The sequence below is a fragment of the Fistularia commersonii genome, chromosome 33 (assembly GCF_037954325.1).
Source record: "Fistularia commersonii isolate RoL2024-O1a breed Wild chromosome 33, RoL_Fcom_v1.0, whole genome shotgun sequence".
Lineage (NCBI taxonomy): Eukaryota > Metazoa > Chordata > Actinopteri > Syngnathiformes > Fistulariidae > Fistularia > Fistularia commersonii.
This window is the reverse complement of record NC_141316.1, coordinates 3,759,872-3,831,262: the sequence shown is the minus strand read 5'-3', so window position 1 is coordinate 3,831,262 and position 71,391 is coordinate 3,759,872. Positions and strand designations below refer to the sequence as shown.

Below are 71,391 nucleotides of genomic sequence, written 5' to 3'. Positions count from 1 at the left end.
CACTTTTGCAAATCAAATGTATCTGTTAGAAACGCCTGCTGTGAAACTATGCAAATATGCCACTGCCGCTATCCATTTGTGTCTCTCGAAAGGCTCAGCAGCTAAAAATAAATAAATGTTTAAAACGTAGTTTCGGATTCTTGGTCTTGCTGGACTTAGTTCGGCACATCTGTTTGGGAATTCTCGGTTATAATGCTGATGGAAATACCAATGTGGAGGGTCCAAATCAAAAGGAATGACCAATGGATTTCCCCTCCAGTGCAGTTTGGCTGAAGCAGGAGGTTGCCATTCCGACATGATAACATTAAAAAATAATTTGATCACAAAAGTTTTTTCAACCCCCAGAGCAGGACAAAACAGAATAAGCAATAAACACAGGATAAAACAAAGTCTGAAGCTACAACCTGACTTTAGTCTGGTCATTATAGTCAAGTCATTATAGGAAACATGAAAGCATTCAAGGTATGGACGGACATTGATGGAAACATCAAACCATTATTATTCAAAGGATCTGCTAAAAAAAAAAAATCTCGAGATACATGGAGAATTTGTGGAAAATATTCTATGTCTAAATAACTAAAGGGTTTGATCTCTGATCTCAATTTTTAATAATGTATCTTCTCGGTTGGCAGAGGGTAGCTTTGCCCGGGATACACTAAATACCTTCTTAGTGGGAGAATCTACCCGTGAAGCTAGTTCAAGGCAATTTCAGGTTGATTCTGTGACACGATTATTAAGTTTTCAGGTACATTCTGCAGTTCAAGTCAGGCCGTCAAAAGGTCCAGTCATTTTAAAATCCTCCACTTGAGATTATCACCCGTTCGGCGAGCTGCTGTACATTTTTATGTCCATGCAGCGAGACAAGCTAAAGGAATGGTGAGAAAATAATACGCCTGCGCCTTCGGCTCTATTCCAAAAGTTTGACCTGTCAAAAACAAGACAAAACACTGTGTCAGTGATGATGTCGTGACATCTTCTGCCATAACACAGTAATGGCTGAATGATCGATGAGCGGAAAATTCACCGGCTCCAAACGCCATTTGCTATTTGCATTTAAATGAGAGTTGCATTGCCAATCAGCCCTAAAATGGAGCCGGAGGTAAAAAGGAGGCTGAGGTGGGCAACTATGAGGAAAACAAATATTAATACAGCTACAGAACCCTGCTGAAGACGAAAGAACGTCAGACATGTTATTTCATATTTTAACCGTTTAACATGTTTGTTTGTTTAAGCATCAGCGACAATCACAGACAACTTGGCAAAGTTCCCGTGAGGCTTTCATTGAACCATTCTCCCGCTGCACAATGAAATTAAGAATCTCATCACATCAGATGTCAAAGACCCGAATGTGTATGTGATGAGTTTACAGTACCGAAAACACTCAAGGACAATTGGAAATTAGAAAGCTACACCGGAGTGAAATATTATTTTGCTCAGCATCACTTGCAGAATAGCACTCAGAGAAGAGGGTAAAAACATGTGGTTGCACAGATTGTGAGGGTTGTCATGTGAGAACTGAGAAGAAAGAAAACTGAAAGTAAGGTTCAGACCTAAATGGGTGCACAGCTGCACACCCTGCGAGTTTGCGTGAACAAAGTGTATGTGAAAAATTATGGTTTTGGTGTGTGGTGACAAAAACAACAAAAAAAAACAAATGTAGGAAACATTCAGAGAGGTGTCAAGCAGTAATGATTGATACCCATTCATTATTATTTGTTTTTCCTTTTGTGCAGGCAAAAAGACACGACAGCAGTGATATATCACACACACACACACACATATATATATATGGGTGTGTAAATGTATGTGTGTATATGTATGTGTGATATGTCACTGCTGTCGTGTCTTTTTATATGTAGTATGTCTTTTATATGTAATACATATATATGTATACGTATATGTATATATATGTGTACGTATACATATATATGTATACATATGTATATATATGTATACACACACACACACACACACACACACACACACACACACACACACACACACACACATATATCTCTTCCAAGGTGTTGAGGATATCTGGTTTGGTTGCCTCAAGGTTGGGTCTCTGCTTTTTGCAGATGATGTGGTTCTCTGATCTCCAGCTCTCGTTGGAGCGGTTCAGAGCCAAATGTGAAGCGATCGGGATGAGGATTAGCACTTTCATATCTGAGACCATGCTTCTCTGCTGGAAATGGGTGGAGTGCGGACACTGGGTCAGGGAGGGGGGGTCCTGCCTCAAGTTCAAGAATTTTGAGGTCTTGCTCACAAGTGAGGGAAGGATGGAACGAGAAAACGACAGGTGGATCGCTGTGGCTTTGCCACTGATGCGGACTCTGCAGTGGTTTGTCTTGGTGAAGAAGAAGCTGAGCAAAAAAGCAAAGCTCTCAATTTACCAGTCGTTCTACGTCCCTACGCTCACCTATGGGCACGAGCTATGGGTGGTGACCAAAAGAACAAGGTTCTGGATCCAAATGGCTGGAATTAGCTTTCTCCATAGCGTGTCCAGACTCTCCCTTTAGAGGCAGGGTGAGGAGTTCGGCCATCGGGGGAGGGGCTCAGAGTCAAGCCACTGCTCCTCCAAGTGGACGGGAGTGAGACAAGTTGGCTCGGGCATCTGGTTAGGATGCTTCCTGGACATCTCCCTGGTGAGGTGTTCCAGGCGTGTCCAACCAGGAGGAGGCCCAGGGGAAGACCCAGGACAGGATGGAGGGACTTTGTCTCTGGGCTAGCCTGACAAGGCCGTGGGATCTCCCCAGATGAGCTGGACCGAGGGAAGTCTGGGCCTCTCTGCTTTCGCCTGTTGCCCGTGCAACTTGATCCCGAATAAGGGGTAGGAGATGGACAGACTGATGGATGGATTAAGTTTTTTTTTTTAAAGAAACTAACCTCGTATAGTTTAAGTCATGTTCATGAATGTGATTTTTAAATTTTGGCTGTATCTGTAAAGATGTACCGGTTTTAGTCTTCAAAGACGACCCACTAATTTTGAACTCCCCTCTTGTCCGATAATTTGTAATGAATATCCTGGGGGACACAATTTGATCCAAATGTAGACAGCTTATGAAATATCATGACTCAAATCAGAAAAGGCATACCATTGCACACTTGAGAAAACACTGTCGTTTTGACCACTCCTACAAGTAGGAGGGTCATTAGACCCTCTTCCCCACTGTACTTCGGAATCTAAAGCATTTAATCTCAGTACCGCATTTTATTGATCAGTATCTGTAGCATTATAAAAACAACGTGACTATAATAATAAGCTACCTTGTCAATGTGTGGGTGCCAGTACTCGTCGTGTTGGGTCTTAGCTGCAGTACTGTTGATTCTGGAGAAGAAGGTGGGCTTGGTGAGGTACATCAGGTTTTGGTCCAAGTTAAACGTCCCCGCAATTGCTGCTTGGATTCTCTTACGTACGTCTCTGAAAAAGGTAAAAAAATAACATCACGATCCTTTAAACCAAAGACACGTTTCAGTATTTTCTGTCAAAAATTGGCCAATACTTGATATTTGAGGTAGTTCTCCTCTTTAATGGTTAATTTTAATCACTATTTTCTCACATTTTCAGGAATAAAGAAAAAAAAAAGACAGTATATTTATAAATTGATGCCTTTTAAGGAGGCCACGATGAATGAATTATCATTCCCGAGCGAATTAAGAAGGGTGAATGTCACATTTCCAAGCGAGTTCGTTTGTTTTCAATCAAAAAAAAAAACTTGCATAGCTGATTTTCAATTAGGTTTCTTTGATCACCTGTAAAGCTGGAAATCCTCTTGAGAGAACACGTCTCTGATCTGATCCCCAAAATACCTGGACCCGCGTTCCCGCCGCACATTCACAACGGAAGGACAAGTCAAGGGGGAGACAATGCCGATCAGACACAAAGAGACGGAGCAGAGGAGAATAGAAATCTATTATGAAAGTGTGAAAAACACTCATAGCACAGCACAGTGAGCCATTACCTGGCCATTCAAACACATCAGATAAGAAAAGTCTTGCAGTGCTATGTGAAACCCCACTTGCACAGGTGGCAGGAGGAGAGTGGAAACTAGTACAACTCTACTTATTACTTTGTGATTAAAGTCAGCCAGAGGTTTTCTGAGTGTGAGCCACCTGCCGTCATATGGAGCAGAGGGAGAAGTCAATTAAGTTGGGCCATGTATTATGGCAGTAGTAAAGGGCGGATGACAATCCAAAGAAGGGAAAAAATGGGGGGGGTTCTTCTGGCAGTGATGAATTGGGGACTCACAGGTCAGTGGACCTGGAGATGACGCCTCACAAGTACCGCGATCAGTGCGATTGATGACTGACTTTATTTCTGGTGACTATGCTCCTGCCGGGTTCCCTTATGATGCGAGACATAATTCCTGAGTGTGAACTCGGCAAAAGATCTCACAGACACAGTGTGTGTTGCACCTGTAGATGTTTACGAACTGCTTTCCCATGGACAAAGCTCCAGAATGCAGGTCTAGGATGGAGGCCTGTCGGGGTCAGAACATGGACACATGTGAGAACTCAGTAACGGCCGTCTTTGCAGACAGAAAATAGGCAATTTTCTCAATAGACACCCATTGCTACACAAATTTACCCCTAAGCAACAGAACACTCAATAAACCAATAAACAACCCTCTTATTGACTGGGGGATGGGGGAGGTTGAGACATGCGATGAACATGTGAACATCTTGCCTCGTCCCCCTCTATCCATTAGGAAAGGCGCACCAGTTTGGCCTCGGGCTCATTGTGCCTGACTGCCCTCTACTGACAAAGGAAGGCAATTACAGCAGTGGCTGTGAGCACAGCGAGGAATAGGACAGATCTGTGCTTGTCCCTTGACAAACAAAACATCATTCAAATGACGTTATCAGAATGAATAAATTCAAAGAATATTCAGTTATCTTAAGATGGGTCGGAATGAGATTGGTTCTGATGTGTTTTTTGCTCACAGGTTGAAGTACAAAGTATAGGGCTTGAGCGGTAATTTTAAAGACTTGAGTCACAAAGAAGGTTCACTTTTGTGCAGGGCCTGCGAACATCCTGTTGAATGAGTAAAAGCATTAATATCATTTAATATTTTTGGTGAGATACTGCCCACTAGACAAGAAATACAAAGTCATTCAAACCAAAAGATGTGACTTAAAATACCAATACGGCATCAGCAGACCAAATTCCGCATTAACCCCTAATGTCATCTGATAGTATGTGGATTTAGCACAAGTGACAGCGCAAAATCAATCCCCCACCGGACTCTTATTTCCCAAATGAAGCCCAGATGACAATCAGACAGAGATCCAATCGATGAGTACGGCAGGCAAAAGGCTCCCTTTCAATTTTACGGCGGCTCGGCTGCAACGGCACCAGCACCAGCCTGCTTTGTTGATCTGTCAGACTGGGATTTGAGGCCGGAACCCGGAGGGGTGAGAGAGGGATACACACCGCTGCGTATTCAGGATCTACTAAGGATTTTATGAGTAATATATATTATATATACATTGTAATAAGTATTTTTTCCATGGTAATCAAGACAGTAAGTGTTGCTTCCCCAGTCAGTGGTCAGAATACAGTGCATGACTGAACTCTGTACAATGTGTTTTATTTAATAGTTTTTTTTTTAGTACATGATAGAAACTTTATTCTATACATCCAGACATTGATGATCTACTTAGAAAATATGTTTTTTGGCAATTCTGAATTTTGTGTGACATTTCTGCAAATTATTATTTTATAATTTATAATTTCCAATTCTGAAAAGAGTAAGCTCATAATTGGTCATGTCATTTAGTACCACAAACCATTTCCTATAAATCAATGAAAAAATGAATAACCCCACCTCCCAGAAAGGTCCGTGCGACATTAATTGAAAAAATTAAAATAATAAAAAAAGCCAGAAAATCACTTAACAGTTACTACAGGAGGCACAGTTGTTTAGTGTTTCATTTCTAAGAGGAAAAAATGTTATAAAATAGTTAGATAAGATCAGTGACACCGTGCCAGATCTGACATATATCTAACAAGACATAAACTGCAAATTAAACTGAAAGTGCAAGATGTACCTGGCGTGTTTTGTTTTGGAGGTTTTGAACCAAAGCACAGTGACATAGTATATGCTACTGTACAATGCTGTCAAATCATAAAGTACCTAATTGGGCACGCACACGCGCACAAGCACACACACTTTTGTCTGTCAATTTTACTTGTTATATGATATACTTACTCCTCCCTCGGACCCAGCCAGTGCCAGCCCCCGCTCTGCTAGCCTGCATGTCAAAGATACATACGGTCAGACAGGATTCAACCGTGCATTACAAGTAAAATATGGGGAGGAAAAGGCAATAAACTCTCTGAAAGTATTCACCTCCTCAAGACCTCGGCTTCCTCCTTTGTCACCACGCTGTCTGTGACTGCACGCCCACATGTCTGAGGGGTGCACCCTGGGAGAGACGCAAGGAAAATGGTATTTTCACAACCGTCACGTGGTGTCTTTGTGCAGCACAGGCCAATGTCAAGTCTCTAAAGCCAAGGCAGGAAGCGGCTGGCGGAGGAAAATGTATGGAGGTTTAAGAGTGGCGCTCATTAATGCGGTGAAATGCGGGGCTTCCTGCCAGCTCCTCGACTTATTCAAATTTATTGGTTCAGCCTTGAGCTTATTGTCTTGAGGCACAGTCCAAGCGCTTAACAAGATCAACTTCCAAATCCAGGGAAAAGCTATTACAACGTTTCTCTCTCATTGCAGATTCAGCAAAGCCACTTTATCCACCTATATTAGCATCTGTAGTCAAACAAGATCATAAAAAAGATATTGCAATCTCAACATCATTCAGTTATATTGTTTAGATTCTGTATAATGGATTGAGTTGTCACTGACTAGAAATCCACCTCTTTCAGGCATCACATGCTTTTTACAACAGCAGAGAGGGTAAACGGAGTGCCTGTAAAAACAAAAATTTGTTTATTTAAAGCTTTCATAGTCGGCTAACCACAAAATGCTTTAGCGAGCCTACACAGACACGCACAATGACATTACTACCGCTGAACTATTTTTGCCTCTTCTAAGCAAAGTTTTATGGATTTTCATTCAAAATTTCAATTTTACTTGTGAGGGTTTTCACCACTAGGGGTGCAACATAGGAACGTTATGAGTGTTTGCATCTTGCAAGAATAACAACTAATTTTTTTCTTTTGACGCTAAAGCCAACAACCACTCTTTGACAAACAAAGAGAGTTCTCACTGGCACGGGGAAAGTGTCCTGATCCACAATCAAGAATGAAGACTTTTGATTGTCATTGTGCAGGCACAGTGAAATTTTGCAATGAGACTTTACAATCTAAGTAAAGTCTCAAACTCCAAGCTGTATTATCCTTCAAGATCTGGGAAAATAGGCCCTTTTTCCTCCCATTATGTTTATTGTACCTTACTGCCCAACATCTTGAGTTGTTTTTCTACTTTTAATTAACACACGCACACACACACTGATTCAGTGTTCCATGAAAAGGCAAACAGATCAAATGAACCTTTTCAAGTTTAACTGAAGACACATTTCTCACTTATCAGAACTAAAATCCCTGATCTGCATTTGGAGAAATGAGGAAGAAAGTGGCCAAACCCTCCACCACCACACACAAAAGTAGGGGCCAGGATGATCGAATGACTGTATTTTTCTCATCAAGCGTAAAAAAAAAACTGCACCAGTGGACATGCCGTGAAGTTCAAGTGACTTTGCATCGACTAATAGTTGATACAATATGAGACAAAGTTGTTTCATATTGTATTATGGTTGTCATGGTGAAAATATCTAGTGCGATCGTGGGGGGGGGGGCAGTGTCGTGTACAAGAGCGTTGGACTGTTTGCAAAGAGGTCAGCACGTTAAGGTCAGAAACCTCGGTTCTCTACAGGAAAAACACGGAAAGGGAGTTCAAGGTGCTCTGGTTTGAGGACAAGATCGAATGTGAGTTAGAGGTGGATCAGTGAGGCTTCAGCGCTGATGCAGGTAAGGATTTGGTTTACTATGGTGAAAAGGGAACTGAGCAGGAAGGCAAAGCTCTCAACCGTCAGTCTATTAACGTTCCCCCCTCTCACCTACTGATGTGAGATCATGGTAGCGACTGAAAGAATGAGGTCACACATTTGGCCTGAAGTAAGTTTTCTCAAAGAGAAGCCGAGCTCAGCCCAGGCGGTGGAGGATGAGGGGATCGTACATCCAGAGGAGGCTCGAAGAAGAGCCGCCGCTCCTCCTTCACACTGAGAGGCAAACTGTTTTCATTGGAGATGTTGATGGAAATGTCACTAAAGGGTCCAGTCAGAGAGCACAGCAATTAGAGCACCAAGCCTGAGCTCAATGAGTGGAATTAAGGGCTTGCAATAAAGTCTGCAATAAATTACTGATGACTACACAAGAAAATGACAATTGAATTCATAAGAAATGCTCAGAATATGAAGAAAAAAAATATTCACAAACAATATACATATTCTTCCATACATTAAAATCATATATTGCTTTGTCCAAAAGTCTGTTATAAATTCTAATAATAATAATGCATTTTACTCTGAGGTGCCTTTCTTGACACTCAAGGACACCGTACAGTAATGCACATACAAAGAGTACACATGAGTTACTGGCGAGTAACCATTGAAATATAAAAATAGATATCAACAGAATACTTAAAAACCCATGACAACAGACTTGTCACATAGCTTCACTAAAACGAATGAGAATAAAGAAAAAGGCAAAAATTAATAGCGTAACTAGAATGATAGAGCCCATTCTGAAATTGAATGAAAATATAGGACTTGTGTAATTTGTGAAAAATGACAGAAAAAAAATCAAATTAAAATATAGATAAATAAACAAATGCATAATCGGATAAGACTGACTAATAACTCTGAAAACCAATCATACAAGAATTTAAACCAATAAATTTAAGATTATGGGTGACCATTTAATATTTGCTGATTCCTCAAAGTTCTCTACAATTTGCCTTGATTCGATTAAAATCCGTAGTTACAATTGATGTGAAATCATAAATGGCTGTGTAAAAAACTCACATTCACAAGAAAATATATTTTACAAAAACACGAGCTGGATGTATTCGCTTATCCTTCAATTCTTCTGACCATACAATGTATCATATCAATGTATGGTCACAAATCCCAGCAGAGACTTGACACAACAAAGTGCAAAGACCGCAGCCTTACCTGGGTGTCGCTTGTAGTTCTCATAGTCCTCTGAACACGGGACAACAAAGTGTCTGGGCTTGGGAGACACCAGCTCACGCCGGCTGACCAGCGTTTCTGTAATGTCACTGTCCAGAGACATCAGGTAAAGCCAGGCAGCCCCACCACACAAGCACAAACCCAGCAGCAGTAAAGCTACCAGTCCCCTGGAGCTCCTCCATGCTGATCCCTGTCTCAGTGCATTGCCCCTGAAGGAGACAGACAATGGGCACAGAATCTATTACATGTTACACTGCATGTGGGGTACTTCAGTCAGAGTAATAGATAAACAGCTGGAAAACAGTTTATGCAGAGGCCATTTGAAGGCCTATCCTCTTAACTGTTAATGGATCAAACTAACTATTGTGACTTTATGACAGTATTTTACACATACTTACCAATATAGTCAATATCTGCATTTTTAATCCAAAGCTAAGACCCCACTTGTCCTGAAACCAGTAGCAGATGTTAGGACGTACCTGTTTACGAACTGCCCCCATCCCATGTTACAACCCTTAACATAGAAAACAAAGTGTGTTTATGTTTGTGTGTTAATCTTTATATCTATCTACATCTATATATCTTTTATCATTGCATTTATCTTTATATCTTTGTAAATTCGTTTCTTGACTACTCGTTGTCAACTGGTGTCCCACATTGAACGCAGAGATGGGACACATGCACCCCTATCACTGTGCACTTTCACGCATACCAACACAGACCCACCAGGAGCATTTTCGTGACTCACCTCTTAATTTTCTTCTCTATTTCAGAAGAATTCGAGCCCTTTGCATTTCTCAGTCGCACTGGCGCCATTTCATGTTATCTTCTGCTACGCAGCATTTAGAAATCTGCTACTCTGCCTGCTAGCCATGTTATACGCCCCGCCACCACCACCTGGAATCTCTACATTTCCTGGTGGGGGCGAGAGGATCAACGTGATTGGCTAATCTTGCGGGGAAAGCAACGTGTTGATTGGACCACGTCCGGGTCCTTTCAGGCTGCACTGCGGTCTCTCAGTTCGAATGTAAAAACGCGCAAGGAAGTCAGTTCTGTGATACTATCCCCTACTTATTATTTTTTTTTCTCAATCGTACTAAAGTTAAAATCATAAAACAAGTAAAATGCGTTTTACCCCATTTGTTTTGCCCGGAATGACAGAAATCATCTGTAACCCGTTCTGAATGGTTGCCCTGAATTTAAAATAAAAAGTGCTGTTTTCTATTAGACCAACGAGAAAAGCGTCGATTCTGATCTTTTTTCAGATAAGCATTTGATAAGAATGTGCTGCTGCGAAATACCCAAGAAAAGTTTCTCAACTTCTCACCGAAGTAGAAAGATCAAGTTTGCGATTGATTTATACACTGAGTATTACGGTATCAGCCCTTTTTTTTTTTTTCAAAATAAAAGCGGTATGTAGATGAACGTGATTTCTTAATCTGTTACTCTCCCAATAAGGAATTAATAAATGGCTATATCATTAAACTGGGAAAAATATCTTGCTAAATATATTACAAATGAAAAATTACAAAAACATGAAGAACTACCTTAAAGGATATTTATCAGTTTCCAGAGCCTCTTTATTCTTTACTTCAGAATGATAAGAACTCAGACTCTGAAGTGGATATTTCAAATTAGAAATCACGACAATTTTTACATATTTGACCACATGAAGGTAGTTGGTATGACAGAAGATAGAGAGAATAGGGTTAGATGGAGAGGGTTAATTCGGTGTGGCGACCCCTGACGGGAAAAGCCGAAAGGAGAAGATGATAAGAAAAAGGCAAAAATTATTTTTTGCTAAGTTTATTTGCACATAAATGATACAACATTAAAGAATGCATTTTCATTCTTTAATATTTCATATAAAAGTAATTTTTTTTTCTCACACATTGTAATCACATATTTGCAAAAAAATACTCACAAAGATACTCACAAATACTCACAAATATATATATATATATATACATTTGCTGCTGTTATATAAATGTCTGTTGACATTTGCTGCTGTCGGTGGTGTTGGTTTTGTTGTTGTGGTACTCTGTGCCTGCTTTGACGCATAACTTAAATCAAGACTGCCAACTTTTTTGTTCTTTTCCCCTACAAACCTAACATTTAGACATATAACATATATATGTTGATATATATTTTTGTCAGTATTAACTTTGAAAAAAAAAGTTGATATAAATGGGAGGAAAAAAAAACAAATAAGGTGCATTGAAATGACTCCTTAAGATTGATTAAGTAAATACCAAATTTATCTGATGGATGTAAGATGAGATTTTTTTGGTTCTTTTTTGATGTTTGGTTTCATTCACAGTAGATCTGTTGATGAAAGGGCCTGAAAAATACTATGGCATTCAAGAAATAAAGAAAAACAGGTAATAATGCCTTTCTATTAACAGTGCAAAACTAAAACAAAATAAAATAGCAACTCTAACCATCTGTGTGCATAACTTAACCAGGAACTGTGCTTTTGCTCCTTTTTTTATATCTTCTTTTGCCCTGAAAAAAAATAAGCACATGAAGCCCATAAAGTCTGATATCAGCTGGTAAAAGCAAGAACTGTGATGTGTGTGTATGTGTTTGAAGGTGTGTGAAGTGAGTAGAATTGACTCACATAGTTTTCTTTGGCAGTCCAGTCTGGGTGCAGTTGGGAATGGCATCGACGTGCAGCTTCAGCTTGGTCGTAATATTTTGACTGTTCTTTGCTTGACATTGAATTCCACTGTTGAAATACGACAGATATCAGGGCAGACTCAACAACAGCACAGTTAGTGCATTTAGTGATGTGAACATAAACAGATAGAATTAATTACAAAACATGTTTACCCTTTGAGATAACAATATTCATATTCAAAGGAACCCTGGTAAACATTGAGGCAATAAAGTATGTCAAATGAATATTATAGCTACATTAAAAAAAAGTTCATATACAGTGTAATTACATGCTGCTGAAATACCAAGTGTACTAAAATCCAAAATGAGTTGGCCAGGCAATGGCTAATATGAGCCTATCGAATATAGGTCTGAATGGACCTTTGCTACTTGTGAGGTGGTATGCATGTGCAAAGAAAATAGCAGGACTTGGTTCTACAATTCAAACCCTACAGTTTCAATCTGTGCTTAAGTTTATTTTGGTTTTTAATGTATTCAGCACAAGTTTTGGGTAAAGATTGTTGTTTTACAATGCAAAACACAGAAGTGGACGAAAGCTTTGAGTCAAGGCCTTCAGCAGTACATGAAAACCATGTAATGCCAAAAATTCAGCTATGTTCATAAAACAATATCGTGCATTTTTCACGATGACATTGATGTTCATAAATCAGACATCCGAGAAGTAAACGGCATAGCAGCTATGAGCTGCAGTATCATCGCCGGCAGTTCCCTCACATCAATTAGTAACTAGACTGTGCCAAAACACCACATCGATTCAAACAAACATAACACGCATGTTCTCCAGTCTACTCACACAATCAATGAAGCTGAACTGATACAAATAATGGATATTAATAGTTCTCAGAAAGTATTGCAGTATGTTTATTGCAGATTGATTGCACATTACACATTAATTACTGCACAGGAAATATGTGTCATGTAAGGCTTTCACCCTTGTGTGCCCTCTAATTGCAGACATCACTGTAGGAGTATTTCCTCATCTCCCATGACTGTAAAAACAAATGTGCTCGAAACAACTGCTAACCATAAGTTATGGAGTTTCTGGAATGGCAAGCGATCACGCATGCTTACTACACACATGTCTCAACGTTGAAATATGAATACATTTGTGACGGTGAGTTTTTAAACAGTTACCCGCTGTCCGAGCGCTGCATTAACAACAGCATTATTTGTTGTTCTAAGTTCAGCCACAATGTTTGGCCTCTGTTCCTTCAAGTAAAGCATGAAGGCATTTGGCGGCCTCTTTACATATGGTCGATCCTGTGCCTCTCGCTTTTTTGTTATTCTAGAGAGAAAGGAAAATCAAATATGAACAAAATGAACCTGAACACTAAAATTAGAATTAGCTTCAAACTTATTATTTTGTTAAAAACTGTTTGAAGCAGTCTTACTTTGATGTGGACTGAGGAGCAGCTACAGCGGACGGACTTGCAATCCCATACACCATTTCTCCATTGCTATAGAAACAGACATGTTAAAAGATGCACACAAACTTGTGTAGCAGCATGGCCTACGATTTCACAATATAACACAAGAGTTCATACAGCCGAAAAGTGGCAGTATTTTGCACAAAGACGGGGTCTGCAGAGAATGTAAGCCAAGATTCTTAGCACCATAGAACACCACAGGAGGTCTTTTCTACCTGCGGCCATCAAAACATATACTCCTCCCCTTTCTGCAGGAAGGAAATCACGCAGTAACATGGGCTAAATTAGCTTAAAGTCATTATCATGTGCAATATTTTCTCAACCATTGCATACAATTTCAGTGATTTAAATGTGTGTTTTTTTATTGACTATCATGTGCCCTAAAAGTCTTAGCCTCTCAATTTTGGAGCCATCTGGCTCAACTATTTCCTTTGGGGTTAATAATGTTTTTTTATCTTTTTTAATCTCATCTTATTCTGCTACATAATCCGTTAAGCATAGGAAATGTGCTTTTGCTCTTTTTGCCGTTGTTTGATTAACCAGTGGTGGCCAGGAGGCACATGGTTCATGTAGTTACCTGCTACTGTATGTTTTTTTTCCAAATGGGTTACTTACAGAAAACCAACAGGGTGCAGGTTTATGCCCTCAGGTAGCTTCATCACTTGATCGTGAACCTGGAGATGCCAAAAAAAATGCAATTGACAAACTGCATTTGTATCATTTGTCCAACAGAGAGCAGCATACATGTTTTCTTTCGTTATCTGAGCTCTGCTCTGTCAGATAATTCATGTATAAATTTCTGACAAAAAGTAAAAAAAAAACAATTCTATTTAATACTTCAACACTGCAGAACTAAACATATCTAGTCTTAAAAAATATTTTTTGCCATGAATTCTAAAACCTGTAGGTTTGGGTAAGTAACAGTCACATGACAAATGATGTTTACAAATGTGTTTCATTCACTCTCCAAATTTTTATCAGCATGTAATGGAGGTTGCTATCCATATGTGATAAAAGACCAATCTGGGGGAATATTCACAAAAATATTGTCTCTATGAAGTCACTTCACTAAGAAAAAAAGTTTTCTGGATTTATCCATCCTCAGCTTTATTTATATATTTATTTTATAGTTTTTCACCTGGAATCAGACCTGGAAATACTTACTTCTTTGTGTCTGTTAGGTATTTGGGTTAGAATTAGGCTTTTGGTGTGAGCCAGGCTTTCTGGCTCAAATGGGTTTCAAGGCAATATCCCAATAGGGTGAACTGAATGAATTAAGTGTATGTGAGTGTGTGCATGTTTGTGTGTGCAAATGTGCGTGCGTTTGTGTGTGTGTGTGTGTGTGTGTGTGTGTGTGTGTGTGTGTGTGTGTTGTGTGTGTGTGTGGAGCAGGATGAACTAACATAGTTCTCTTTTGCTTTTGAATCGGATTGCTGCTGGGTGTGTAAGCGACGAGTAGCTTCAGCTTGGTCATAATATTTTGACTGTTCCTTGCTAGTCATTGAATTCCACTGTGAACAAAAGACATCAGTTACGCATTCGGTAACAAATACACAGGGGAACAGGCATGGGCGTATACAGCTGTAAAAAAACAGTAGCATATGCCAAATTGTCATTCACATAGATCCATATCAATATCTGTAGAGTGTGTTTATTTCATCAAAGGCTGGAACACATGAAATATTATAGTGTCCTCTAATCATCTGGCAAAAATGAAAGTCTCTTTTTTGAAGTGATGAAATGAAAACCCTGCTAAGATTTTTTTTTTCTAAGTCACAAATGTGAAGTTACCCGCTGTCCAAGTGTTGCATTTACAATGGCATTGTTGGTTATCTTAAGTTCAGCCACAACATTTGGCCTCTGTTCTTTCAAATAAAGCATGAAGGCATTTGGTGGCCTCTTTACATATGGCTGCTCCTGGGCCTCCTGCTTTTTTGTAATTCTATAAAAAAGACAAAAAGGTATTAGAAACTGTAAACCTCAGTGTTGTTATATATAAAACAATGATGACCAAATCTGCCAGCAGTAATCTTACTCTACTGTGGCTTGAGCAGCAGAGCTGGAAGGACCTGCAACCCCATATACCATTTCGCCATTCCTGTGAAGACACAAAGATATCCAGGTAGACGCATAAGGTTGCAGTGTGTGTAGGAAAGTAAAAACAATATTATCACAGTCATGCTGTGTGTTGCTTACAGAAACCCAACAGGATGCAGGTTGATACCCTCAGGCAGTCTCATCACCTGATCTTGAATCTGAGACGTGGGTTTCATTGCCGGCTGCAAGAGAGGGGTGACTTTGAACAGGGATGTGACTTAAAGCGGCCTAAATCATACAGACTCTTACAAAGTGCGGTGGAAAAACACTAGTATATCAGAAATGCCACGAACGAAGTCAAAAGAGATGGAAGAAGGTTGTCAGGAGACTGACTAGTTAAGTATAATTTATTATTTTTCAATCATTTGGAGTGTCTATTACACTGTTGTTGAAGAACCTACAGTCTCCAGATGCATCCAGTAACAAGGTTTTTGCGTGGAAGGGACAAGTGCAAGGACAAGGCACCATAATGTTTTTATACAGCTAAAAACCCTCTCAGAAGGGGAACTGAGACTGAAGAGGAAATTCTTTGCCAACAAGTTGATTTGAACTTGGCAGTCCACTTTAATACTTGTGAGCTGCACAGGGTACTCGTGTGTGGTTTGGCACTTCAGTTAGCTACCCTCCTGAGTTGCCCCTTATATCAATGACAAGGTGGTTACAAACGGCTTTGCCACAATATTGTATTATTCTTTCGATTGTTTGATCAGATTTGGCATATCCCCAGTTAACAGAACAGATTTTAGTCCAGGCCCAAAGGTTTTACAAGCTTGTGATTGACTACCAAGGATAAGAGGCTCTCTTAGAAGGAACCAGGACTTGGTTGGTGCTTTTTGCTGCAATAGAATGTTGCCAGAAGGTGGAAAAAGAAGGATGAGATCCTGAGTCAGATATGTGGAAGTTGTGTGTGTGTGTCTGCATTTACATCAGATAAGTCAGATAAGTTAAATATGTGGAAGCATCTCAGCAGCAAGAAATCAGTTGTGAGTGAGGTTTGTTCGCAGATATTGAAGACTGGAAATTTTGAAGCGAGGCTCACCAGTCATTTTGGGAACAGTACCTATGTTCTAGCACACAGGGACTGTAGTGCTGAGTTTCAAAAACGGAGATCGGAGGAGTGCGCTTATTATGTGTCAAGTGTTTTTTTTTGTAAATTGTGATTTTCAAGTGGTGATGTCACTGCTACTATGTAATCTCTGAACAACCACTGTGAGAGATGACCCTTTAATCTTGTAGATCTGCATCAGCAGTGGAAAGGGTGCCTCAGGATTTCATGGATGATGCTGTAAAATTACCCTAAGGGCAAGATTCAGCAATCCCAACTCATAAGACGCCATACATATACCAGACAACCCAGGTGGAATTGTTGGGGTCTTGTTCAAGAGTACAATTGAAGGTGAGTTGGACAAGTTGCTTAGCACCACGATAAAGAAGCCAATGCATTTTCACATTGGGCACATTTCACTCTACGAAGCAAAGGAGGAGATCCTTCTAGAAATAAAGTGTCAAATCCGCTGATTCAGATGTGGGAAAAGGGTCCCTTGTGCATCCTTCCTCTTAGAGGAGATCTTGGGGATGCCTTAGGGTCCAGCATTAAGAACTAGCGTGCATCACTCAGGACAAGGATGTTTGAGCACCCATTCAGTCTCTGACACTGTTGCCTAATGCTGAATAAATCACCAACCATATGTGAAAACATATATAACTGTAAGAATTTCATAACTATATAATCTATTGGGATTGAATACTTATTATATAACTTGATATTACTTGTTAATACATGTATGTTTTACAACTCACTTCCAATGCCCACTCATGGCCATGGCCTTAGTGGAAAATAGAGAGGGGTAAGATAGGGTGAGGTAAAAGGAAAGTGTCTGTTTTGGGATCGGGATCATGTGCTTGGCATCTGGAGAAACATGCACTCACAGTGCATGTGATGGGACAAACTGCAGTGGTGTCCTCTGTCAACCAGGTGGCACTCTTGATTTTGGTCGCAGTAATTGGTGGCAGGACAGCTAATCTGGGGAATCTGACTCTCAGGTGGGTGCTGTGCCTGTGAGCCAATGTGTGTATCTGTGTGCGTGTGTGTGTGTGTGTGTGTGTATGTGTGTGTGTGTGCATTTACGTGCATGCTGCTAAAAAGGTTCTAACCAGGTCTGAAGATGAAAGGTGACTGAGAGCTGGCGTAGGAGATTTGAGTGCAGGCTGCACGTAAGGTATGTGCTGCTGAAAGAGTGGGTATGTTAGCAAACCAAACAATATACACAATCTTCTCTCCATTACATACTATTTTTCTCTCCAAAAAAATCTGTATTCGCAATTTTAAGAATGAGATAAAGCTCTTTCATTGGAAGAGTACAGGAGTGGTGCCAACATATTCTGTGCACCGCGATAACATTTCTTCATTTTCTTGGACGTTTCCAAAATATGAGGCTCATCTTATTATACAATACTTGGCATGATCAATGGGTCTGACTGAGATAATATGTTACTTTTAATTACAGGCATTTACTTATTACTGTGGTTGCTCTTTACTTTTCATGACTTGTGGACTAGAGGTACATACCAGGGAAAACTAGATCTCATTTGCGATGGGTTGTCAGGAATTTTTATGTTCAAAATCAAATGGACCATGGTAAGTGCGTCCCATGAAATGGCTTTATCTTGTGATGATATGTCCTGTGGATGTTACTCACATCCCGAACTCAGCCCACTTGCAAACACGTTTCTTACTACAACGCTGAGACCTGCACTTGCTTTAGGGCCAAGATTCAGGACTGAGGATGTCCAACAATGTAGGGGTGAGATGAGAGATTCTGATGGTCCCTTCAGGTTTTAGTCAAACATGTTCTTGGATTTTATGTTGCACTTACCTGACTGTGGCTGAAATCACCTGACGGCTCATTCTGATGATCCAGTCCAGGGTTGGGATGGGTGGTTGAAAAACTGTATTCAAGGGGGAAGAATATGCCACTGTCGCCATCCTGACCAACTATTGGCTCACTGTCCGGGTGCAGTCCTGATGTTGCAGCAGGAGATGAAGACTCAGATGTTGCACTCAACCTCTCATTGACTGTAGAGAACATGTTGCTCTGAATGATCTCTGCTATTCTTTTTTTCCTCCAGGCACTTGAGTTCCTGTGGCACAAATGAAAAGAGAGCTGACACTGAGATGTGCTTTTCTAGGGAGTAAAATCAGCAAGCCATGCAGATAGGGCTTCAAAAAATCCATCAAGACAGAAGCCACTTCTCATGCAGTCTGAACCCTATAATGTAAGATGTTTATATATATCTATATATCACCTTATAATTCACTTAAACACAGTGTCAGTTTATTAGAGCTGTATTTTGTATGTGTATGTGTGTGTGTGTGTGTGTGCATGTGTGTGTGTGTGTGTGTGTGTGTGTGCATGTGTGTGTGTGTGTGTGGGGTCAACTTTCAGTCTCAGCATAATTATTGCAAAAACACGAGAACCTCAAAGTATCCAGTTCATTGTTACCCTCAGTTTTTGCCTTTCTATTTTTAAAAAATCTAATTGTTTTGTTTTTCCATTCTTTTACTTTACTATCCCATAAGATTCAAAGCGTTTATTGTCAAGATTCAAAGTGGTTATTGCACACGTACAGTGTAGACACATGTTTCTCTGTACAGTGAAATTCCTGCTTTGCTGTCCGCAGTGCATTTAGATATGTATTGACAAATGTCTTCATCTAAAAAATAAGTAATCTCACCATAGCCTCCCCAAATTTCCCATTGGCAAATCTAACAACTGGTTGACTTGAACAACCTAAGTGGCAAATTTGCCAATTTGTCAACATTACACTACATTACATTTGGCAGATGCTTTTATCCAAAGCGACTTACAATAGAGGACATAGAGGACATAGTCTACTCCTTCTTCATGATTGTTAAGAAATGCACTAGAACCTATGTGAAAGTGACATTGTCTATCTTGCTGGACTTTTCAACAGCTCACAGAGCAGATCACGATGCCTAAAGTTTAATGTTTTATTGTTGCTCATCAGCGCTGAGCTAGAATCAAACCAGATCGTTGGGTCACTGCAGCATTGTCAATGCTGCTCTAACTTATCATCACCTTTTAAAAAACAATTTTTAAGTGCTTAATTGACAAAAAATAAATTTTCCCTAAATCCTTATTCAACACATGGCTCAGTTTTTTGTTTTTTTGGAAAACCTTTAACCTTGACAACGTATAATGACTATAAACGCTGTAGATAATAAGGTCAGTTAATAAACAAGCACAGTGAGGTCCACTGTGTGAGTATCCTGGCTAGTGGGGATGTCACGTGATGCCACAAAGGGGATGCAAGCAATCGCAAAAGGATGGTTGTGACGTCAGATAGGGAAAGATCCTCTGTATACATGAAGGGAAAACTGTGATCTTAAAGTAGACTTTGTAGACTTTTGTAGACTAAAGTAGACTAAGTAGACTTTAAAGTAGACTTTAAAGTAGACTTTAAAGTAGACTTTAAAGTAGACTTTAAAGTAGATTTTAAAGTAGACTTTAAAAGGAACATACAAGAGGGGCACAGGGACATGATAGTATTGCACACACACATACACACACACACATACACACACACACATACACACACACACACACACACACACACACACACACACACACACACACACACACACACACCTTACTAAGATTCCTAAGATCTGTATCATGAATCATTGCTGTGTCACATATGCCAATCACTGCAAAACCTCACGGGGGAGCAGATTATTAGAACAATAAATCATTAAAATAGAGAATGTATGAAGATAAAGAACGATCGTTACAACAATGAATGCTGGATAGTAGATGACAATACAAGTATATTATGCTTAAAAGTTGTAAGTTATCCTCAGGGGGAGCAGATTATTAGAACAATAAATCATTAAACTAGAGAATGTATGAAGATAAAGAACGATTGTTACAACAATGAATGCTGGATAGTAGATGACGATACAAGTATATTATGCTTAAAAGTTGTAAGTTATCCTCACACGCTTTGGGTTTTTTGGCACCAGAATATTTGCGTGTGTGTGGGGGGGGGGGGGTGAGTCAAGGAAAATAAGTTTAGTAAGTAGTGACTTTTTCTGAATAGTTGGGAGTAAAAAGAAAAGTGATTGATCCATTTGAGTTTATAGATCTTTTTAAATGCAACACTGACCCGTGTTTTTTGAGAGACGTGACGCTGAAATATTAACAATAGTTTGAAACTAATCTGGAGAGTTGAGAGGCTGCTGAGGTCTGAGACACAATTGTTTTATTACATCATTGGTAAATGAAATTCAAATTCAATTCAGTAACTAGTAATGAATCATGTATGGTTTCAAGAACAGGGTAAAGAGATAGAAATATAATTATATATAATTAAATATATAAGTGACACTTTTGATAGGAGGATAAACAAACAGATGAATCTCACAGGGAAACCAGAGCGACTAATGCAAAACTATCAGTTTCATAGAAATGGGAGAGAAAAGGGGGCCGCAAACAGCTGCGCCATCTTCCTTTTCCTCTCAAGGCTATTGTACGTCGGCCCTCGGGCCGGCAGCCACTGCACGCAAAGCTCTTTTTTTCTCTTCTAAGTCTACACTCTGCTCAGTGCCTTCCTACAGTGTCGCCACTACCGCTGCGGCTCCGGTCTCTGAAGAAATATGTAAATCATTTTACCTGAGGAAAAATCTGTATACAAGCCGTCTACGTCAGATCCTCGTAGTTTTAACATAACCTGAACGCATATTTCTTATACAGATAATGTCACACTCCCGCTGTGAAAACGGTGCTCTGATGTCACCGGCTGACCAAATGTGGAGGCGACGTCACATAGGGGAAGGCGGGGTGACATCAGGGGGGGCAATCAAAGGGTCCCAAACCAGAGGTGCCAGGGTTCGAACCAGAGAATGGCAAAGTAATTTACTTTTACTCACACACATACAGACATACACACACGCACACACACACACACACAGATTTAATTGGGATGACAGAGAGGCTAGCTGCCTATATTAAAACTATCATCGTGAGGATATTTAACATTAAAAATTTTCTACGTTTTGTTCTTCACCCTGAATGATGGCGCCTCTTGTTTATATCAGGGACTTTGAGCTGAGTTACAATGGCAACCTTCTTCAAAATTTCAAAAATCTTATTCAAGCTCAATACACACGCACACAAACTGAGGTTTTTGTATGACATTTTGTCCATAAACCAATAACCAGAAAGGTGGTTGTCACTCATTTCCATTGTAGCACGTCAAAAGAGAGGTCATGACAATAAAGGACAGCTGAATAAACTACATTTATACCTGAACTGTCTTAAATGTTTGCAAAGTCAAGTACTTTGCCGTTTTAGGATAAAAGACTGCAATAATGAAAATGAAAAAGGCAAAATTGGATTTTTGTATCAATTGCATTTGTCACCCTGAATCTGCAGAGTAATATACAAGTGAGAGGTGGAAATTATAATATGCAGAAAACATCCTTAAGTGACAACTGGATAACCTTTAATTTCTTAGGGCATCATTAATGGATTGGATGTTGGATCGTTACCGTCTGTGATGAAAGTGACGCCTGAATCAAGAATGTCACTTTTTTTGAAGATTCAACTCTTCATCCTTGCTGTAGATAATTGGGCCAAGGGGCAGATGATACTGATGTTTGACACGAACAGCACCTGCAGATCAGCCGTGGTATCACAGAAGCCACGGCTTCCCTTTGTGACATCAAAGTTCTTCCTTGCCGCTGTGTGACATCAAAGTTTCGCTATTTAAAGCGCAGCGAATTTCCTAGAAGGACAATCACACCATTCTCTGCTTCTGATACCAAAACAGATGTGGGGTATATAATTCGTGATTTTCTTACTTTAATCACAATACATTAGTATCATATTCGAACATGAAAAAGCATACAATTCTGAATGTTATGGGTCCAATTATCAATTATCTGACAGCCATTCTTTCCAACTTCCATTTTTCATCTTTTGGTAAAGCCCCCCCTCTAGTGGTGTGTATCAGGTTGTTTTTTGGGGCGTGAGATCCAGGACTCCTTGAATTTTAGGAAAAATTGCATGAAATTAAAATGAAAAGGCCTTTGCCTTCTTCAGCAGGGAAACGTGAAGAGAAAAGTGGAATTTTTGAAGAGATATATAATGATATCATGACACAGCAGCAGCATGTTGGAGCAGTGGTTAGCGCTTCAGCCTTACCATGCATGAAGGACCCTGGTTGGATTCTGACAAGGGGACCTTTCTGTGTGGAGTTTGCACGTTCTCCCCGTATCTGTGGTTGTTTATTCCGGGTTCTCCATTTTCCACCCACCGCCCCAAAACATGCAGCAGGTAAATTGGAAGACCAATAGGAAAAATTGCTCCGAATGAATGGGTGAATGACTGTCTGTCTATCTGTCTGTATATGTAGCCCTGCGATTGACTGGCGACTAGTCCAGGGTGTACCCCACCTCTCACCCGATGGCAGCTGGGATAGGCCCCGCAACCCTAAGTGCAGGATAAGCAGCAAATGATTGATGCATGGATGGAATAATGATAATACTGTCTGTTTACTGTCTATTTATACCTCTATTGAATGAATGATTGAATTTAAAATGTCAAACCACTGGGGGAAAAGGCTCACTGATCTCCATTAGAGATTTCTGGCCTCCACACAAAAAAATAGCAGGTTATTATTAGATATGGGATATCCCTCGAGAGTTTAAGCCTATGGCAGCACAACTAAGGGCTACCCTAACCCTAACGTTTATCTGTCTCAAAATGGATGTATGAATCAAGCCCATTTTTAAACAGAGGATCTTCCCCACGAACTTTGGGCGGGGGTCGGAGGGCTCCAATGATTGGACAAATCCAATATTGCAACCTTCTTAAAATAATAATTTCAGTCATTTTTTCAAGTTTTTCAGAAAACACAAAATAGCCATATAATGATCTGTTGTGTAGGACTAGGTGTTGATATCCCTCGATAAAAGCATACCTAAGGCACCGATGAGACTCTGTGGAGCAAGTGAGTGATGGCATCCTTCGGGTTGTAAAGTGAGCGCCCTCCTTCATGTATGTTGATTTAAAAAAATTAGGCAATTATTTGAAGAAGGTTACTATATCTTAGTGCTACGTATTCTGTGTGTTTATAAATGCCTTCCAGCAAATATGCAAATCACCCATTTCTAAAGTGTATTTCATAATGAAGAGAAAATGAGAAAAAAAAAACAATTTGTTGCATGGCGATTTTTAAGAGTCCACTGGCTGAGAGCGATGGGAGCGATCGCTGAAAGAGTCACTTATAATCTGCAAAAATCTGCAAATGTTGACCTAAGCTTCCTCCCCCAGAGCTCTGCCTGCGAGCCTCCGCTGTCCTCCAGAAACAATGAAGTGGGACAAGACAAGAGGCAATGGGACATCAGAAATCTTTCTGTTACTGTAACATGTTGACACTGCTTTATCCCATTAATGTCATAAACATATTAGGCAGAGATGTACTGAGTCTATAAAGGTGTCAATTTTCCCTCTCATATTATCAGTCCTGGGAAGATGACAATATTCAAGAAGTTTCACACACTTCAACACACGGCTTCACCTAATGTGTTGAATGCTGTTTTGCAAAACAGTGAACCCCTAACTGCTCCCCTGGCACTGGAGGATAGCCTACTGCTCGTAGTTCATTCATGATGGGTAAATTGCAGAGAATGAATTTCCCCACAAGGGGTTAATGAAGGATAAATTATTATTATCATTATTTTCCTCTCACCCAGATGACATTATCATTGCGACATATCCAAATTCAGGTGTCTTCAATGCAGTTTTTTACGAGCAGGTCTTTAAACCCACTGTTGCACTGTTGTGTCTGACTTTTAAAAAGCCTATATTTTTACTTAGGTTTATTCACCAAAAAAATTATTCCCAATTTGACACATTTCATGCCTTTTCTTTTTTATAACAAAAGCTTGAATGAATGAATGAATGAATGAATGAATGTCAACCTTTTTTTTCTCTCAAGTAATGAGGGTTTTACTTTCATTGAGGCAGCAGTGAATGTAAAGTTGCAATGTGGTGCATATTTAGGATACCAAATTTAAATTTGGCATCAAATAAACAAATATTTTATATAATAATAATAATAATAATAATGAACAGATTAATGAAATATTGATTAGTTACATTCATTTCAGACAAAAAAAGGTTTAAAAAAACAACATTTATTTCAGAAAAGGTCCTCCAGAAATTCCTATATGGAAAAAATTGCATTATTTTATTTATACTTTTATCAAAAATATCATAATGTATTTTACAGCATTCTACCAATGTGACCTTCATATTCTTACACTTTCTGTTCTGTTTGACCTTTGATTCGGTCTCATAAAGAGCTGGCTGAAGGCTGATGGAAAAGAGAGAATATATAACATTACTTGAAGAAATAAGCTGTTCCACCTTCTGCAATTGTAGTAGAACAAGGTTCTCTGTCTGCCTCCCAGAGAAGCAGAAGCATTCAGAGGGTTCATTATAGACTAAATTGTCCATAGTATTGAACAAGAGTGAATGGTTAGATGTCTCCATATGTGGAAAAGTGATTGACCGGTGGCCAGTCAAGGGTGTCTTCCAGTCTCTGGCCGATGGATGGTTAGGATTGGCTCCTGTTACCCCACAATGTGAACAGGATATTCTGTATTGAATATAATGAATGAATCTATTTGTTTTTTATGGCCCATTAATGTACATGGTTGAGTGAGGCAATTGCACTGACTTGAACAGTCTGCACAATGAAGAGCGGATGACCCCTGCCGGTGACCTGGTTGTCAATGTTGAGTTTAAACTAGGTCTTATGATAGTAATAAATTAGCCATTATCTATCACCATTGGGAATTTAGTTGTCTGCAATTAACCCATTATGGATAACCATGTGCAGTAAGTATGCTGTCCATCAACAAACAGGGAGCAGTGTGTTGCTCAGGAACACTTCAGCACACTAGGAGGAGCTGGGAATTGGACCAAGACGATTGCTCTACCTCCTCAACCAACCCCAAAAAAGTGTGTGTTGTGGAGGATGCGGACCTGTGATTTGTTTGTTATGAGTTACTGATTGAAGTCCAGGTGTAACATTGTGATGTTCGCTGGTTGTTCTATGAGCCCTCCCTATCTGAAGCAACTTTTTTTCAGAGAAAACGTTCCCTGTGATCTAAGACCTGAAGGATATGGTTGGCAGAATCTGTGAATTCCTGGAGAAAAACGCTGAATGATGAAGTAAAAGTGGAGAGAGCAGACTGATGTTTGTTCAAGAACATGAAGAACAACATGTCCAACTACTGTCTAATACCAAACAAATGCATGGACCTGACAAAGTCTGAATTCCTTAGAAAAGTTTTGTTTGACTTGTACTTGTAATTCCAAATATTCAAGCGCACTTTCAAACTAAGCAAAAAAAGTGTAAATATAAAAAGCAAGCGAACAAACAAAAAACACTCCATACACTCATGACATTAAACTAAATCCTGACATTAATCTTTAACATGTGATTGAATTTTTTAATGTCTTTTTAAGAAAGGATGAATTAGATTTTTCAACACAGCACAGTGAATTGGGTGTCTATACATGCCTTACACCAAACCAGCATGTCACCCATTTCACAAATGCATATTAGAAATAGGGCAAACATAACTTGTGTGTTGGGTTTCAGGAGTCAGGACTTGAAAGTCTTAGTACTTGGATACCATCTGCAAAGACAAATTGGGAGGAGTCGTGTATAAATTTCCATGGGATTAAAAAGTAGTCCTTTTATTGCACCAAGATGACAAACAAGTGGAATGAAATTAATGAGAGAGATTTACCTCAGAGCTTGAAAATTTAATTTTGTGATCATTTCCATTTCTGTCACGCATTTGGGGTGATCATGTTTGGTTTGTTGATCTCTTTTTGTGCAAGACTCTCATGGCCTTATATTACTATTGGCTTGTAATAACTGCTGGTGTTTTAATCCGATAGAGGTCGGACCAGCCGGCAGCTCTACAAGATTACTGATCAAGGGTCTGGTAAACAGTCATTGAGTTTTATGTCAATAAATGTTCCTTCATACAGTATTTATTATATGCATATCTGTATTATACATTTCCAATCAGTGGGAATTGATTAAAACTCATATTTATGCATTGGTGTGAATGCAAGTGAATAGTTATATGTCTCTATATGTGGGCCAGTGATTGACAGGTGGGCAGTCCAGCTTTGTGTTCAGGATATGTTGAAACACTTATGAATGAATAAATTTATAGTCCATTTATAGTCCATTTCATAGGTTTAGAGGTTGACCGTTGACATAAAGATCAGATGAGCCTGACTGTTGACCTGGTTGCCAATGTTTAGTTCAAACGTTAGATCTGGCAACTGGCCAGTGATCTGTTTGTGAATGAATGAATGAATGAATGAACGCAGTCGTTACTTTGTCTCTCCGAATAAGTTACAGAATATACAAAGATATAAAAATAAATAAAGTCAAGGAAGGTCCAGTTCTTTCCTCTGGCTCTCTTTCAGATGTCTCTGAACTTATTAAGGTTTTTTAACTTATTAATGGTAGACTGTTCTGAGTCCTTGGTCATAAAACACCACAAGCGACTGATCTTTCTGGGACTCGGTGGACCTGTGACAACCAAGGACTTTTATTTGATATTCAGTTTACCTGAGTGACTGATACATCATCAGTCGCTTATTTAGTAACAAGGAATTCAACAAGTTGGACTATTTTCTTTACCCATAGATAAGGAGTTGTTCTGATGTATACAGCATGTTCAAAGTCCAATCGGATTTCATCTGTTGCAATTTTTGTACAACAGGCATGATTTTCTTCACCATGAATATGGAATTTAAGCGATTTAACAAATGAAGATTGTACTACCTGCCAAAGGCAACTTATGCCAATGTGGTGCAGGTATTGCAATGAGCCCCATAGAAAATCAATTTATTTCCCAGAACACACTAGGTTATAATAAACACACACACACACACACACACACACACACTGTAAAAATAACAGTAATCAAATGTGAAGTGTTCAGTAAACCAATTGTTTTAATCCCAAGGAAACTGATACTCTACATCTTTCAGTTCCTCCTTGTAGACGGTATCAAAGTGCTCAGACTCTGCAGCAGTAAGGAGGTTTTTCCAGTCTCCAGTGATTCCTGAAAAATAAAACATATCACCTTTTTAACCATTAAATTCAGACCACCAAATTCCTAAATGCTATGTTACATTTAACATATTTCCTGACAAACAACTGTCCATTGTGGACACAGTCATTGAGTTTTCCGTAACAGCATCAGGAAGAAAATCCTATTCTCGCCCCATTAAGGTGGCTGTGCAGAATTGTGCTCTTCAGGACTTCGACACCTCCTTGAGGTATTTCTCCAGCTTCTTGTTCACTTTGTTCCTGATCTCATGTCACTTGGGATACATCCACCAACAGTTGGCTTCGCTATCACCATTTAGTACATCTGAAACTGGACGTCCCAAAGGATCTTGCTTTGGTCGTGCTTGATCGCCTTTGGACGCATCTTCCCCCTTGATCCTTTGACTTTCCTTGGACTTTCATCCAACGCTCAGCACAGATGCTCCTGTGGACGATCCCGATCGCTGGGTTGAAACAATTATGCTACATGTATGCCTTTCTTGCCAGTATCTTACTCACAGCTGTTTTGTGGTAGACCAAAGTGGTAGACTGATTATGTGTTCAAGGCTAGCTCCCGTATGGCAATGATAAATGCTTCGATCCCATCTGCCAGCCCAGCCCAATTGAAGCCACGGGAATGTTTTGGTAATGTCAGCCCCTCATTTAAGCTATCAATCTCACATGGCGTACAGGGGCTTGTCTGTCCGTGAAAGCCACTTCTGGCTCATCCTTACTGGGCCTCTGCTGCTTGAGGCATTCACTCAGTGAGTCGTCATCGTTTTCCTGATGTACTCCCAGAGGTTTTCTGTCTCTTCCTGGACAGTGGCTCTGATGCTCACCAGTTCACAGCATCCTGCTTTCCTCTTAATGTACAACCGCAGGACAATGGACAGAGGGTACAACTCTCCATATACATCATTTGGAGCTTCCTTGTCTTGATATAAGTGGCTTCTACTTCTGCCATGGGCCAGGATTTAACACCGACTGGGTATCTTTACTGACTACCTCACAGGCCGGCTACAGTATGTGAGGATGCAGAAGACTGTCTCACACGAGCAGCACAGGGGCACCACAGGGGACAGTCCTGGCTCCCTTCCTGTTCACACTCTACACCTCTGACTTCAGCTTCTGTTGACAGTCCTGCCACCTGCAGAAGTTCTCCGCCACCATGGGCTGGATCAGTGATGCCGGAAGGCTCAGTGCAGGAGTGTGGTGGACAGGTTTGTGGAGTTGTCTCTACAGAGATGTAGAGTCTCTTCTAGAGACTCTATTCTAGAGACTCTAGAGACTTCTAGAGACTCACATTCCCGGTTTGTAGAAGTGTTGTTGATCAAGACACCGAACCCCTAACGGTGGACGGCAAGCCTGCTGCTCATGGTTCATCCGTGATGGGTTAATTGCAGATAACGAATTTCCCCATGGGGATTAATAAAATATAATTTTTTCTTAGACACAGTTCAAATGTGTTTCAAACTTGAAAACACAGAACATACAACAACATATTTTACATACATATATATCACATGCAACAACATATTTTCTTCTCTTGTAAATAAATGAGTCAAGAGCAGAATATGTGCAAAAAAAACTAACCTTTCCTGAGGAATTCAGACTTTTTCAGGTCCATGCACGTACTTTTGATTCGAGAGTAATTGGACATGTTGTTCTTCTTCATGTTCTTGAACAAGCATCGATCTGCTATCTCCGCTTTCACCTCATCAGCCAGATGTTTCTCCAAGAACTGAGCGATTTTGCCCACTGAATTTTGCAGGTCCTAAACAACAGAGGAACCTCTCTCAGATTTATTACTTTTACGATTAAAACATAAATAATCATTGCTGAAATGATGGAGCTGAAAGATGGGACTGTTTATTTGACCCTCACCGTTGACAGTTCTTCATAGGAAATGAAAAGTATTCTCTCTTTTCCATCAGCATTCAGCCAACTCTTAGTGTGATTGAACCACGAACCATACTGAACTGGGATGGAGAGAATGTGATGTACACAGTGGTAAAATACAATAAATACCATGATAATATTATTACTCAAAGTATTAAAGAAAAGGTTCAACCTTTTCCTTCCAGGAATTTCTGGAGGAACTGGCTATGTGGGCCGGGGTCCACCAGGAACTGGGCCATCTGATGATAGTAGAAGGATGATACAAAAACATCCTTGGGGTTCCTCATCACAAAAATGACCTGAAAGAAAGATCAAGCTTATTTTTCGTTGCCCCAGAGAGAAGACTAAAAGCATTGCAATCGAGGTAAGTCAGTTGAATACGATGAAAAACTCGCAGTTGCTGCATATCATTAGCTTCAGCCCATGGGGTGTAATTACATATTAATGTTAATTCATGATCTGTCTTTTTTCCAAACTTACCTTAGGCCTGACTTCATAAAAGGATGGGGGCATCATGTTGTAATGGACGTGTGTAGCAAACATGCGTGGAGACGGCCTGGCATCGAGCTCCATCTCGGGGTCCTGAGCCTCCAGCCAGGGAACACGACTCCAGTTGGGAAGGGTCTCCACAGAAGCTGGATCTCCTCCACTCACGATCAGAGGGATGATCTCCTGCATCCATGACGTACCTTAATGGTTTCCAGTGACATGCAGAGGAGGGGGTGACGGTGCGTTGGCCGATGGGTTGATGGGGGCATTCAATCATAGAAGGAAATGAGATAGTCATTTTAAAATTTCAGTGGTTATAAATACATTTTTGGAGGCTCCCAGCGCTGCAAAGGTAGTGCAACCATCAAAAGCAACACGCAGAAGGAGCTGTTTCTTCCTCACTTCTGGAGTCATAACTCACCTTCTCATAATATTTCTTGGTATACTTATACTTGAGTTTTTAAAAAAGTCAAGATTTGAGAAAAAAAACATTAAACTTTCTTTTTCTTTCTGACATTCAGATGCAGATTACTGCTCTTCAAGGTGAAGCTGCTTGAAGAAACAAATGTCATTGTCACTTTCCAGTAATGCCGACATTTTGGGTACTAAATGTATTTTTTCACATGCATTTTATTATGTTTAATATCTTTCTCAGTAGCACAGTGGTGTAGCAACTCTCTCATCTCTCCTCTTCCTGACACATCTACGCATCTGTAGTACTCTTTTTATACATGTAGTTTAATGAGTAATATGTAACTGTTGCACCGCCAGACTTTGCCCTCATCCCTGCAGGTGAGCTAGCATTAACCAACCGGTTTAATTCCGGTCCAGGTCATTAACATAAGATGAACTGCATATACACTTAAACCATCAAATAATTTACTGCATTATAATAATTGGTAATGCCTGTATTTGCTCAAATAAAGGTACCATTGCTTCAAAGAAGTATTCTTGAAGTAATTACACATATTCGAAAATGTACTTTGTAAAAAAAAAAAGCAATTTAAAACAGGTAACCAGTAAATAATCAATAAGGATGTTACTGTTTCGAGCAGTGTCACTGTCGCTTGTGTGCTACTTTATGATCAGTCTGTGTTCAGTCCATGAAAATAAAACCCTTGTTGTCTGATAGTCAACCTATTTTGTTTCAAAGGCTTTTGATTTAAAAAAGAAAAGGCTCTGAATGTTGCAATAATTTTCACGATGTATAATAAACTCCTTTTTTAATACAGACAGGAAAGGGGATAGCTTTTTAGACACAAATGCGGGTTTAAAAAGCTGCTGGAAAAATGCATCGAAGTCTCACCTGATTTTGGATACGTAGCAATGATAATGTCGTCTGGGCGAAAGGAAAAGGTCTCGAATGCTTTCAGCCTCTCCTGAGTGTAAAGATGAGATGGCAAGTAGATGCCCTTGAAGACCTGGTACAGCTCTGCCTCAGTCATTGTGACCTGCTGCACTGCCAAAATCAGCTGCATCCGTCCTGTACATAAAGGTTGCGTCCCTTCTGTTTGCTTAATCATTTTACTACAAGGCAGGAGGGATAACTGATGCAGGCAGGAACAAACAGTTTATCCACCAATGAATGTGGACGTGTCAATCCCTGGCATCTCCACTGTGAGTTGTTTTGGATGAACCATCAGGCAAAGAATTCAAGTACAATGAGTAATGTATAATATGAACTTTAGTAGCTTATGTTTACTACGAGAAGATTCAGGACTCTTAATCACACTTACATAGAGAGATTTCAGCTGAATATCTCAACAACTGGTTCCACTGTTTGAATCCATCTCAGTGGAGTAAAAGGATTATTTTTTGATCCCACGGAAATTTATACTCGACGCCTTTCAGTTTGTCTTTGCAGACGCTATCAAAGTAAGCCGACTCTGCCACCGTCGCGAGGTTTTCCAGTCTCTGATGACTCCTGAGGAATAAAAACCAGCATGTTTGATATGTCTTTATTTATAAAAATGCACTTGTGAAAGTTGCTGACTTGTTATAAGGCATGTATATACAAACAGTTCAATGTGCTGTAATTGGATATAAAAATCCCTCCTTTCCAAAAACATGATAAAAATTCCATGCCATGTTTTTGATTCATGTAAAGATTTTTGCTGATAAATGGAACATCTTCCCTGACCTTGGAGGAATCAAAGAAGTCACCAATAAAGTAGTGAGAATAACCATTTTTTTATTTGAAGTTTTGAATGAATGGGTTATTTTTTTTTAAACAATTATGTTTTTTTAGGCAGTTTGAAAGTGTGCATGGATATCCTGAAATGCATGAAATGCAGTGTAAGACTGATAAACTTTTCTTGAGGAATTCAGATTTGGTCTGGTCCATGAATTCATCGGGTACTTGAGAGTAGTTGTACGTGTTGGTCCTCCAACATGAGCCATTCTGCCCACCAATTCCATCAGGTCCTGAATCAGAGAAGAAGAGAATATTCATAAATGTTATTTTATCACCGAATACCCCCCCCCCCCACTCACACACCAATTGATCGGAACAATTCTATGCCACTTGGCCTCTCCAAGTGAGAAGGTGACAATAATCGGCTGCTTCTTAAATTAAAGATCCCTGGACTCGACAGTGATGAAGAGTCAATGTTTCACAGACACTGACAACAGTAATATGGATTTATGACAACTTATTGTATATTGTATTGTATTTGACATGCTTAGACTCCATCCATCCATTCACAAAAAAGGTTACTAGAGGGGTTAATTTGTTCTTCATTGTGACTGTCCAACACATTAAAGATAAAAAGTATTCACCTATGTAGTATTTATTTATCTTTTTAAAGCAGAAAATCTTCAGTATTATCATGCTTGAAATACAACATGCTGTAGTCAGCCAAAATCAAATTTCTACTTAATTCTCCCCCTGGAAAACATCACTGACTTGAAAAAGATTTTGGACCATTGTTTGGAATTCATTTTGTCCTCACATCCGCCTCAATTTTCAGCATACTGTACTTTGACCCTCACTATTATAATTTCTTCAGAGGAAATATAAAATATTCTCTCTTTTCCATCAGCATTCAGCCAGCACTTTACATGATCAAACCACAAGCCAAACACAACAGAAAAGGAGAGAAAGTAAAATGTTCACATTGGTAAAATACTGTAAAACAGTTCTAATACTATTATTATTATGACATTTATTACTCAATCTATCAATGACATAGTGCAACCTTTTCCTTGCAAGAACTTCCAGAGGAAGTGGTTGTGTGGGCCGGGGTCCACCAGGACATTCAATATTTGATGATATTAGACTTATGATATAAAACATCTTTGGGGTTCCTCATGACAACAATGACCTGCAGTGAAGATCTGCCTTCTTTTTTGTTGCACCAGATAGAAGACTAAAAGCACAAAAGTCATATAAATAATTGCAATTACGCTCTGCATATTATTAGTTTTAATTACAATCACTATGTGTTTTATTGTGGCTTTCTCATCATATCATCAAACTGCAGGAAGAAGCATTCATTTATAAAAAATATAAATGTTTATAGGTACAACTTGTACAAACTTCCAGGGCATCAGTTCCAAAGGATTACACACTTTATTCAGATGTTGTCGTGTTAGTATTATACCGTCCTTGTTTTTTCACAGAACTTGAAAACTGGAGAGGGTTCAGTATGTCTGGCCTTCTCCTTCATGGGTGATGTATTCATTTGGACAGGAGAATGTTCCTCTAAATCCCAAGAATAGATTCTAATGATTTTAAATTTTATTTTTATAAAGTCATCCGATTGACAAGCTATGGTGGAAAATTTTAAAAAGACTGACTACTGATTCATCTTGCCCCATTTAATCAACAACACTTGATCAATGTTTACCTGACTTTGACAGTAATCTAGCAGAGCTGTCAGTCTGAGCTTTGAAAACATCAACAGTTGTAACATGAAAATAGCTCTAAAAGGCAATATATGTCTGGCACAAATAGAGATCCTCTAACATGCAGTCCACAAACAAAACAGCATTTGCTTTTCCAAAACAACTTGCGTGATCCGATTGCGTACATGATTAAAATGGAAGCAAACACTGAGTTGAACTCATCTCAAGCGTTGAGATGAATCTTTCAACAACTGGTTCCACTGGTTGAATCCATCTCAGTGCAGTAAAATTATTAATTTTTTAATCCCATGGAAATTTATACTCGACGCCTTTCAGTTTGTCTTTGCAGACGCGATCAAAGTACTCCGACTCTGCCACCGTCAGGAGGTTTTTCCAGTCTCCGGTGACTCCTGAGGAATAAAAACCAGCATATTTGATATCTCTTTATTTATAAAAATGCACTTGTAAAACTTGCTGACTTGTTATAAGGCATGTATAGACACACAGTTCAATGTGCTGTAAATGGATATCAAATTCCTCCTTTCCAAAAAACATGATAAAAAATTCTGTGACATGTTTTTGATTCATGTGAAGATTTTTGCTGATAAATGTAACATCTTTCCTGACCTTTGAGGAATCAAACAAGTCACTAATATAGTAGCGGAAATAACCTTTTTCATATTTTGAAGTTTTGAATTAATGTGTTATTTTTCAAAATAATTACACTTTTTTATGCACAGTTCGAAAGTGTGCATGGATATCCTGAAATGCATGAAATGCAGCGTAAGTCTAACAAACCTTTCCTGAGGAATTGAGATTTGGTCTGGTCCATGAATTCATTGGGTACTTGAGAGTAGTTGGACATGTTGTTCTTCTTCATGTTCTTGAACAAACATCGGTCAGCTATCTCCGCTTTCACTTCGTTATTTAGAGGTTTCTCCAGGAATTCAGCGATTCTGCCAACCACATCCTTCAGGTCCTGGATCACAGAGACACATCTCATATATAAAGTTATGACAAAAAGGGAAGATCATTCAGAACAAATATGAATTATGACCCTTCCTATCCGGAACGTCTTGGAAATTGCTAGAATTTGATTTCATCTTTCTGGAACATGACCTGTAATAATGTTGTATTTCAACATTTCTCTGAAGCAGCTCCAGATGTTATTATTCACACAATATTCAATAGCATCTGTTAAACCCAGAGCGTCTATGTTAAAAAGGAAGGAAATTAGCTTAAGTATATCAGGTGCTAATTGCAGCATTCAAGTGTTTATCTGATCCTTACCGTTATCATTTCTTCATAGGAGATGTAGAATATTCTCTCTTTTCCATCAGCATTCAGCCAGCCCTTCACATGATCGAACCACGAGCCGAACATTACTGGAATGGAGAGAATGTCCACCGGTCCCATTGGTAAAATACAGTCAAGTGCATTATAATATTATTAAGTGTAAAAATTAACCTTTTCCACTGAGGAACTTCTGGAGGAACTGGCTTTGCGAGCCGGGGTTGACCAGGAAGGACGCCATGTTATGATAGTGAAAGGACGAAGTGAAGACATCCTTGGGGTTCCTCATAACAACGATGACCTGGAGTGATGATGTGTGTTATTTTTATTTAACAAGAGTATTGTACAAAGTCAGAAAAAATATTTTTTAGTGTAGGGCAACTTGAATATCACCCCATGCAGTGGGTTAACAATACTCTGATCCAGCAAATAAACCAGTGATGACCTACTAATATATTTGTGTTGACTTTGAGGGCTTACCTAGGTCAAACTTACTTTTGGCCTGACTTCGAAAAAGGATGGAGGCATCATGTTGTAATGGAAGTGTGTCACAAACAGGCGCGGAGACGGCCTGTCCTCCACATTGATCTTGACAATCTGAACCTCCTCCAGCCAGGGAACACGATCCCAGTTGGGAAGGGTCTCGACAGCAGTTGGATCACCGCCGCTCACGATCAGAGGGAGGATCTCCTGCATCCATGTTGTCCCTGAGGGGAGAACATAATTGTGTTTTCCCTCATCTAACAATCAATCTTGTTGATTTCTTATTTGATTGCTCTTTTCAGAGGCTGAACTACTGATAAATTGACAATGATGGCTGTAGGACAATGTATTCAGTTATTCAATTTGTAATATTATTATTCAAGAGCACTTGAATTTTTTGCTTGTCATCCACGGAATTAAGCTGACGACCTAGATAGATAGATAGATAGATAGATAGATAGATAGATAGATAGATAGATAGATAGATAGATAGATAGATAGATAGATAGATAGATAGAATATCCTGCCTATATATGTATATATATATATATATATATATATATATATATATATATATATATATACATGCACACACATATATATATATAAATATATATGTATATATATATATATATACACACATACACACACACATATTGTATTATATGCATACATATGCATATATATATATGTATATATGTATACATATAAGCATATGTATGTATTTCAATCAATCATTCCAGTTTCAACAATTAATCAACATCAATTTAGTTGTTTCTGGAAAGTCAATAACTCTTTCTATATATTTTAAAAATATATTTATGTCCTTTTTTGCACCAGCGCAATTTATATATATGATTTTCCTGCCAGGAGGTGAGTGCTTTGCATTTAGCCTTAACTTGCTAAAGGGCAAAGAGGTCTCACCCAGTTGGTATTTCAGAATTGCTTCATCCTGCGCCACGCCTGCACACTTAAGTGTCTGCTTCAAGTGTAGTATTGATCACGCTTAAGACCAGATGTCTTAAAAACTTCGTTTTTCAAGTTAAACTCCTGCTACTGGCTGATGGTGGTGGTCTACTGTTAAGTATCACTTCATTATAAGATAATAACAATATGTCTCTATGAAGACATGTAGCACTGGCACTGGTGCTAAGTATTTGTAATAAATGTTGAACATTCCCTTCAGCTAGTTCAAGATTCTGTTAAAAGAGGTGCTTCATTCTTTTTTAAATAGTTTACTTGGTGGCTACACCTAAACCAGGGAGGAACTCTTCAAGCACTCCCTGTGAAAAATCCCGAAATGAGTTTTTATATTCCGCCATTCCCACTTTCGACAAGAAGCCTCTTTGTGTATATATATATATATATATATATACACAAAGAGGCATATATATACACAAAGAGGCATATATACATACAAAGAGGCTAAGAGAGTTTAGTCCAAGTTATATATATATATATATATATACACATAACTTATATATATATATAACTTGGACGAAACTCTTTGTTGATGAACCAAACAATAGATGATTTTTGCAGAAATACTGCAGGTCCTGCTGCGATAAAAACAACACCTGCTGGAAAATCTGATGTTCAAGGCATTTAAATTGTACCTTTTGGTTGTGATGATGTATCAAAGTAGACTTTGACAAAGTCTACTGATACTACTTCAAATACACCCCAACATTAAGTGCTGTGTAATGTTAGATAGAAACCTTACATTTCCTGATATCCATGCACATCCACACACTCAGAGATCTGATGTTTCATTTGTGAAATCAGGAATTTTTACACTTTTTTGCACCTCTTTCTTTCTTGCATGCTTGCTTGCTTTCTGCTCTGTTTAGAAAGCAGTTACAAAACATAGGGTTTAAAAGATTTGAGACTCACCGGACTTTGGAAAGGTCACTATGATGACATCATCCGGGCGAAAGGAAAACTTCTCGAACAGTCTCAGGCTCTCAGGTGAGTGGATTTGAGTGGGCAGATAGATGCCCTTGTGCACCATGTACAACTCCTTCTCCGACATCGCCACAAATCTGACCTCGGAGTGCGAATCTGGAGATTGAAGTTTTTTACTTCGATGGGCGTGTCGGGTTTTAGCCAATCAGCGGCCCTGTTGCCCTGTTGGACACGCTGATAATATTTATATATCTTATATATAGTTATATAATAAGACTATCGTTATGATAATAACAATCACCATCATCATTGTTATTATTGTTGTTATTATTATTATCGTTAATTTGATTTAGTTATTTAGTTATTTTTTAATCATAATCATAATACTAATAATTATTATGATTATTATTATTAGTGGTAGTAGTATTTGTATTATTATTATTAGTATTATTACAGTATTATTATTAACAATATTTATCGTTATAATTGATAGTGATAAAAATCATTATTTGTAGTATTATTTGTAGTATATTATTTAATATTATTTATTAAATATAATCACTGTTATTATTATTTAGTTATGTTCTTCCTTTGGTTTTTCCCTTCAGGGGTCGCCACAGCGAATCAACTTTCTCCATCTAACCCTATTCTCTACATCCTCCTCACTCACACCAACTTCTTCATATCATAATTTAGTTATATATTCAATAATAATAATAATAATAATAATAATAGTATACTATAATGCTATACTATAATAATAATAATTGTAAGAAGTTGTAGTAGCAGTAGTAGTAGTATCACAGTGATTATTATTTCTGTTGATTGTTTTATCATTATCATTTTTATTACCAGTATTATTATTCATATACTACATGTTTGGAATATCGTCTGCCATCATGGAGATCAAACATGGTGATGCAAATGTTCTTACAGTTCTGTTTAAAATTGGAATTTACTAAATAATGTTTCAGAACAAAGGGGAAAAGCTGTAAAATGCACATTCATAAATCTTGCCGTTATATTTATTCATTTATTTTCCATTGAATTCTTATGTATTTCTAAAAAGTTTTTCCTTTTAGAATTTATCAATATCAAAACAATATGGAATCATTCATTCCGCAGAAGTCAGTAGAAACTCATCAACTCCTCCAGTAACATGCATTTATTTGTCTATGTATTTATTTATGTTATATTTCACATTTGAATTAAATGCAAATGCCAAACACAGTTATCAGTTACCACAGGCTTATAATCAGGGCATTAAGGCTTAAAGACACTGAGAACCCAAACAATTTCATTTGGGTCACAATGTTGCAGTTTGCATGCAGAGACAGTTACAGATCAGACATGTTCTACTAGGAGGAGATGTCGGCAGCAACATTCTCTGGATGATTCTTCAAGTGAAACACAAATACAGCTATGCAGGTCTGAGCAGGTAAAAATAGCCTGACCGGAGGACAGAAGCTCTGAAAGTGGGGCATAAAATTGAAAACACTGTTACTGCTTCTTTACATTTCTGTACGAATCTTTCCCCATGGCGCCCTTGAAAATGGCGTTTTACTGTACATTACTATGTTATACTTAGATTGATACTGTTTGGCATTCACTGAGGAGAGCAAAGAAAAAATGCCATTGTCGACAGATTTGCCATGCATGTAAACAAATCATCTCGTAAAGATCTCCATAATCTTGAATATGGAAGACGATTATTGACATAAATATTCTTTTTTTTTTTTTTTTACTTTTTAGCTAGTTGCTCCATTAATTTGAGTTTTGATTCTCAATATTTATTATATGAAAAAGCAAATTTTATCTATTTTGGAGTTGTCTGCTGACCCATCACAATCCCGGGCGCAACCTATTCTCAATACATCCCCACGGCACCTCACATACCTTTACAAATTTCACATCTGTACTGGATCATCACTATATTTGTCTAACCAGCCCATTTCTACACTCATGTGCATCATCACCTCATTTCTTAAACAGTCTTTGCACTCAATAAAGCTGATTCTGATTCTGCAAGCTGTCCTTTACTGTGCTAAGCTGTCCAAGCAGGCGGCTGGACTCTAGCTGAGGAGGAAGCAGAGGAGTATCCATTTTTGTCATTTGATTTCAGAAAAGTTGCCTTTTTTATCGGCAAACTCAAATTTGACAAACCTGACTGACATTTTGAATCTTAAACAATATCTGAGTTGTTTTGTTTTAACTTTGCCCATGCAGCTGTTTATATGAACGTGTTAGCTGTGAGGTTTGTCAATGATTTAATCTCAGTATATTGAGAAATAAATAAACTAAATTCAGTTTTCCTATCAGGAGTGTCATTTCAAGGCCATGCTGTTATGCTCGTTGTGACCACTTGGTGGGGTAGAAGACCAGGAGCAGACATGGGAAGTGTTTACGCTGTAGCTTTGCCATTTGGAAAAAAATACATATATGTCCAATTTTGTTTTCTCTTCCAGTCCTCAAGCTGAGGGAATCATGAATTAAGAAAACAGCCGAGGCTTCTGGGATGATCACACAGGAGGGTAAATATATATTCAAACAAGAGGGTGAATGTTTTACTCCAATGTTGTTCATTTTGGCCTTGAACGACCTTGAACGGCCACATCTGGTCCACATCTGGCCTGCATCCCATCCAGATCTGGTCCAACCAGTCACTCAACTTCAAAAAGACGGATGGCCAAGTTTCAACCAATCAGACAGGATTACTTAACAAATGGCAATGATGATTCATTTAATGTCGTCATTTGAATATTATCAATCTAAATCAATGAAATTGAATATTGGCAATAAGGAATGCACGAAAAAGATCCTTGACTTTGAGAATTTGCGCATTCACTTCTTTGTTATTTTTAAATTTTGGTTTATTTCGTCGTCATTTTCTTGCTGATTTTCTTACCGGTTTAACCACCGGCTTTCCTTCCATGCTTGGAAAGATGTTGAGTTTGATTTTCCTTTTTGGAAAATTGCACAGCAGAAAAAAAAAATAATGAAAATAAAAATCTCAACATTGTAACAACCCAGTATTTAAATTATACCTACGGAGTCCAGCTCAGTGATTAGCTCGCGTTTAAACGCCTGTGACAGGCGGGCCGACCCCCAAGCACAATATCTGTGGATGTGAGTCCCTCCAAATTGCCCGATCGATGATCAGCTGATCACAACCATCAAATCTAGAAATCAATCAGCTGACCGAGGTCTCATTCTGCAACATGGGACGCCAGCGGCAAAAAAAGAGCCACTGGAAAAAAACGATTCCCTGGAAGAGTGGCGTTTAATGGTCACTCTTTGGGTCTGGAACCAGTTAAGAAACTATCATCTCCGGTCGCTCATCATCGCTTCAGTGCAGCTGAGTGGAAAGGACGCCGCTGGAGGATTTAAACGCTCGTACCGTTGAAGCAAAACATACACGAGCAAGGCAATAAAGAGAAAACGTTGTTCCGAATTAAAGAAAAAAAAAGAGGTTGTACTGTATAAAGTGAAAAAAAAAACATGAAATAAGATTAGGAGCTTAGCCTGAAGGAAGACTTGTGGTTAGACTCCTGGAAAATCTGATCTTGAAAAAGAATTTAGACGCACAAGAAAACGCGCGAGAATGCTTTGTCCTTTTTGTTGTGGCGGGCCGGGCCGGCGAAGAGGAATACAGTCGCCGCGCTGGCAGTGTTAACTACGCCAGTTCGACCTTTGACCACACCCTTCGTCTGCCTACAGTTGAGTTTAAACTATTCGAATTCCGAATCCATAAAAAAAGAGGGATAAGAAAGAGGAGGAAAAAACTAGTGAGTCACCCTGTGATGAAGCACTCCGGCGGTTCGGAGCTGCTCCCTGTGATTATGCAACCGTGAGGTCACGGAGATCGACTCATTTTCTTGGCATTCTTTGTGTTGTTGAGGCCCTCCTTTGGTTCTCCGGCGCCGGGAATCATTATAAATTAAAGAAATACAAACTGGGAGATGGCAACCATATCACACCTGAGAGGAGTGTGACACCCCAACCCAGCATCAGCTTGACTTCTTCCGTCTGCACGCTCTATTTGTCGAAGTGTCCTTGGTCACTGAACACCAAGTTGCTCCCGATTGCCTGGTTAGCCCCTTGCGCCATAAAGTGATAGGTCTGTTAAAAGTCATGAGAAACGTTATAAATTCAGATTCAAGTCTCGCAAATTCATACAAAAATGGTCTGATCAATTGGGGACTCTAAATGAGTGAGTGAATGATACTTTGATATGCGATGAGTTAATGATGGCTCAGAGCAGTTCAGTTTACCCACCCGTCTTGGGGTCCCTGGAGGGGCTGCAAGAGAGCGCTCCTACCGGGGGACTCCCTCGTTCTGCAAGGAGACTTCTGAGGTTATTTGGGTAATGACAGTATGACTTGGAAGTGCGTGTTTGGAAGGAACCCCCGCCCCCCCCCGATTTGAACCCGAGAGGTGTTTCGTTAATGGACTTCTGTGCTCATCACGGATTGTCCATAACAAACACCATGTTCAGGCATAAAGGTGTCCATATGTGCACTTGGCACCAACCTTAGGCTGCAGTTCTTTGATCGGCCTTATGGTCGTATCATCGGACTTGCGGCCGTATTTCCCGGACACTAAGGTGAAGGGGAGCTGTCAACTGATCACCACCTGGTGGTGAGCTGGCACCGAAGGTGGGGGAGGATGCCTCCGGTCAGAGCTGGCAGACCCAAATGTAACGTGAGGGTCTACTGGGAACGTCTGGCAGAGTCCCCTGTCAGAAGGAGTTTCTACGTCCGGCGGAACTACAACCATGTTCTGTAGGAGTTGGGGGACACTGAGTCCGACTGGGCCATTTTCTGCGCTTCCGTTGCTAGGGCGGCAACCCTCAAACCCGCTGGTGGACCCCAGCGGTGAGGGATGCTTCAAACTATAGAAGGGGTCCTATCAGGCCTTTCTGGCCTGTGGCACTGCAGAGGCAGCTGACAGTTACTGGCAGGCCAAGCGACATGCGGCAAAAACTCGGGCGTGGGAGGAGTTTGGGGAGACCATGGAGAACGATTTCTGGTGAGCTTCGAGGAAATACCGGTCCACCGGTAGGGGAAGCAGTGCTCCGTCAACATGGGATACAGTGGGAGCGGGGCGCCGCTGACCTCAACTCAAGACGTAGATGGGTGGACGGAATACTTCCGAGAGCTCCTCAATCCTGTCAAAACGCCAGGGGGACTCTGGAGCAGACACACCTATTTTTCCTGGGCTAAAGTTGCTGAAGGAGTTAAAATGTTCTCCAGTTGCAGGGCCCCGGGGTTGGATGAGGTTCGCCTTGGGTTCCTCAAGGCTCTGGATTTTGTAGGGCTGTTTTGGCTGACATGCCTCTGCAGCACTGCGTGGACATCGGGGACCTTGCCGGTGGACTGACAGACCGGGCGATGGTCCTCCTTTTTAAAACGGATGGCCAGAATGGGACATCTGTTTTAAAAAGACAGTCAGACAGTAATTCACTCACTCACTCATTCGGGGCATTTTTTTCTTCAATGTTCGGGGCATTTTTTCTTCAATTTTCTTCCAATTAACCTGCTGCATGTTTTTGGAACTGTGGGAGGAAACCGGAGAACCCGGAGGAAATCAGAAAGGATTTTAATTTTTTTTTCTTTTTTTTTTATTGCAAGAGCAATAAATTCTAAGTAGTACTAAAAAAAGAGCTTTTCGTCAAAGTAGAGGTTTTTAAAAGAAGCCCTTTTTTGTGGATCCAGCGGGGTCTGCAGGCCTGCGGCTGGCTCGGCCCACTCCTCTCCTGTCTGTCAGTGGATGCGGTCTCCCTCTCCTGTGGTCCTTTCAGTCGCGGTTTATGCGGCGGTTGAATGGAAACAGTTGGTCTCTGGACAAGTGTCATCTGCCCCAGACTTAGGAGTTCAAGCGCACCGCTTGAAATGAAGGCTGGGCTGCAGGGCTGACGAGTGATGTCCAGAGAATGACCGTCGGGGGGGGGGGAGAACATTTGAGGAGGACATCACTGTTTCAAATCCAAATGCTTTATTCACTGAGAGGCAATATAAAACACAGTAATTAATATTTAGTAACATGTTACTACAATGTAAATAAAGCTATGGTTGAGTAAAGTTGCATCTACACTAATGGGTTTTCATTTTAAAACGAATATATTCTGCTGCCTGTTTGACAATCCACACTTCAAACCCCTAAAACGGGGACAATTTGAAAAAGCTGTTGACCCTGTGCACATGATGGCTTGATCAACTGAAGAACTGATGGATCCACCGACTCTCAGTCCTCCTAGTCCAGTTTTGGAAAGCTAAGCTAAGTTAGGCTAAGCTAAGCTAAGCTGAACTAAGCTAAGCTAAATCTCATTGAAACGGCATTTATATGATTTAATTAAACTTTTATCAATTATGATAAATACAAGTTGTTTTACTCAAAAAAAAAAAAAAGACCAAAGTACACTTCATACCAAATCTCAAAACAGTCAGTGTCTGATATTTGCCCAAATAATTTGATCATTTGCAGCGATTCAGTGGTAACCTAATTATTACTGTTTCGTTAGGTTGAAGATAGTTTTTAGTTCCCTTTTCACCGCACGGTTGCTTTGTTGTAGTTCCATCGCATGAAATTTAACCTCTTCCGAGGTTAATTTCAACACAACACTTGTGATAACTGGATTTCGATAGGACGGCGTGTGGTTGCGGACAAAGCTAGAGCTAGCTCTTTATGTTGTGCAGTTTTCTTTCTCCAGAACCGCCTCCTTGAATCTGCAGATGTAATGGGAGATAATGCTCATCTTCAATTGCATCAAGAGTCCAAGGTAGGAGGAGAAACAGTCTGTCAGCATTCAGCCCGTATGGCCTCGGCCATCCAGTCGGACCGAGCCACCAGCAGCCTCAGTCGGTCCCCGGACGACTGGATCAGCTCCTTCCCGCTGCAAAGGACGAGGACAGATGAGCTCTGAACTCTTTGAAAAGACTCCTGACGTCTTTGGGTGTTTTACCTCTGGCAATCCAGTCCCAGCACGCTGACCCCATTCACAGCCAGGATCCTGTCTCCCGGGAGCAGCTTCTCGCAGCGGGCGGCCGGCGAGTCCGGGACCACCGCGCTGATGAAGATGCCTTTCACGCTCAGAGACGTGTCCTGGAATGTGAGATCGGCGTGTGAGGGATGGTGCGAATCGGCAATTTTACACAAACCTGCAATTCAGCATCTTTACATCATCCAAAAGTAGTATTTATTGCCTTATTAGAAATTTGTATAAATGTTGCCTGGGGGACCTCATGTTATGTAATCAATGATGTCATCTGTACTTGTAATCCAATCCCAGTAAAAAAGTAACGTAAAAAAATTATCCTGTAACCCACCACCTCCGGTACTTCAATAAAAACACATGTCATGTGAAACTAGTCACAAGAAAATTTGCCTCCCAGTGTTATGGGATGGATTGTGAGCATGCATAGAATAAAACTATGTAAATGCACATGTATAGATAGATAGATAGATAGATAGATAGATAGATAGATAGATAGATAGATAGATAGATAGATAGATACTGTATGCAATTGTGTTTACATGCATGTATATACAGTCTGTATTATGCATATATGTGTACAAATACATGTACATAAACACATCTTACATATCTTTATATTCAGTTGATATACATTTTTTTAAACTTGTGTTAAACTCTCAATCCCATTTGCTTGTTTATCATTGTAAATTTCACTCTTTTACAGTGGAAAAAAAAGGATTGATAAGTATTTGATGATAATGATTCTTATGTGTAATTGAAATTATAATGTATGTGTCATTTTTCCATTTTGAATCACAGGATTAATTGGATTATTAATTCTGATACAAATGATTGATTGATGAAGCCACCAAGTATAAAGCGAAATCAAAAGTAACGCATTGATTCATAGCAGACACACAAGCTTGTATATCAAACAGCCTTTGTTATTATCAGTGTATAACAACATCATGTAGGGGAGGTTGGTTTTGCACTTGTGCACGTATGTGGCCGTGTGTGTGCGTGCAATTCACAAAGCAACCATCAGTGACACAGCCTTGTGTTATCTGAGAGAATGAAAAACACCGACACGTGTTGCATATTCCCACTCCGTGCACAGGATGACTTGCTATACATGGCAAAGCTTCACAGACTCTTGGTCCAGAGGAATGCTAAGCTAATTAGCCACATATGCAGGAAAACGCTCCGTTCAAGCGGTGTGGCCTGCAGATCCAGGTCTTAGCTCTGGCAGTGTAATTTAAATGTCAATTGTGTGAATCTAATGAGACTAATTTTATACAAGATGTTTACAACTATTAAACACTCAAAGCAAATACTTCAAATGACTTTTTAATTATCTTTACACAAATGGTAACTGAATAAAGGCCAATATTCATCTATTTTTTCACATCTGTTTGCGGTAAAATATATCGTAAATAAATAGATAAACAACTATACATATATTTTTAAATCAAAAGGTAAAATGTATTTTTTACTCAAAAATTTGAAATATATGTACGTTTTTAAGTCAGAAATGGGTTATCTATACTTTTGTAAAAAAAAAACATTTATAACTTGAAAAAGAGTGGGCCTTAATTCAGGATATATAATACACATAAAGCCCTGTTATCAACATGTGCATAACACATGTATCAACGCACTGCATTTGGGGAACATGTGGATCTGAAGAATTTCACGGGGGATTTGGAACATTAGCGACATATTCCTGGGATCACACTCAGGCACGCGTTCGCACACGTTCAAAATAAAAAATTGGATGCGAGAAAACCCATGTGTTTCCTCTCAAGATAGTTTGAGTCACTCTGACAGAAAAAAGAATTAGTTGGATAAATACAACAATAAATAATTCAATGACTTTTAGGGCCTTGTTTGTGGTTCGGATTGTTGTTTGAGTGAAAGTCGGTCGTCTCCTCCTTTAAAATTTGACATTAGATCCAGTTTGTCTTACCCTCGTGTCGACTAGAGCCAGGCCGATTCCTTTTTCACCTCGCTGCAGCTCCAAACTAAAGACCTCGTCGTGAAAGTCGTCACACCGGTCGTTCGCCTCTCGGACCTCCACCTCTTCCTCTTCCTCTTCCTCTTCCTCTATCAGCTCAACTATTCTCTTCATGTTGACGCAGTCGGATTTTAAATGGTCCGCTTTCAGCGCGGCCAGACATTCAAACATCAATCCCCCTGCAGACAAAAACCAAAGGGGGCTTATTTTATTATACCGCTGGAGACGTCTTTGGACAGTGATGTACTGCCATACCTTCATCATGTGCCTCGAGGCTAGAAGACCAAGGAGGCGTCTCGCTGTCAGCTTTCATCCACAAGTCCGGCTCTTCCTTTGCCAAATCACCGGGGTGTATGATGTGTGGGGTGTTTGGCGGCGTTAGGAGACAGGAGGGGTCGAGCGCTGACCTCCTCAACTCGCCGCACTCCATCTCTTTTGTCTGGAGTTCCAGAGAGCGGAGCTTCTGGGACAATATGAGGGCGCCGCAGGAGCCGAAGTCGTCCAGGTACTGGGTGGAAGAGGAGGGCGGGGGTGGCGATGAGGGGGACGGAGATGAAGCAGGAGAAGAAATGGATGGTGGTGGGTGGTGTTGTAGAGGAGACGCATCCGGAGCGCCCTTTTGACAAATTAAGGCCTGTTTCTGTTTAACAAAAACCAAAAAAAACAATAAAACAATTATTCAATAATAATCTTCTTCTCCTTTCGGCTTTTCCCTTCAGGGGTCGCCACGGCGAATCAACTTTCTCCATCTAACCCTATTCTCTGTATCCTCCTCTCTCATCCCAACTACCTTCATATCCTCAATAATAATAATTCATAAATATTGCATTCCATCATTCACTTATTTGTAGTGGGTAACAACACATATTTGTCTACATTCATTGTCATAACAATGTTATTACTTCTAACCTCAATGCTATTAAAATGAAAACCCTAAAACATGTGTTTTAAATTGAATTCATTAATATTGTGCTGTTTGCTAATAATAGAAAGTTAACAGTGACTCCAAAAGAGAAATTGCACTAAGAGTTTAAAGTATAAATGAGAGTGAATCTATATCTTTTTGGTTTTATTGTATAAAAACAAAAATGTGGCACTTTTGCTACCTGGGGATCCTCAGAGGCCTCTTGCCCTCTGGACCGGAGGTTAGAGATTTCAGAGAGGACGAAGTCCTTGAGCCTGTCGAGCTGCTCCCTCAGAGCCGGATCTGTCACCGGCCTCCTCAGCTGGAACTGATAATCCCCATCCGGCAGCACCAGAGGATGATGGGTATCGAAACTCTCCAGGATGTCGGCTGAGGACGGAAGGGAGATGCTCGATCGAATATCTTTACCATATGTACCACGGGAAAAACATTTACTTTTTCAGTTCTCTTCTTTTTACTACAATCCCTATGACAGTCGAGGATGGATATCTTCAAAGTCACCCCCTATTGGTCAGCTTATTATGATAAATGGCAGACCTTTAGATCTGTTAGCCCGTTAGCTGTTATTCCACCGGGCCAAAGCTAGCTAAGAAAACAATTAATAACATTGTTGACATTGTATCCTCCTACTTGTGAACGTCCCGCTCTCACCGGTTCTGAGTGCGTCCGACTGATCAGGACTAGTCGGAGTCCAGGTTTGTCTGCAGGGGGACGCCGGACTGTAGAGACTCAGCAGGTGGTTCAGCTGAGCCGGACTCAAGGCCGGGTAGTCGCATCGCAAGGAAGCCCAGGATGTCTACACACAAACAGACACACACACATGCGCGGACACAAATGCGCATTATGGACTACCTAACCTTAAATTGCAACGACAGCTCGGAAATGGCATTTTAAGACCTGGCCAAACGTTGCCCACATACACCATCCTCGCACTGGTGATTGGCCCTATTGCTCCTCACGGTACTTTTAAAGTTACACCCCAACTCCATGTAATGGGAGAAGTGCTCTACCTTCAAACAAAAAAACGGTACTTTTGCAAATGAGCTAGAAGTTTGGGTGGTACGACATGATACTCAACCCAGGGGTTTATTTATAGTTGGATAAACCTCACCCTGTGTGTGTGTGTGTGTGTGTGTGTGTGTGTGTGTGTTGGGTGGGGGTTCACCTGCAGTAAATTCTTTTTGGGCGTAGCCAGCAGATTGATTGCCGATGAGAGCGTGTGTGTGTGCTCCAACGCCAGCTCTCCCAGTCCGGCGGCGTGGGCCCAGTCCAGAAGCAAATCCAGATTGGCCCTGAGGCGAACGCCTCTGGACCAGTGGTAGAAACCCGGCTCGGAGCCTGCGTGCACGTCAGGAGGAAGCCATTGAGGAGATCGGTTATCTGATCATTAACTAAACAGCCATCAAGATTAGCGGTAAAATAGTGGAATAATTCACTGTGATTTATGAGGAACTAACCCCTGCCCATGACGGGGAAATCATTTATTACCCGGTTTGCAACTTAATCAAATAAATCTAACACCCCATTCATCAAAGAGGCAGGAAGGTGCACTGGGGTTTGTTTGCGCGGTCCGTGAAATTACCTTCATTGACGACAAATGAATTACCCGGCTCATTTCACGGCACATCAAGGGTCAAAGGACTTATTCAGGGATTTAATTCCCTGGTCTTGATGTTTGCCTGCTGTCGCACTGATTGACATATTCCCTCGAAATTGGGGACGAAAGGCAGCTGCGATAGTCTGGTCTCCGTTGTTTGTGTTCTATCTTTGCCAGACACACTGATGTTTCAAACCGCCATATATTCATTTATACCTTCTCAAAGCTTCTACAAATAAATATTTGTCTACCAGCTTCGAACTTTGATGTTTTATGGCAAACTGGTTTGTCTATTGGAAAAACCCAAGTTTCAAAAATATGTGGAGAGGCTATCAAATATCTCATCTGGGAATGTCAATTCAATGTTTAGTTTTCATTTGAATGTCCATTAGCACTTCAATAGTGAGCTCACACCAACGGATTTTCACGGTCGCAGTTTAAAAACTGAAAGTCAGAAGGAAATTTTAGGAGTTTTGCTAGAGTCGTACTGCGCTCCCGTCATCTTGATCATGAGGGAAAAGGCGGTGATCTAAGCCTATTTAGATCATTCTTTTCCGAGTCTCGGGCTTACGACAAAATCAAACGTGTTTGATATTATCACAAGTCTTTCGGTCTTAATGGTGACATAGTACAATCAACAACCTGGTGGACAAACAATCACCAGAGGGGTATTGGAGGTAGAGATGGTATTTGTTGGCGGTATGGAAGAATAGGAAGAGCGAAGGATGTCCTGATCAATATGTAATGACCAGAAAGAGGAGCGGATGGTGACGTCTACAGTAGCAGAGGCGCTGCAAATAAAACATTGCACAGTGGGGAAAAAAATGCTAAAAGAATCTAGTTGCAGTCTTGTAAATAGTGACCCTGTAAGATTCATGTTCTTGGTCAAATCTCAGTCTGAAACTAGGGTGCGACTGAAAACATGTTTTTAGATGTGAGTTGGTGGGAGATGACAGTTTTCCAAAATCTTTTTCAAAGTCTTCTGATTTGTGGGCAACGTTAGATTAAAAAAAAAGTATGTTTCATGGAGAAAGTTCCATGATCAGCGGACCATCACAAATCACCTGTCGTCTCTTCTGTCTTGTTTGGGTGACCTTGTCAGGCGGGAAGGATCCTTGAATCTCTCTTGAAAGTGCTAATGCTTTCTGTAAGAGCCTGTATATGTCCTCTAAAAGGTAAAAGGCGGAAATTTGGTGGAACCCACCGAATTTGTGGGTTCCCTGGTGATTCATTTGTTTTAAAACGGAGCAGTACACCAATTCAACGCCCAGCGAAGTGTTTTCCCTGCGTCTAAGTGACTCTGGGACATTTTAGCTGAAATGTTCGGTCATTTTTAGGTTTCTCAGCGGGTACTTGAACACATGGGATGGAAAGAAAGGCCAGAGGTTGTGTTTAAACTGCAGGCAAAAACCAAACTCCCTTGTTCGTTTGGGTTTTGCTTTCCGAATGGGATCGGACAGAGGGCGCAGTTTCTCAGCTCACTGATTAGATATGGGAATGGGCAACGCACAGAATATTGCTGTGAATTATCGCCGTCGATATTTGAATGTGCAGCGAGAACTCATCCTAGCTTGACAAAGTTCAGCTCGCATTCTCGCCACAAACAAACCGAGCCAGAATTCCTGCGAGGACTGGACCGGGACCACTGCCTCTAATGGATCTCGGTACGGTGGTTTCGGTCGCACCCGCCTTCGTTTGCTCTATACAGACTCTACCCGAGGAGTGAAAAAAAACAAAAAAAAAACAACCAGATTCCCTGGCCAGACAAAACAAGGCAGGCTTGAAGACTCCCAGACTTTCCTTCTTTTTAAGCCCCTCTCAGACATTGAGGTGTAGGTATCATATACATGGTTAGCTGTTTAACCATTGGCTCTGCATCGCTCCTGCTGAAAGCTTTATTCAGACTTTTGTAGTGAAACCCAAAGAGGGAAGTTGAAGTGAGCTGAGGGAATCTTGGCAAAATGTGTCTAAAGTTTGAAAATGAATTGTCATTTATTGACATTTGTATATAGCTTGTTGAATTTATTCTTTAATGGTACTTGTTTCAAATATGTGCATTGTTACCCATTAGGTTTGAGGTTCGAAAAAATTGCAGATGAAATGAAAATAAAAAAAAACATTATTTTTACAATTGTTCAACAAAACAAGATGGACAAATATTTTCAACTAGTCACTAAAAGTACTCTTTTCATTCTCTATACATCCAGTGTCTTCTTAAGTCCCAACAAGAGGTGGAATAGAGTTGTTTTAAGTGTACGTGGTCATGAGTTTGTTAAACTGAATTAGCATCTTTGTGCAGCCTATTCTGACAGCATTCAACTCAGATTTGTGTTGAAATGAACATTTTAAAAGATCCAATCCAATGAGATGATCAATGTAAAATACGCTATATGTATAATGAAATTCAAATACACATTGTTGCATTTTGGTTTCCAATTAAAGCGCCCTCTTCCGACCACTCGTGAGTGAAAGTACAGTGTGTTGCGCGCGTGTTTTCCCCAGTACCTCTTTCCATGAGTGAGTTGAAGAGTGATGCATTGATGAAGTAGAACAAGTAGGTGAGGAGCTGAGAGGAAATCTCCGGGTGGAGCTCGCAAGCCGACAGGAGCCTCTGGGTGTCGGTCAGGACCTCCACGACCTGCTGGATTTCAACGGGAACCCGCAGGCCGCCAGCGCCGTGACCGCTCTCCGTCCCCTGCGGGTCGGGACTCACCCTGAATGGGTTGCAGTCCAGAAGGCCCGGCAGGATGGGGTACAAGACCTGGCGGGACAGAAGCGGCTCCGTGTGAGTGTGACCAAAACGTCCACGTGAGGCTGGCGATGCTTAACAATTCCCGCGGGTCAATTTGCGGTCGGAAAAGTAAATGTTGTGCATTGGATGTTCCGATCACTGCGCTAAACTAAAACACGTAACCACCTAACCCAGACTAGGACCACCCATGTCGACCGGCCTCTCTGCTTTTCACACCACAGCTCAGCCGCTGTAAGATTAGACGGACGAAACTAGACGAATCAGCAGAAATTAGCGTTCGCAACATTTCCGCTCTTCTGAACCGAAGGTCCTCGCTGCTCCTCAGACCGCGCCCGCACAATGATAGCTTTGTTCGGCCTAATTGTGCACAGACATCCCCTTTCCCCTCGATCTCACCCCCCCCCCAACCCCCGAGTACCCCACCCCCGAGCTTCAGAAGGCGACCCCAGCTGTAGATCCGCATTCCTCGAGCGCTGAATATGGCCCGCGTGGGCTTGGCACGGCGCTGCAGCGGGACTGCTGAGTGTAGAGTTCTGAAGGAATCCGCCCCGAGGAGATCGGCTTACATTTACAGTAAAGCCCCCCGGCAGACTGAGAGCGAGGAGCAGAATGTAAGTCAGCGGCCGCAGCTCCCATCACACATGAGACAATGGAAATGGCCGAGCACGAAGCCAAATATTCTCACAGTGTTTTCTGGTCGGAAAATGATGCTCAGCAGAGCCAGCCAGTCAGGATTGATCCGCTCAGCGAGGCTGGATTCTGGGTTTACCGCATGCATTCATGGCACGTATCCTCAAAAAAAAAAAAAAAAAAAAAAAAAAGTAATATGCATATCCTGTGCCGTCCACTTATTTGTGCGTTCATTGTGATGGGCAAGTAAACACACAGTCTGGCCACAAGCGCTTGGATGAATGAGTGTGTATTCATCACGCCATGTCTTTGGTTGTCACCAGTGGCGCCTTTTGTTTTCCACGCCGCAATGATTAGCTTCGCATCAGACAGGCGAGCATGGAAACCCACTAATGTAAACAGAGGTTAGAGAAAATGTTGCAGGTTTTACTTTGATTTTTTTCTGGAGGGGAAACGCGAGCTGGACCATAATGTATGGAACCCCTGGAAGGGAATTAATTGTATAACATTAAATAGAATTTAAGCACGAGATGAATGAAACCTATTCTCATGAAATTACCCTTTTCAGGTAAAAATGTTTTTTTGGTTTGATATGCTCATTTGCACGCTCATTTGCAGTGGCGTATTCTTGTTCCGATTTCTCAGATAATCAGTCGGGCTCGTTGTACCTGCACCCATTTCCTGTTCAGGGGTTTTTAATCACAAAAAATCGCAAATATCGGTTTGGCTTTTTTTTCTTCTCAATCTGCAAATCTCCCAACCCCCCATTAAGGCTAATTTCCAAGGGCTTCTGGGAACCCGTGATGCTGCGTCAGGCATTCCTGGAGGCCACTGGAAAGACATTTTTTGTCAACACAAGATGATTGCCATCACCCAGCTGGATGGTTGATTTATTTTAGTAACTTATCCCCCCTACACTCTGAGAAAACAAAACGTATAAATCTCGAGCTGGGGGAAAAATGTGTTTGTCACTGCATGTCATCTATTCACAGCCACACATCCCGCTACATTTGATTTGCTGTTTTGCTGATTTCTGATCATCGGTGTATTTGTGCAACCACTAAATAAACTCCGCGTTTCTTCACTCTCGCTTGTTTCCGTCCTGGAAAATGAACATCTAAAACTGGCACACTCAGAGGGGATCCGGGCGGGGGGCCAGGCTGGCTCCGACATAAATCAAGGTGTCGGCTCTGCAAGTGGTGGGAGCAAAGCGCAGGCTTCGGGTCAGTCTTTGGCTCGACACGGGCGACTTCACATTCCTCACAAATTCTGCTCTGTCAGTGCAGGATGGAGCCTGCTGTGACTAAGAGCCATGATTGATGACAAGACTGGCATGAATTATCTGGCGAGACCAATGCGTGTGTGTATGTGTGTGTGTGTGTGTGTGTGTGTAACGATGTCATCAAATCATCTATCCACACTGAAAAAAAAAGGAAAGAGGCTTAATCCCGTCATCTCCTCCAGCATCGCAGCTCGGGTTGGCAGGAACGTTCCAGGACGTTGAACCGCGGTTTCTTCCGTGTGGAGAAGCGTAAAAACCATGTTTAGGCCGATACTAGGCCGTTTTGTCATATCGAGCTGTTGCCACAACAAAAGATGAAACAAAAGATGAAAAAATGTTATTTATGTGGGTCCAACAATTGTTTTTTTTCTCAATTTTTTCCAGTGTTTATATTTTTTATTGTTTTCATTTTCTTTATTTTCTGATACTTTGTATGCTGCTGTTTTTAACTAAAGATATTTATAGCCTAAGTAGCTCTACTGCACGGTCCAGTTTCGGCTGTGCGACAATTAAAGGAGTATTCCATTCAATTCTATTCTAAATATATGCAAAAAAACAGGTATTCAAAAGCTAATTTTCTGATAACAGTGTGATCAAAATGTCAATTTGGGTCGAGGAAACCATTCCACAACACTGAAAAATCTCAATATTTCTTAAAAACCTGCAATTATGGTCATAACTGCCTCATAACTGATACTTAGATCATTTATTTGCATTTTTAAGATAATTTCTACCAGCTTCTTTTTTTCACATGGTGAGGTAATTTCTAGATGAAATCTAGTGCACTTCTTGTTCTTATTGTTTGTCCATGTCCAGGTGTTTTTTTTAGTTAGTCTTGCTTGTTTTTGGAACCTTCTTGTTCATTACTGTGTAATTTTCTGTCCATTATTTACTGTTTACAATACAATAATCCCCATCTGGATGTTTACGGTAAAATGATTTGTCGATTTCCGATCAAAAAGTCAGAGAACACGCTCAGTGCGTTTTGTTCTCCCAACCCCCAGTTTCCACCGTAACTTTCCACAGTTGTAAAACTGAAACCGAATCCCTTGGGGATAATCCTGGCGTTTTCGGCTTTCTCCAGTGCTTGGACGGTGACAAAACCAAGAACACTTTGGCTACCGCGGAGAAAAACGGGTGCAGCTTCATTCTTAGGGGAAATTGTCTGCATCGGAGTGAGTCCGTCAAAACTGCTTGTATTTGCTGCTGACGGGGCCAGATGTTACTATCGGCTGTTTGACAACATGGATCACATGTGCCGGACACGCGATCAACATGGCGCTGATGTTTCCTGGGACGGAAGCAGCCTAATTCAATCAAAAAGGGGTTAAAAGTGGACATTTGCCAATTGTGTCAACAAAATGCCGTGTTGACACAGCTTTCGAACACCAACTTTAGTGAACGACGGCTACATGGTTGAAATCCCTTTTCCAGACGGAGACAAAAAAAAGAAAAATTAAAGGAATGCTGCAACAAAGCACTTTTTCTTTGAGAAACCACATCCAAGGAGGAGAGACCTGCTGCAGACAGAGCAGAGGTCATGTTGCATTAGCTGAAGTGAATGTGTTGACCTAGAATTTGCAGCCCGCAGACAAAAGCACAGTGGGATAACTTTAACAATAACTCAAGATATTCTGCACGTCTGGAGAAGTCAGGGGTGAAGGATGATTCAAGTTGTTTGTCGAGCCCTGATGCTGAGCCCAAAAGAAACAACTCTGGTCCCCCCATCTTGCTCGGCTTCCGTAAATACGTTTTCATCGGGAGCAAACGGGAAGTGCCAATATGGAATATGACGTTAACATTAAAAGAGGTAACTGGATCAATAGCTCATGCCAGATGAAGAAGTACCTGTCACAAAAGATGAACGAAAATCCAAAAAGTCCATCAATTTATCATCACTAATGGGAATCCCAGTGTAAGTCCTATTTATCACCAAGCACCATGCTTGGTTGTGATTGATGTGCTCGAGTCTGAGTCAAGTCAGAAGTCAAAACTTCTTAGATGAGAGACTAAAATGCCTCTAATAAATCACAGGCTGAAAACTTACAGAAACATCTTCAGGTATGAGGCGAGTAGTAGAATGTGTACGTACTACGACTGACTGTCCGAAACCGGAGGACTTTATTTATGCCTATGTTGATAAACCACACATGTGGCTCATTTCACCAAATAGCCCAGAAATTCTCAGGGATTTTGAAAAACAAAAAAAGGCAATTCTGCTTTAGGGTCACATGCTTTGCGGCTGAATTTCTCTCTAAACCGATCGGACAAACCCCATCTGACTTTGCCGTTGGCAGGTTATAAATGAGAAAGTAATGGTCAGACACAGTAGCGCCATGCTAATGCTAACGTGCATGTGATGTGGCTCCAGTGCTCCCGTGGCTTGGATGTCGCGTAGGACGGCACGCCGTCGGGTTTGGGAGCATCGGGGTCACAGGAGGGCCAGAGCACAAGAGAACTGGCGTGGCTCTGCAGAGGGATTGCATGAACTTAAACAGACCAATCTCCTCATTGTGTTATATTTAGAACGGATATGATATTTTTTTGGAAAGTGTTTTGTCACACAGCCGCGCAGCTCCACTGGAAATTTGAAACGTTTCCAGTGCAATTCCACGTCAGGGGTGTGGTGTCTGCGTGAAACCAAACATCGCAGCTAAGATTCAAGTATCTTCAGGATTCAAATGCTATACGATCGCAGGATTTTGAAGTATTCCTTGCACTGCGTTCAATGTGGCACCGGGAAAAGTGAAGACTATTTGAATACCAAGATCATCGGTGGCATCACAGTAAATGATTTGATGAAAACCAGCAACCACTCTCTTCGAGAGGTCATTTCCTTCGACTTTTCCAGAACATTTTCCAAGACTTGTATAACAGTCCTGGGTTGAAATAGAAAACTAATAAAAAAAGCGCTGAAAGTTCCCCGATTCATTGGGGTAATGCTGCAGATTGTTTTTTTTTTAACTGACTACTTTGTTAGTTATTCAATCAAGCAACAGATTAATCAAATAAAATGCACTTTGCTTGAATTGATGAAAAGGTCAGAAAATATACAACATCGGGCATCTTTTAGTGGAGAATATGAGAGCACCAATATCAAGTTAAAGGTTTTGTTGGGCGGGGAATATAAAACTAGATGCCCCCCTTCACCGTCTGTGATACATTTTACTTTCATATTTATACAATTGCATATTCTGATTGTGGATTGAGTTTGTTAACCTGGTGTTTTTGATACAAGCCGTCTTCAGGAGGCAGCGGATCTCACCCTAGTTTGCACGGACCATACGTTACTCGACGTGACACGCACATCTCCTTCTCCGTGTGTGTGCATAGCGTCACAGCGCGGGTAATCATGTGAAATATTAGAAGCTGCAATGCAAAAAGGGAAAAAAAAATTCTTGGCACCACTGGAGCTCCGTCGTCCTCCCCCGGCATACAAAGACCCCCGGTGTCTTGTCTGTCTCCAGTGTCATAAAGCCCTCAGTGTGGTCCGTTGGTGTGGCCGGCCGCTCCAGTACGAGGCCTTCAGAGGCACTAACTGGGCTCTTTATTCTCGGCTTGTCACCGATTATTTTCTTCTCTTAAACCTACACATCGTATTTAACCGGCCGGTAGCCAACAGAAGAGCAGTGTGAGTGAGGGGGATTTTTTTTTTTTTTCGTGTGTGTTCGGCCTCTCACCTTGGTGATGTAGTAGACGCACTGCTGGAAAGCCAGCATGATGACCTCCTCCAGGACACCTATGGTCTCTTCGCTGGCTGTGCGCACACACGACAGGCGGAGCTCCAAAAGGGCTGAAAGAAACACAAACTGATACTTAAAATAAGTAATAATAAAAAAAGTAATAATAAAGTGAGTAATAATATCACAACAATAGCACTTTCAACTTGCAAAATACACCTTTTATTGCCTGTTTATGTATTGTATAGTTATTTTATTGCCTATCTGTATATTTCCTATATATTGTCTATTTTGTACAGTTTTATATTTGTATTGTCCAGGACTACAGATGGAAATTAGCTATGAGCTACAATCTGGTACAAACATCTCTGCCTCTGTGCTTAATGTAATTGTTCACTTTCCTAATAAACTTCTAAACAAACAAACAAACAAAATCATCCTGAATGTGTGTCTGCATTGTAATTTCATAATTTGGGGGGAAGAAGATTTTCACAATCAAATGAAATTCATTTGGGATTAGAATTAAATAGAAAAGAAAGCAATTAAAACTTATCAAGAGGTTTGATGAACAAAATTAAAGTCCATTTACTCTGTTTTTTGTGTTATTCTTCAAATATAGGTCTGGTTTTGTTCTCATTTAAAAAAAAGTGTGATGGCACAAATGTTATCTAAAAGCTTTAAATGATCCGTCAAGTGGGCAACAAACCAAAATTCTCCCCTTCCTCGCTCTCCTCTTCTTCTTTCTCATCATCATCTTCCTGACCCTGCTCCTTTCTGGTTCTCCACTCCAGAATGAGAGGGAGCTGATACTGGATAAAATGCAGCAGCTCCAAGCCGTTGGACATCCACACCACCAGGGGGCGGAGTCCCGAGAAAACCTCCTCCCGGCTCACGGGCTGCAGATCTTCTGGATTCGAGTCGTCTTTGCTCGTTCTGTAACAGGGAAGGGAGTCGGAACCTGTCGCGCATCGGAAAAGTGAAGCGGATTACCGTGGAGGAAGGAGGTGAGTGTGGGCTTACACTTCTGAGTGAACAGCGGCCAGCTCCTTTGTGTGCTCCTGCAAGGCAACAGAAAAAGAAATATAAGGTCAAGAAGAAATGACCGCGAATCACCAACTAACAGTTTGATAAGTAGGCCGGGGTGATGAGGAAATGTATTCAGAGGCCATTTTTATGGAGACGTACCTCAAAAATCACCATGTTTCTGACATGACGACTCTGTGCAATAGAAGCCGAAACGATCCCTCTTGGTTTTAGAAATTGTTTTGTGAGATATTTCATCAACAAAATGATTTATTCTTTCACGATTCAGATAGCAACGTAATGCATTGTACTGCTCTCGTAATCTCTGACATGATGTAGAATACAGATATTTGATATGTGATATTGACTCCTGCTTTTTTGGCCCATATAATGTTTTCTCAATCCTCGACTCAGCGGTTCGTTGCCCAAGTATGACCAAGTCAAGATAAAGTGAACATCTCCCTCTTAAGCGGTGATGTATTAACCACCCAACCCTACTAGATGAAGTCATAGAGGGGACGTCAGTTCACACTGGAACAGATAAAAACCAAAAACATGAAATCTTTGGCCTTTCAGAGCCTTTCTCCATGGCGAAGACAGCAAACTCCGCGCGGGAGCTTCGTCGTGTTTCTCCCCAGAGCTCGATTACTCTACCGGCACTGGGAGTCTGGAGAATTACTAACTTGACTGGCACTCCGCAGAACTCGTACCTCTGCCAGGATAAATTTGTCTCGCTCAGATCCAGCCCTCGCTCCCCTCGGGCTCCATGGTTTTGTCCAATATGGTCAGGGACGGTTGTAAAAAGATGGATGGCGACAGCCAAAGTGACAGCCGGTATTTACAAACTAACTGCTGGTGTCACGCTCAACGAGCTCATAGTAGAGTTGTTTTGTAAACAAACAAATCTTTGCATTAATGGCATAATCTGCGCTCCAGATGTTGATGTTTGACCGGGATCTAATTCTGATCAGATAAATAATCCGTCTGCTAGAATCCACTCGCAGGGTCTCCTAAGCTTGCTGTTAGATTTCACTTTAAATTGCTCTTCCAATTGCTAAAGAAAACTGCAAATGTAAGAGGAAGTCTTAGGAGCTTCCGCCAGCTCAACCGGAAGCCCGCAAATCTTGGCTGCTTTCACAAGGAGCTTTACTTTTTCTCTAAAAGCCAATGTGTTCTGAGAATTAGTTGGGAGGAGCTGGGCCAATTACACCCGTGCTCTGCCAGCGTTGGCTGACGACTGGACAGTTTATCTGCGCCGGAGCCAAAAAACTGGTCTGGATGAGCACGGAGCGTAGCGGCACTTGGCCCGGTTATGGCCAATCTGGCTTACTGTGTGGTCTCATTTACGTTTTATGAACAATCATATTGTTAAAAAAGCAGACTCGGGCCGTGGAAGATGGCGTATCATGCGGCCAGGAAACAGATCTCAAATTGTGATCCAGAGTAGTTTTACTCTCTGGGCAAAGACTCCTTGAAACAAAGTAAAATTTCTGATTTGATTACATATAAAAACACTGATCAAATCTACTTTAAGGAAACACTGACTTCACGTCACACGGATCTCCAAAAAGACGGGCGGGTCTCGGTCGACCCGTGTGACCGCAACTCACCCACAGGGCGCTCTGAACTCCGCTTGCGATGAGCAGCAGCAGCCTCCGCAAGTCTGAGGTGTTAAGACACGTGGACGAATACTGAACGCACACACACAGCAAGAAGGCGACGGTCAGCGGAGGACCGTCTTTCACTCCGCTACATCCCATCGACACGATCTTTTGGACGATGCGACGCTCGTCTTTGGTCTCGTAGTTTACGGTCAAACAGTGGCCATCGGGTGCTTTTAGAAACGGTGGGCTTCTGTTCCCGCAATCTGCTGCGGGCTGGTGTCGAAGCTCCCCGCAGGCCGAGATGCAGCTGTTGCAGAGAACCAGGTCACCGCTGTGGTTCGTCGTTGCAGCGGAGCCGGTTTGGCCCTGCAACCAGGGGCCCATAGAAACGCTGCTGGGCTCTGGAGCAACGGCGTTCACTTCCTTTTTTCAAGGAAATATGTGACGGGGGAAAAAAAAAAACATTAGCTGTACACACACACACACACACACAAACACTCTTGTATGACAGCCAATTTTGTCTAACATAGTTAACCGGGATGTTGACTGTATAAAATATATGGGTGAGTTTGCATGTGTGCATGCAACCCATATGGCTCACTGTGTGTGTGTGTGTGTGTGCGCGAGCACACGGACGTATGTGTGTTTTATTAGAATTCAATATAATATTTACAGATTCACATTGAAAACTATGAGAAAACAATGGATGTGACCAAACTAATGCACAAATGCTTAAAGCGGTCACCAACTACTATATCATTTTTTTGTTTTGAATTATATAACTACTTTGTAACTTTTATTACACTTATTTTTTATTGTTTCTTTTAAATATGTATCTTGAGTATGGTGTAGTATGGTGTCCTTGAGTGACCTGTAAGGCACTTTGAATAAAATTTTTGATCATTATTAATGATAATCCTCATGTAATTGATAAACAATAATGTTGGAAATTATATGTTTCAAGAGATCAGATGTTTTGCTGTGATGTAATTTCAAGACAAGTTAGCTGTAACTTCTAGAGCCTGACATCACCTTATGAGTCAAAGGGTCCTTGAAGAGAAACAGGTATTGTTGTCCCATGCCAACAACATCACCGGGACTCAGCTGTACTTCTTCCCTTAGTGTCTGGCCATTCCGCGTTACCATAGCGCCGCGACAGGGATGGAGCAGGGTGGAGCCGGCTGGGCCGCTGCGATGGAAGTAGCAATGCCTCGGCATTACGTCTTTGGCTAAGAGGGGGATGTCAGGCTTCGGAACGTCGTAGCGTTCGCTTTGTCGGCCCATTAAAATGTCTGGGCTCGCGAGCAAGTAGATGACAAAGTCCTGTGTGCAAAGAGACATAAAAGAAGATTATATGTATGGTTGTATTTATGGGCTACACGGTTGTTAGCGCCTCACAGCAAGAAGGTGTTTAGTTCCAACAGGGGGCTTTTCTTTGTTTGCATGTTTGTCCCGTGTCTGTGTGGGTTTCCTCCGGGTTCTCCAGTTTCTTCCCAAAATCCAAAAACATGCAGAAGGTTCAGTGGAGACCCCAGATTACTCAGACTTGTTTATATGTCTCTATATAATTTGTGAATCAGAGAGTAAATGGTTGCATGTTTTTGTGTGATGTTTGAATGGGAGCATGTCACTGTTTTTAGTTGATCTTGTTGAAACCCTCACTTTAACACTCATGTTCCCTCCACTCCAGATCTAATTCAGCAAAATCACATTTTTCATTGAGAAGATTGAACTGGTCCTCCTTCTGAATTCAGTAAGATTATCTACGCTTTGAAAAAAATGTGTCAAATCTTGGGGGTTTTATTTATCATCTGGCCATGAACATAATTTCTCCGTCAGCCACATGGAATTCAGCTGCAGTTTGAGCTCATAACGCAGGGAATATCCTAAATCTCCCGGTCCGATTAGACCGGCAGTGTTTACTCCTCGCAATGAGTAGCAAACGCACTTGGCCTTGTGATGTCTGTATTTTCCAGATTTAACTGCCTAAATTACTTTGTAGAAAAAGAAAAAAAACCTCCTAAGCCTCATTCATAATCTCGATTGTTACTGGAAGGAAAACAAACATGCAGTCAGAATCACGGCGGTGTGTGAGATTGGGCCGCGTGTCCGTCTGCCCGGGAGCGGCAGTAACTGACTGGTGATCAGTCACCGAAGCAGTTTCCCTCCCTTTCCTGATTGTGCTTTCACAGTTTGAGCGTGCACAGTTTACTGGTTTCATTCAAGGATCCACTCTGTCGTCTCTCTTTCCACTGAAAAATAAGCGCATATTCACAGTATAGGTATACTCTGTGTACGGTTAATAACGTAGAGGGTATTTTGTAAACATGTCAAAAAATATATTCTTTCTTATTGCCCTGGCTGTTTTAATCACATTAAGTTGGAAACAATAGGATGCAACCATTACATAGAAGACTGAAAAGTGATCTTCAAATGTTTGTTCTTAAGACCTTAAAACACTTAATAGCCTTGACTTTGACACTTTATAGTTTTATTTGTATTTCTTAGTCCCACCCCTTTTTTTTTACTGTTTATAGAATTTCCTACTATCATTTATTATTGTTATGTTTTACTTGAAACTCTGGCACAACAATTTCCTTCGGGACAAATAAAGTTGTTCTTATTCTTATTCTTTTTCTTATTCTTATTTCTTCCTGTCATGAACCGACTGCTGAACCTTTAACACATAAAACAGGCTTTTATTGGTCTAATCCCAGATTTATATTTCACATCAGGGCGTTGTGGTCATTATTTCAGGTCTTTTTTTTTTTTTTTTTTTTTTTTATAATTTCTTTATTTACAAAAAAACGTGATTTTGATACACGTGAATAAGTTACCTGTGTGAGGCTGCCGCCCTGCAGCAGCAGCAGGTACGGGCAGTCCTGGGGAGGGTGAATGGAGTACTGTGTGGTGTTGTCGTCGCTGCTCTCCGTCTCCTCCCTCTCAGACTCCTCTCCTTCCCGCTCGCCCCTCGGCCGTGGCGGACAAAGGCTATCTGTTTTGGCCCGCGACCCGTCGTCTCCCTTGGAGAGACCTGCGAGGTGAATGTGATTGCGCCCCGGGCTAGTTTGCATCCGCTTGTGTCTCTCGTTCTCCTTGAGGCATCTATCGCCATCGGAGTGCTGTTCGGTGCCCGCATCAGCATCGACCAGGTCCATCTCGCTTTTGCTCCTCCAGAGTTTCTGATTTCGGCCCGCCGTCCTCTCGATGAGGGTGGAGTTCACTCTCGAGCGGCTCTTCTGCAGCTTACGAGCCTGAGCGTTGATACCTACAGGGGAAAAATAAGCGGTTAGGAAAGACTCGGGATTAAATACATTAAGCGTACGTGCAACGATTACGATGGGGTGATTAATCTTTTCGCTAAAGTATCCAAGGTGCATTGAAGCCTGTGTGTGTTCTGTCATTCGGACATAGTGCTTTTGTGCCAAAGTCAACTCGGAGAAGCCGCACACAGGAAACGGGGCCCAGTGGAAAGAAAGACAGAGCTTATGGAAAGAGAGGGGGAAAAAAAAGTGAACCCGCACAGCAGGCATCCACAAGCTGACACAGATAGAAGGTTATCGCAAGCTGTGCCATTCACTGAAAATCTAAACACAAAACAGGACACGCTCTTACGCTGCAACCACAGCTGTGTCAACCTCAGCCGGCCCGCGGGAGAAACGATAGTGGAAATGACAGAACCTGGTCCGCCCCGCTCGTTCAAAGTGCCACACGCTGTTTGCGTCAAGCGTCTACGGAAAGTTCGGGTTGCTTTTCTGCGGCATCGTGCTTCGCGAATATCGGCGGATGATACATTTTTTTCCGTGCGAAGCTTTTATGGCGTCGCGTTGAAACAGTTGGTTGTAAAAGCGAGGGTGTGTCACTGGAAGGGGTTTAATCAAAGTACAGTGTCTGCGATGTTAATTCAATTTAATGTTTCTCAGTCCATTTTTTTTTTTTTTACTGGCAGTAAGAATGAACCATAAGTCCAAACTTGTAACCAAAATTGGAAAGAAAAGAAAAAGAAGACATAGTAGACCTATTAAATTGAAGTTTGGTCTGTGCGGCTTGGCTGATTTTCTCTGGAAAAACAGTGTGCCAAGAAGCCACATTTTACTGTGAGAACTCTAAAAGTGGATTTCATTCAAGCCGTTCTTTATTAAAGTGGTCGATATTCTCATTTTGGGTCATTTCCACATGATCAGTATCAATAGCTGCCCGAGGCAAAAAGAAACCGTACCAGCGGTGATGGTGTCTTTCTCCTTGGACGTCTGCTCCTCCACCAAGCTTCTCCTCTGAATTTCAAACCGCCTCGCAAGTCCCTCCCTGGGTTTCCATAGCGACTGCAGGAGAAGCGGCTTCTCATTGTCACCCACCACCCGGAATCCCTCCGTCTTCCACTGAGTCCCGCCGATGGAGCCGATGGTGTCACAAAGGATGTAGGACCTCGACTCTTCCTTCCCCAAACCATATCTGGAAAAAAAAAAAAACATAAATCATTTGTTTTAGACTGAAATTAACAATTCTTAAATAAACAACAAGCTGTATTTGTAAATTACCACGTTAAAAGTCCACATTTGAGCCTTCATGAAACATTACGGAGCAACTGACAGAAGTACGTGATGTCCCCAACAACTATACCTATCCGCTCATTTTTCTATGAAACAAAATCTATAAACAACACCGGGAGTCAAATAAGTTCCATGAAAACCAACTGTTTTGCAGAAACTTCAACCGGTAGTCAATTTACACATCCTGCCTTTACCTGAGAGGCAGTAACGGAGGCCCCCCCTCCCAGCAGGTGGTGGCAGTCTGTTTTTGTCATATGAAAATGGAAACTAGACAGCAGATGTAAACACAGCAGTGTTTACGGAACACTGTCGCATCAGCCCGGTTGGGTTTGGCCACGGATACAACGTGACTCGTGTAGACAGACCTCACGACATTAGACTTTTCATCGGTCGCCCCGAATGCATACACAGAACGATCTAAAAGGATCTTGTCTGCATTTCAGATCATCTGGATGCCTCTATCTGTGTGCTCACCTCACCTCTCACTCTGCATTCCCTAAAAGATACATCCTCCGACAAGACCTTAACTTGCTTTGATTCCCTTGGGTTGTATTAAGTTGCAAACACAATACTGACTGGTAATCTCGGAATGAACACGTAAATGCTGTTGTTCTTGCACAAAGTTGATTTCTTTCTTTCTGGTTGATTTGATCAACCAGAAATGGGGCTATAAAAAATACAACAAACAAAGACACTTGAACTGATATTTCTTGTGTGGCACAGTGGTTAGTGCTTTCACCTCACGCCAAGAAGGTCCCTGATTTGATTCTCGCATGGGGAGGAATGGTTGTTTGTCTTGATATGTGGCTGACCTACATGTTCTTTCCTACTAAGCCTGCGTCAGGCGCCCTTTTCGTCATTTTGCGACAAACCTGGAGAAGCGGCTATTTCTTATTTAGAAAGGGATTCGGTATGTGATGCTTAACGGTGGCCTTCACCATTCATCAGGCTATTAACGCAATGGGAGTGAAAATGTGTTCAATCGACCGGCTGTCACCCTCCTCGAGAGCCTGTCCCTGCTATAATTGGCCGAGAAGCGAAGTTCAACCTAAACCTGTAGCCAGTTGCTCACAATACAACAAATATAGACACGCAACCATTCATTCTCTCATTTAAATATCATACAGAGACATGCAACCATTCGCTATTCATCTGCAATTTAGGGTCTCCAATAAACCTCCTGCATGTTTTTTGGATTGTAGGAGGAAACTGAGGAGCCTGGAGGAAACCCACGCAGACACAGGGAGAACATGCAAACTTCACACTGCTCCACCCAGTTGCTTTAGTAAGTAAAGGAGGGAAAATAAATGATTATGATGTCTGGAGTCTCAAACAATAACAGCACGGCTCAACACTCACTTTTAGAAGCGTTGGCGAGTGACAGTTATTGATAAGTCTACATGCAACCCCTTTACTGTGTTAATGTTAGACATTGCCAACAAATTGGTTTATTAAAATATACATTTCTCTTGAAAATCCTTTGAAAGCAAAACACATTGATTGGAAAATTTGTCAATTTTCCCATTAAAAAAAAGAAGTTTACCAGGGTCATTGGAACGGGCTGAATGTGTTAGCCAGATGGATGTCATTCGATGTAATACTAAATAAATCAATGCAACAGTGTATACTCTTACAGAGGAAAGGGGAAAATGCTTCAGTTTGCACCGAACGGGTCAAAACCCACTTGTATTAATCATTCCATTGTGTTTTTCGCTGAAACATAAGCAGCAAAAGCAGACATTTACACTCTCCAGAGAGTTCGCCTCAGCACTCTTGGCAACGCCCGCTGCTGCCCTTCGCACAAGCCTGCGGTTAGTTCTATAACTTTTCAGAATTTTTAAATGAAGTATTTGGCACGTGCACACCCTTCGCACTGTACTACAATTATGATAAACTGAACTAGGGGGTCAAGTCCAGACGGGTTTGTACACCGAAACAAAAAAAAAAACAAAGAATGAACATGAACAGGATCTTTCAGTGACACTTAAATTTAGAAGCCTCAAACTCTCTCGCTGGAGGTTCAATCCCCAACTGAGTGTCCCGAAGATAGCGAGACGCTCGACCCTCAACCAGCTACTCCAATAGTGCATGAATGGGTGAACGTGATGGGGTTTCTTAGGTGCCTCAGGCACTAAACACACTAGAGGGGCACTATAATAATGCAACTGCTTACCGCTCTAGGGCCTCTTTGACCAGCTCTTTGGCGCTGGACTGCGTGGTGGCCAGGACGCTCTTATAGTGGGCTCCTTTACAGATGTCCCCTCCGAAGATCTTCAGGATCCCCGGAGCAGTTATCTGATTGGAGAGTTCGGACGGATCTTCGGCGATTAGAGCGTCCGTCGAGGTTGCTGCGTAACACGAAAAGACACCAGATTTTCAACACCGGATTGCGGCTGCGGTCCACAGATGTCAACGCCAGACCGCAACAACCCCAGAGGCGAAGACATTTAATGTATCCCAAATATATCAGTGCAACATGCACACTATAGATCGCTTACTTTGCTGTTTTGGCAGTTTGTAAAATAAATCTTTGTGCTGTGTGGAGGGGAAATTATGTAAGGCATGTGTCGACAGATGTCAGTTGAGGTGGTTCCTGCATATCTGGTTGGAGGGAATGTCATTCTAAAACCACATAGTTAAAGAAGGCGGGGGGTGTAGATTCTATATCATCTGTGATATATACTGTGTCACACACTGTCATGATGATGTCAAATAATGTAATATAAAACTCATCCTTATGGGCAGTTTGGTTTCCTCCAGAGAACATCTGAAGATGTCTTTATACAATGATCTGTTTCTGGTACAATTTCAAAAAAAAAAAAAAAAAAAAAATCTAGACAGATGTTGCCAGGTTTTGAAACCAATCTGACAATGTGTAAAGCTTCTAGCCAGAAAAAGAAGTGGCTTGAAAAGTGTGAGTGCGCGACCTGAGCGCCTCAATCTGAAGACATTCAGACAATTGAAGAGTTAGAAGATGAAATTGAGTTTAGCTGAGGTCGCTTACACTAGACAGAAGTTGCTCTGTAACAAACCTTATATAGTAAGAGCTAGGCTAGATCCTTATTTACTGCCATATGCTTGCCATCCCATGATGCACCTCTCGCATTCCTCCCAATCTTCCTATCCCTGCGCGTCCCCAAGTCCCTTCGTCAATTCATGACAGTAAATTCATTTTGCAGGTTCCCCGGGGGCGGGGCTTGATGTAAAATAGCAGCCGTGCCTGCTTTCCATCATTTTTATTTCTTCTGCGAATATTGACACTATTAGTTTCTCATGTCCACTTTTACCGTGTCACTTTCTACCTCTCTGTCCTTCCTTCTTGCTTTTTTTTCTTTTCTCCCCCAACTGGTCGAGACAGAAGGCCGCCCGCATTGAGCTCGGATCAGTCCAAGCGTTTCCTCGCTGCCGTCGCCAACTACTTTCCCATGGTGGGGAATTTTGGGTTTCTGGAAATCATTTTACAGAGTGTGGCGCAGACCTGCTCTGCACGGAAGGTGTCGGGAGACAACTGTGTTGTGAATCGGCACCTTATAAATAAAATCTGACCCGACTCGCAGAATTTGAACTCTTTCGTTCGGCTCAATGGACGAGGTTGCGTTTGTATTAAAACAGCCTCTAATGCCGTTTCCAGTTTTACTGCCATATTTAGATTTTAAAGGGTAGCAAATCTACTAGAGAATAAGTTAAAAGAGGAAAAAAAAACAAATAATTGAGAAAGCGGATCACTTCGAGTTCCAGGATAAAAGCCTTGGTTTAGGTTTCTCTGCCTCCAGTTTGTCTTCAGAAGGCAATTCGCCACGGCCACCCAAGTCGTACAGTATGCGGTGCAAAGAATATAAATCTTATAGCACCGTGTGATTATTAATTCTTTGACATTTTTATTTGATTTTTTTTTTTTTTTATCAGTTTGAATTATTATACCAACAGATCAATCAGGATGCTAACGGAGTGCCCCCTTCTACCTGTTCTCACAGTATGATTAGCTGTTTTGGCATCATTAGCATCAATGTTTCTCTCACATCCTTGTTTAAAATTAAATAAATCGAAAAAAAATGAAAGATGACTCATTCACCTGGCCACAGATTGCTCATCGGACTCACTCGATCAGACTCAAAATGATAGAGACTGAAACGATACTAGATTCCAAAAAGATATTTACTTAAATTTCCTTGATGTTATGAAAACGATTATTTGATTATTAAATTCTCTCTTGATAAGCTGGAACCACGGCTATCATATCTTCATCCTGTGATCTGTATTTACATTATAAAGCTGTATTAATTTGTGCTAATGACCGCGCTTCTCCAACTTCATTGTTGCTCTAGGACACATCGTACAAATCACAGGACAAACAGTAGCTTGACCTACTGCTGGCCTTCCAGGCTTGGGTGGAGAGTGATGACCTTAGACCTGAGGTCAGCGCCATGGAGCCCGGGTTGGAGGCAGGGCCGCGGAGAAAGACACCCGAGAGGCGGTTGGTATGGCGACGGATGCGGCTCTTGCTGGGCTGCCTCGGCGCGGCGGCCTCGGCCAATCTGCCAGTGGACGAACTGCTGGTTGACGAAGCCGATCTGGGCGGCAGAGGAGAACAGAGAGAGTCTCTGATCGACCTTTGAGCAAGGCACTCGATGCCCAATACACACGAGGACAGCTTAAGTAAATACATACATATATATGTAGATGTATACATATATGATTAAACAAACACCACATACTGATTAAGAAAAAATATCTATCAGAAACACAAATAGATGGTCATGTGGGGGATGATGCCCAATGAGGAGAAGTTAAATTGTTTTAAGACGTTTTAAAGATGTGCTTTCTTGTGGTATTCTTTTATTTAGTTTTCCGATTTGCTGTTGTTGATCATTTTTGTTTGTGTTTTTACCAGGATTTTCTTTTTCCTAGTAATTACTTGGAATTCCAATCAGACTTTTTGATTTTCTGAAGCTAAAGTAGTCAAAAATCTTCTTAAACGGGATTGAATCAACAAAGTGAAAACAGCGTATTGAAAGACGTGACACACAGACAGGCTGAAATTGAATGTATACCCATAAGTTGCACGGCTCAAACTTCAACATCTGCATCCGCCGTGCGAACAATGTCTATACATACATGCATGTTCCCGGCACAAAGCTGCCTAGTCTCTTTCAGCCTCCCTCTCCCGGCTCATTCTTGAAAGAATGAAGTCTTGTCTGTGTCTGAGTCTAGTTATGCCGCTAAGCTTCTTACCGCCGGGGTTCAAAGGTTCCCCGTGGTTTAGGGCACCGCTCAAAAACAAAAAAAAGGGGCGGGGGGATTTGACATTTTTGATGAATCATAGTGAATGTTTTGAAAGTGTGATGGAGAGACGACATGTGAGTAGCTGTTCATCTCTGATACTGAATATCACAGCAGGTCTGTGTACACTGTGGACCCAGAGCTAGGATGGAGTGATGGATCCGACCTTTTGAGCCGGATGATGGAAAACAAAATGGTCCAAATGTCACATCATGGATTATTTATAAATCGACTACCGTGATTTTCTATTTTACTGCTCACACCGCTTACCAGAAAACAACTACGGCAGCTTTGGACACCATCAGTGAGATATATATATATATATATATATATTTCTACCACAATAAAAATAGTAGCTTGTCATAAATCAGAAAACGGAGTTTCCATTTTTTTTCACAATTCATTTCCTTCTTGAACGTAAGTGATTGCCAATGTGTCCAAAACCTGTCACTGATTTTCAGATTAAATCAAGTGGAGCAGTAATAGTATTAATAAAAATAATGAATATTACAATCCAATAGCTATAATAAATCACAGTTGTAGAAGTTTCGTGGACATCAGTCTGATGACTGTTCGAAAAAGACTCCGATGGGCAACAGAAGGAATAAATTGAAATACAAATCACTTTTAAATAAGTTAATGCGGAATGTTGGCGCCCAAAATGAGTGAAATTGGCAAAGTGGTGACCAAAGTTACTCCATCACCGAAGCCCAGAGTCCTGCTGGGATTTTCAAAATAAAAACAACCAGACAGAATCTCTTTTTCCATCTTTTCAGAGAGATGAAGCAGTGTAGATAAGAAATTTAAAAAAAAAAAACGAAAATGTGCAAACTGCGCGCCGGTACTCACTGCAGGGAGCCGTCACTAGGTTTCCTCCCCAGTTTGACTAAGCGTCTCTTCAGGGAAGCCGCAGGTAAACCCGGTGGTCTCGCCGGCAAAGGCGCCTCCTCCGGCGGGGTCATCCTGCCCGGGCCCGGGTTAACGCGTGGCGGCGTTGCGGGATCCGTCCGTGGTGCAGACGCACGCACAGACCCCGCGCTTCATTCCCGGGGCGTGCGGATCGGGACGCGAAGCTCCGGCACGTTGCTTTTGGCGCTCCTGATGTTTCCGGCGCCCGTCCAGATGTTGTCGGCTCCACGGGTCGACGTCTCACGTCACGGCTCCCGCGCACGCCCCCGGTTGTCACCCGTGACAGACAAACGCGGGGAGACGTCACCGTGCAGCGGCGTGACACATCTGGATCCCGCCTATCGACCTCTCCAGCTGCGCAACTGTCCGGCAGTGCCAAGCGCAAGCACGCAAGCACGCATGCACGCACACACGCACGCATACATGCATGCACGCCCACGGCTACTATTTCAAAATAAAATCCTCGCGAGAAGACATCAGCCGGAGTGGAACCTCTGGTCTGCAGTCACGTCACTGGGGCCCACGCGCACTGAGCCAAGTGTTATTACACATGAATAACAAACTGCGTGCCAAGGTGAATGTAAAAGTCATTTGGAAGCGTGGAGAGAAGACGAGCCCCGCTGCACCGACAGGAAAGCGTAAGTCAAAAAGTTTCTACAAGGCAAGA

The 71,391-nt window shown here is 41.2% G+C and overlaps 4 protein-coding genes and 1 long non-coding RNA gene across 7 annotated transcripts in view; 1 reads left to right on the top strand and 4 right to left on the bottom strand.

Moving 5' to 3' along the window:
* ogfod3 (2-oxoglutarate and iron dependent oxygenase domain containing 3) overlaps positions 1-10,123 on the bottom strand; it is a 21,370-nt gene extending 11,247 nt beyond the window's left edge. The window contains exons 1-7 of the mRNA XM_086140625.1: positions 9,959-10,123; positions 9,193-9,419; positions 6,354-6,429; positions 6,213-6,255; positions 4,417-4,481; positions 3,754-3,810; positions 3,268-3,421 (exon numbers count right to left, since the gene is read on the bottom strand). Coding sequence (XP_085996751.1) covers positions 3,268-3,421; positions 3,754-3,810; positions 4,417-4,481; positions 6,213-6,255; positions 6,354-6,429; positions 9,193-9,419; positions 9,959-10,026 — 690 coding nt within the window. The 5' untranslated portion in view covers positions 10,027-10,123. The remainder of the gene's footprint in view (positions 1-3,267; positions 3,422-3,753; positions 3,811-4,416; positions 4,482-6,212; positions 6,256-6,353; positions 6,430-9,192; positions 9,420-9,958) is intronic.
* Positions 10,124-27,493: 17,370 nt separating this feature from the next.
* Positions 27,494-31,542, bottom strand: LOC147214718 (sulfotransferase 2B1-like). Its single transcript, XM_086140697.1, has 6 exons — positions 31,285-31,542; positions 29,970-30,178; positions 29,662-29,788; positions 29,475-29,569; positions 29,184-29,364; positions 27,494-27,603 (listed from the first exon to the last, which is right to left on the bottom strand). Exons 1-6 carry the CDS (start codon positions 31,499-31,501, stop codon positions 27,494-27,496), a joined length of 939 nt encoding a protein of 312 aa, XP_085996823.1. The 5' UTR covers positions 31,502-31,542.
* A 595-nt stretch (positions 31,543-32,137) lies between these two features.
* On the bottom strand, positions 32,138-37,645 carry LOC147214717 (sulfotransferase 2B1-like). 2 transcript variants are annotated; one of them, XR_015104309.1, is made up of 7 exons: positions 37,494-37,644; positions 35,613-35,824; positions 35,292-35,418; positions 35,115-35,209; positions 34,623-34,803; positions 33,176-34,234; positions 32,138-32,402 (listed from the first exon to the last, which is right to left on the bottom strand). XR_015104309.1 is itself a non-coding variant. In XM_086140789.1 (6 exons), the coding sequence occupies exons 1-6, from the start codon at positions 37,630-37,632 to the stop codon at positions 34,125-34,127; spliced, it is 864 nt and encodes a 287-aa protein (XP_085996915.1). In that variant the 5' UTR covers positions 37,633-37,645; the 3' UTR covers positions 32,752-34,124. The 2 variants fall into 2 exon arrangements, 1 of the variants encoding a protein (XP_085996915.1); XM_086140789.1 differs by lacking the exon at positions 32,138-32,402 and having other exon boundaries at positions 32,752-34,234; positions 37,494-37,645.
* LOC147214716 (uncharacterized) lies at positions 37,527-44,345 on the top strand. 2 transcript variants are annotated; one of them, XR_015104311.1, is made up of 3 exons: positions 37,527-37,568; positions 39,971-40,036; positions 44,215-44,345. It is a non-coding gene; the product is annotated as an uncharacterized LOC147214716 (long non-coding RNA). The 2 variants fall into 2 exon arrangements; XR_015104310.1 differs by lacking the exon at positions 37,527-37,568 and adding an exon at positions 38,866-38,943.
* Positions 44,270-71,020, bottom strand: LOC147214715 (ras-associating and dilute domain-containing protein-like). The gene is made up of 18 exons (XM_086140788.1): positions 70,665-71,020; positions 68,904-69,106; positions 66,709-66,883; positions 64,205-64,437; positions 62,823-63,253; positions 61,018-61,308; positions 59,992-60,408; positions 58,379-58,416; positions 58,065-58,291; positions 57,359-57,471; positions 51,520-51,775; positions 48,583-48,755; positions 48,069-48,213; positions 47,599-47,786; positions 46,748-47,132; positions 46,445-46,671; positions 44,467-44,606; positions 44,270-44,397 (listed from the first exon to the last, which is right to left on the bottom strand). The coding sequence occupies exons 1-18, from the start codon at positions 70,775-70,777 to the stop codon at positions 44,304-44,306; spliced, it is 3,849 nt and encodes a 1,282-aa protein (XP_085996914.1). The 5' UTR covers positions 70,778-71,020; the 3' UTR covers positions 44,270-44,303.
* Between the last annotated feature and the right edge of the window lie 371 nt (positions 71,021-71,391).

Excerpts from the sequence above, each read along its gene's own strand:
- LOC147214718 (XM_086140697.1), bottom strand. The coding sequence starts at position 31,501 with ATGATTAAGCAAACAGAAGGGACGCAACCTTTATGTACAGGACGGATG. Across the intron at positions 29,570-29,661 it reads GAAATTCCTGGAAGGAAAAG|TTCAGTATGGTTCGTGGTTC; the intron begins GTTGAACCTTTT and ends TCTCCATCCCAG. Across the intron at positions 27,604-29,183 it reads GTCTGAATTCCTCAGGAAAG|GAATCACTGGAGACTGGAAA; the intron begins GTTAGTTTTTTT and ends TTTATTTTTCAG.
- LOC147214717 (XM_086140789.1), bottom strand. The coding sequence starts at position 37,632 with ATGTCGGAGAAGGAGTTGTACATGGTGCACAAGGGCATCTATCTGCCC. Across the intron at positions 35,210-35,291 it reads GAAGTTCCTCAGTGGAAAAG|TAATGTTCGGCTCGTGGTTC; the intron begins GTTAATTTTTAC and ends TCTCCATTCCAG. Across the intron at positions 34,804-35,114 it reads CCTATGAAGAAATGATAACG|GACCTGAAGGATGTGGTTGG; the intron begins GTAAGGATCAGA and ends TCTGTGATCCAG.
- LOC147214715 (XM_086140788.1), bottom strand. The coding sequence starts at position 70,777 with ATGACCCCGCCGGAGGAGGCGCCTTTGCCGGCGAGACCACCGGGTTTA. Across the intron at positions 64,438-66,708 it reads GTCAAAGAGGCCCTAGAGCG|ATATGGTTTGGGGAAGGAAG; the intron begins GTAAGCAGTTGC and ends TTTTTTTTCCAG. Across the intron at positions 58,417-59,991 it reads GAGTTCAGAGCGCCCTGTGG|GAGCACACAAAGGAGCTGGC; the intron begins GTGAGTTGCGGT and ends GTTGCCTTGCAG.